Genomic DNA, 72089 nt, shown 5'->3' on the forward strand with positions numbered 1-72089 from the left:
ATGGCGCCGGCCGCAGGGCATGCTGGGAGGGATCCGTGATGGATCCCTCAAACAGCGCTGCAGTAAGAAGGCCATAGGCAAAAGCTGGCGATTCCCTCCGCAGCGCTGCCAATTCGGAGGGGGGTAAGAGCATACAGAAATGCGGTAAAAACTCTGATAATGGGTTTTTTACTGCATTTCTGTGTTAGAGAATCTACCCCATGGTGCCTTATCCTTCCCTTACACAGGCATGTATGTCATACTTGCCTACTTTAAAATTCTCCTCTCCGAGAGAAGCGTCACGTGTGGGGGCGAGGGCCTGATGTAGACATCATCAAGCCCCGCCCCCAGCACTGGAAATCCCCCGATTTGCAGGGCCTATGGGAGGGGCGGGGCTAAACTGCACTATTTATATATTTAGCCCCGCCCCTACCTGCAAATACCCGTGAATTGCAGTGATTCAACAACCGGGAAACTGGTGGGGAGATCGGGAGGGTGAGGCAGAATCCGGGAGGATTGCCCACCTTTCCGGGGGACCAGGAGGGGGACCCGATTTATGTGGTACTAATGACAGATATTGGGGTAATTCAGATCCAATAGCACGGCTGCAAATGTGCAGCGGACAGTGTTAAGCCGCCGACCTACAACAGTGAAATCCGACCTTGGAAATTAATGTGTGCACTGGGCGAATGGATGTGTACGGTGAGCGATGGCGTGATAGCTGAGCGAATATGTCCAAAACTCATCAAAAGCCGTTCACATCGAAAGATTTTTGCACTGGTCACCGGTCATTGCAGGATCAGAGTAGTCCAGGACTTGCACAAAGGTGTGATGGTTTATGTTACCCTTTAAATGTTACCATATCCAGTCATATCCAGCATGGAGCTGACGTCGCACACCCTTCCCTAACAGGCCACGGCACACCTAGAGTTTTCCCCAGACAATTCCGACCATCTTGCAAACCAAGAAAGTATTTTTACAGAAAAGAGAATGGATTGTCATATGGTGGTGCACCATTTATAGAAAAGAGTCATAAAATTTACCTTTTATTATTTTTATTTTAAAAGTGAAGAACACGAAATATGACAAACAACAAATAACATTAACACAAGTGAAAACAGTGTGCTATTAAAAGGCACATGCGAGTTCCTGGAGCAAATTCCCTCTATTCAATATTATCAATTATACTACTAGCTTTCTCCTTCTTGACCTTGTTGGTCAATTGTTTGAGGAGAGAAGTGTGTCAATCTTAAATAGGTTTGTGTTCTATATACAAATGTAACAGCCTATATGTTAGCTACTTTGATGCGGTGTTTGGTACTCAATTGGTTGAGATTGAATTAATTAGCTCAATTAATTACCAGTTTATCTGGCGTGGTGCTGTTTGTATTATTTGTATATTGATAATACAATTGAGCTGTGTGTTATCACAGAAATGCAGTAATATCACTAATCGGTTACCCCTTTCCGTCTGAGGTCACTATTAAATCAGTGCTTACAGAGCGGGTTTTTAGGGTGATGCAGCACCTCTATTATATGTATGGGTTACTGCTAGTGAATCAATTCAATGCCCGGATAAACATTGCTACCTGGGCTAGGGTTATTAATTAGGCTGATGGTGTGGAGTTATTTCCTTACGCCGTTTATTGAGAATATAGCTTATAGTTGCGGTCGCAGGGAGACTCTTTAACCAGTACAGCTTAAACCTGCCCTATATGGACGGTATGCAATGATTCCCCCAAAAGGAGAGGCTGGTGGTAACGGTAACAATAGTATCACAGGTACTAGGTATAACCCCGTGATGTCGACCTGATACTATGGTCGCGTACAGCTAGCGGGGAGCCGTCCGTTCTCCGTATAACAGGTAGCTATCGGCGCGCACTCCCTGTCCTAGGGACAAGTGCCGCAAACAGGATTTCAGTTGCCGTATGTCTTTAAGTCCAACCCTGTGCCACTGTCAGCTCGTACTGCTGCTGGCGTGGTCTTAGGGTGACTAGTGACAAGAGGCTGCTAATACATTAGAGTCCTGAAAAGGACTAATAAATACATTTCATAGAACACAAAAAAAGGGGGGTAGGGAATTGCTGGAGGAACGTGCGCACGGCTGGGTCGGCCGGCGTACGCTTCGTGGGTCTTCCTCAGGGCAACCAGTATAGGTGCCCAGGGTAGGCTTATAAGGCTTGTTCTGATTTGAATGGTCCAATAATCAGGTTCTTGGTCACAGAGGTCCCGCCCCTGCTACAGTTCACCTGTCATTTAAGGGTATATATCCCTTCAATTATTCCTTAATACGAATGTATATATCCTTAGTTAGTTCTTCAAATTATGGGTACATTATCCATGTATATGTGAATATTTTTACTGTTTGAAACAGCTTAAGGCAGCTGAGATTGGCTTAATTAATGCGTATATGTGTTCAATTAGTATCTTCTCTTGTTGGTTTCTGGGTAATAATGTTGGGCTTCAGTGCACCCATGTGTCCACATGGGATGTATGTCGACCAATACCAACAATAGAATATTACTCCAATGTTGGGCTCCAGTGCATCCATGTGTCAACATGAGATGCATGTCGACCAATACATATAGGTGTTCAATCGTTTTCTGGGTTTTTGGAGTCATAGAATAATACAATATAAGGCTCCAGTGCATCCATGTGTCAACATGAGGGGCATGTCGACTAGTGCATTGAATGCTTGACATAATTCAAGTTATTGCATTTCTATAGGTACCGTCGGGATCTGGTCCCGTGTATGTTAGTATATTGTGTCGTATATTGAGATGTATGTCGACCAATACCAAAATAGAATATTGCCCCAATGTTAGGCTCCAGTGCACCCATGTGTCAACACCTGTTGACAAAGGTTTCTGGGTAATAATGTTGGGCTTCAGTGCACCCATGTGTCCACATGGGATGTATGTCGACCAATACCAACAATAGAATATTACTCCAATGTTGGGCTCCAGTGCATCCATGTGTCAACATGAGATGCATGTCGACCAATACGTATAGGTGTTCAATCGTTTTCTGGGTTTTTGGAGTCATAGAATAATACAATATAAGGCTCCAGTGCATCCATGTGTCAACATGAGGGGCATGTCGACTAGTGCATTGAATGCTTGACATAATTCAAGTTATTGCATTTCTATAGGTACCGTCGGGATCTGGTCCCGTGTATGTTAGTATATTGTGTCGTATATTGAGATGTATGTCGACCAATACCAAAATAGAATATTGCCCCAATGTTAGGCTCCAGTCCACCCATGTGTCAACATGAGATGCATGTCGATCAATACGTATAGATGTTCAATCGTTTTCTGGGTTTTTGGAGTCATAGAATATTACAATATAAGGCTCCAGTGCATCCATGTGTCAACATGAGGGGCATGTCGACTAATGCATTGAATGTTTGACATAATTCAAGTTATTGTATTTCTATAGGTACCGTCGGGATCTGGTCCCGTGTATGGTAATATATTGTGTCGTAGGGCTTGTGTGTCAACTTTGGTGAAGTACCGTGTGGGGAAATTTAGGTGATCTCTGTGTCCCTACATCCTCCTAGGGATGTGTGCATATAGAGATAGGGATGTGGCTGTTGGGCCATAAATATTTAGGAGGGTGGTAGATAGGATGGTGATGTGCCTATGTAGGGTGATGGCACATATAGTGAGGTCAGGTGTAGGCAGGTTATATGGTGCAATATAAATAGTAGTTTAGATATTGTTATATTATTATAAGTTGGTGGAGGGGGTGGTGAAAAAACAGGGAGTGTCAAAAGTAAAAAAAAAAAAAAAAAAAACGAGAACAAGGTGCCACTCTAATGTAGTGTGGGGATTGAAGGGTAAGTGATAGGTAGTATTGGGGTCGTGAATCTGGTCACCTGTTTTTCAGATGCAATACAGTAATGCAGTGTATGGAGATCATAGGGTGTTAAAATTGAGGGCTAGGTGGTTCCGTGTGTTGACACCTTATGTCGACTGAGTGATTATTTTAATATAGGATGAATATATATATTTTCTATTCGTTGGTAATCCAATCATTCTAGTGGTATTGCAATCACTCAATCGGTTCAATATAGAACGAGACATTAACCTCTTTGGGAGAAAATTACTCCTTAAAAAATTCTTTCGGAAGCGAGAGAGCATACCCACAACAGAAGGCCAGTCTCAGGCAGCACCAACACCATCAGATCAACCTTTGCTCACAGATTACTTCCCCTCCAGAGAAGATGAAATTGCCATCTCTATTTTGGAAGATTTAGGAGATGAAAGTGATCTAGAGGGTACAAGTGACACGACCACAGACTATACAATGACCTCATCCTTAAAAAAGAAATCTCAGTTTTACCCAGATTACCATCTGTGCCCCCAGGTTAAAACCTACCTGGACCTGGTCAGCAGAGATTTAGACAGATTGGAAAAACACAAGACACCGCATATACAGGACAATCTGACAAAAGATGAGAGACAAGCCCTCAAAGAGATAAGAGGATGGGAAGATACAATTGTGAAACCTTCCGATAAGGGGGGCAACATAGTGCTGTGGGATCGTAACAAATATCTGCTGGAACTTGAACGACAACTTTCAGACAAATCATGTTACCAGAGATTGACCTTCAACCCACTTGATAATTTCCTGGAAATATATAACAAAATTCTCAATGAAGCCAAACATATTGGTACCATTACCAAAGCACAAATGGATTTTCTACAGGTTGAGCACCCCAGAGTGGCAACACTCTATCTTCTGCCCAAAGTGCACAAAAATGAGGCAAACCCTCCTGGAAGGCCAATAGTCTCCGGGATGGGGGGTCTCACCGAAAATGCCAGCAAGTTTGTAGATCACTGGTTACGCAAGTACGTGTACACTTTACCATCATACATCCGTGACACGATGGACGTACTCAACAGAATCCAAGATGTAATTTTGAACCAAAACTGTTGGCTGATTACATGCGACGTTGAGAGCCTGTACACTAATATCATCCATGAACACGGCCTCAACGCCGCTAAATACTTTTTGAGCATGGAACGGGAAGATCCATTCAATGAATTCCTAATCCAACTCCTCCGCTTTGTACTTACCAAGAACTTCTTCACCTGTGATGGCAAATTCTACCTCCAGGTACAGGGGACTGCTATGGGCAGTGCATGTGCCCCTACCTATGCAAACCTGTACCTGGGGTGGTGGGAACGTGAGGTGGTATTCAGCGAGGGCAATGACATCTTCACCAAACATGTCTTACTATGGTTACGTTATATAGACGACCTACTCATTGTCTGGGAAGGAGAAAAGGAACTGTTTATTGAATTCATAAATACCCTCAACCACAATCAGCTCAAACTCCATCTAACCTTTGATATCAGCCAGCAGACAATCACATTTTTGGACCTCAAACTCACTGTAGAATCAGATGGCCACATTTCCTCGGATCTATATCGAAAAAAGACTGCCACAAACTCTATCCTCCACCGTGAAAGCTTCCACTTTCCACCTGTACTCAAAGGCCTCCCCAAAGGTGAGTTCCTCAGAACAAGGAGGAACTGCTCCGAAGGGGCAACTTATGAGAAAAGGGCAACTGAGCTGGGAGAGAGACTGACACAAAGAGGCTACAGTAAACGAGCAGTAAACAGAGCCAGCAAAGAAGCCAAAAACTGTGACAGAGAACAACTCCTCATCCCCAAAAGTAAGGACATCTCTGCACCAGATGACAAGGTGCGGTTTATTGGCACCTTCTGCCGTGAGTGGAGAACAGTCCAAGAGATCCTTAACAAACACATCGAAGTCCTCCAGACAGATGTTGATCTGGCAAAAATCCTGGACAACAGAATCCAAATCAGCTGGAGGAGGAGCAGCAATCTGCAAGACTTACTTGTCCACAGTCACCTAGAGAAACCACAGACCGGCAATAGATACCAACAGAAGAGTGGCTCCTACAAATGTGGGACATGTAAGGCATGTCCCTACATGAAAAATACAATGACATTTACTGACAAATTTGATAAAGAATGGGTGATCAAAAACAAGATCACATGTACCACTCCAGGAGTAATCTATAACCTACGCTGCCCCTGTAATCTTACATATATAGGCAAAACCATCAGGCCTTTAAAACAAAGATTACTGGAACATCTGTCTAGCATCAAAAATGCTAGTAGGGACAAACAAAACATGAAGAAACTGACCCCAATTGCAAAACATTTCCTAAGATGTCACCAAGGCAATGCCAAAGGACTACAAGCCTTTGGCATGATGCAGGTAGACAAAGGTATAAGACGGGGCAATGTGGACAAGGAGCTCTTACAACATGAAACAAAATTCATTTTTCTGCTTGATACTATGACACCCAATGGACTCAATGAGGACATGAGCTATGCAGCCTTCCTTTAAAAACCTACTCGAAAACATGACTAGACTGGTGGAATAGAGCAATCTGACTAATATGTCACACTTCAGCCAGGCCACCTAACCTAGTCTGATTACTCCTCTAAACTAAATTCACCAATCAGGTGAACTTATGATCTGTTTGACCAATACAACCATCACCTCTTTTCACTCTCTTTCGCACCAACATAGGGAGATTTGGCAATGACAATCATAGCATGCCAGGATAATAATAAGAATCTTACCCCCTTAAAATTCTACAATCTGATACCAATGCAATACCACTAGAATGATTGGATTACCAACGAATAGAAAATATATATATTCATCCTATATTAAAATAATCACTCAGTCGACATAAGGTGTCAACACACGGAACCACCTAGCCCTCAATTTTAACACCCTATGATCTCCATACACTGCATTACTGTATTGCATCTGAAAAACAGGTGACCAGATTCACGACCCCAATACTACCTATCACTTACCCTTCAATCCCCACACTACATTAGAGTGGCACCTTGTTCTCGTTTTTTTTTTTTTTTTTTTTTATTTGTTTTACTTTTGACACTCCCTGTTTTTTCACCACCCCCTCCACCAACTTATAATAATATAACAATATCTAAACTACTATTTATATTGCACCATATAACCTGCCTACACCTGACCTCACTATATGTGCCATCACCCTACATAGGCACATCACCATCCTATCTACCACCCTCCTAAATATTTATGGCCCAACAGCCACATCCCTATCTCTATATGCACACATCCCTAGGAGGATGTAGGGACACAGAGATCACCTAAATTTCCCCACACGGTACTTTACCAAAGTTGACACACAAGCCCTACGACACAATATATTACCATACACGGGACCAGATCCCGACGGTACCTATAGAAATACAATAACTTGAATTATGTCAAACATTCAATGCATTAGTCGACATGCCCCTCATGTTGACACATGGATGCACTGGAGCCTTATATTGTAATATTCTATGACTCCAAAAACCCAGAAAACGATTGAACATCTATACGTATTGATCGACATGCATCTCATGTTGACACATGGGTGGACTGGAGCCTAACATTGGGGCAATATTCTATTTTGGTATTGGTCGACATACATCTCAATATACGACACAATATACTAACATACACGGGACCAGATCCCGACGGTACCTATAGAAATGCAATAACTTGAATTATGTCAAGCATTCAATGCACTAGTCGACATGCCCCTCATGTTGACACATGGATGCACTGGAGCCTTATATTGTATTATTCTATGACTCCAAAAACCCAGAAAACGATTGAACACCTATACGTATTGGTCGACATGCATCTCATGTTGACACATGGATGCACTGGAGCCCAACATTGGAGTAATATTCTATTGTTGGTATTGGTCGACATACATCCCATGTGGACACATGGGTGCACTGAAGCCCAACATTATTACCCAGAAACCTTTGTCAACAGGTGTTGACACATGGGTGCACTGGAGCCTAACATTGGGGCAATATTCTATTTTGGTATTGGTCGACATACATCTCAATATACGACACAATATACTAACATACACGGGACCAGATCCCGACGGTACCTATAGAAATGCAATAACTTGAATTATGTCAAGCATTCAATGCACTAGTCGACATGCCCCTCATGTTGACACATGGATGCACTGGAGCCTTATATTGTATTATTCTATGACTCCAAAAACCCAGAAAACGATTGAACACCTATACGTATTGGTCGACATGCATCTCATGTTGACACATGGATGCACTGGAGCCCAACATTGGAGTAATATTCTATTGTTGGTATTGGTCGACATACATCCCATGTGGACACATGGGTGCACTGAAGCCCAACATTATTACCCAGAAACCAACAAGAGAAGATACTAATTGAATACATATACGCATTAATTAAGCCAATCTCAGCTGCCTTAAGCTGTTTCAAACAGTAAAAATATTCACATATACATGGATAATGTACCCATAATTTGAAGAACTAACTAAGGATATATACATTCGTATTAAGGAATAATTGAAGGGATATATACCCTTAAATGACAGGTGAACTGTAGCAGGGGCGGGACCTCTGTGACCAAGAACCTGATTATTGGACCATTCAAATCAGAACAAGCCTTATAAGCCTACCCTGGGCACCTATACTGGTTGCCCTGAGGAAGACCCACGAAGCGTACGCCGGCCGACCCAGCCGTGCGCACGTTCCTCCAGCAATTCCCTACCCCCCTTTTTTTGTGTTCTATGAAATGTATTTATTAGTCCTTTTCAGGACTCTAATGTATTAGCAGCCTCTTGTCACTAGTCACCCTAAGACCACGCCAGCAGCAGTACGAGCTGACAGTGGCACAGGGTTGGACTTAAAGACATACGGCAACTGAAATCCTGTTTGCGGCACTTGTCCCTAGGACAGGGAGTGCGCGCCGATAGCTACCTGTTATACGGAGAACGGACGGCTCCCCGCTAGCTGTACGCGACCATAGTATCAGGTCGACATCACGGGGTTATACCTAGTACCTGTGATACTATTGTTACCGTTACCACCAGCCTCTCCTTTTGGGGGAATCATTGCATACCGTCCATATAGGGCAGGTTTAAGCTGTACTGGTTAAAGAGTCTCCCTGCGACCGCAACTATAAGCTATATTCTCAATAAACGGCGTAAGGAAATAACTCCACACCATCAGCCTAATTAATAACCCTAGCCCAGGTAGCAATGTTTATCCGGGCATTGAATTGATTCACTAGCAGTAACCCATACATATAATAGAGGTGCTGCATCACCCTAAAAACCCGCTCTGTAAGCACTGATTTAATAGTGACCTCAGACGGAAAGGGGTAACCGATTAGTGATATTACTGCATTTCTGTGATAACACACAGCTCAATTGTTTTATTAATATACAAATAATACAAACAGCACCACGCCAGATAAACTGGTAATTAATTGAGCTAATTAATTCAATCTCAACCAATTGAGTACCAAACACCGCATCAAAGTAGCTAACATATAGGCTGTTACATTTGTATATAGAACACAAACCTATTTAAGATTGACACACTTCTCTCCTCAAACAATTGTTCAAAGGTCAAGAAGGAGAAAGCTAGTAGTATAATTGATAATATTGAATAGAGGGAATTTGCTCCAGGAACTCGCACGTGCCTTTTAATAGCACACTGTTTTCACTTGTGTTAATGTTATTTGTTGTTTGTCATATTTCGTGTTCTTCACTTTTAAAATAAAAATAATAAAAGGTAAATTTTATGACTCTTTTCTATAAATGGTGCACCACCATATGACAATCCATTCTCTTTTCTGTAAAAATCTCATTAAATAAATTGTTGGTGGGAGCACACCCCTGGATCTAATAGAAACTGAATATACTTGACCAGAGGGGGCCAATTGAATAAATAAAAAAAAACTATTCTGATATCCATCTCCCTTCCTGTGCAACTGATCACCAAAAGCTCCTACAAACCAAGAAAGTAGCAGGATTTTCGCTGGAAGGCGTTACGCACGCAAATTGAGGCCCATATGTGATACTCAGCCTCCGTAGCCTGCAAAGAGGTCTGAATGAGGCCCATTATTTTCAGATCTGCCAACAACCACTTTTGCAAAAAATAAAGAGTTAATCTTTTTATTGTTATCTATATAAGTTGAACAGTGTGTGTGTGTGTGTGTGTGTGTGTGTGTGTCTGTTGCATTGCGGACACACCGTGGCACTCAGAGCCACCAAATTCAGCAACAAGATACCTCTGGATCTGGTGGTGTGCACCTCGTAGCCGTTTTTGGGAAATTTCACTTAGAAATTTAAAAAACACAAAGTTTTAATTTGCCTTCATTGATGATCTGGTGAAAAAGATCGATGATCTGGGGAACTGTTGAGGAAGGAACAACTCCACACCTGATTTCATTGCTGTCATTGAGTATGAATGAAACATTCTAACATTATGGTGAAGGCTTTAACCAATTAGGAATAATTGAGGATATACATAGACCACACATAACACACACACGTACACATTGTACACGCACACACACAGTACACCAAATACGCACACATAGCACACAACACACACTTACACATTGGACAGATACACACAACAAAACACACACATAACCAGGGCCGGCGCCACCACTAGGCACTGGAGGGCGGGACTTGGGACGGAGCAGGTCACAGTGTACCCCCCTTCCCACCCTGGAGCCAGGTGAGGTGAGCTGCAGCAGCACCCGCACCCGAACCCCTACCCCACCCCCACCATAAAACGGGTGAGCGGTGGTGCTGACCAGAAATCCACGCCGACGCTGTGCAGGAACTCTCCCGGGCAGCGGTTGACAGCGGGGCTCAGGAAGTGCTGCCAGCTCAGGAAGTGCCATCGGGCACTGAACTTGCGCTGTCTCACACTATCAGCACAAGCTTCTCCCCTCACTCTCTGTGTGTCCGATGGCACCACCATAGCAGAGCAGGCAGCACTTCCTGAGCCTCCGCTGTCAATCGCCGCCCGGTAGTCCCCCCGCCCCCCTGGAGTGACCCGGCGGCGGTGGACATATCACCCACCCCCACCCCCCTCAGCGGGTGAGTGGCATCCCCATCAATTAATTAATCCCATCAATTGAGGACCCCCTGTAGGTGTACCAAACACCAATTATGCCACCAATATCAATACCCCCCTCCACCTATAGATTTGTTTTGTAACCCACCCCCATCCAAACAATTATCAGTTTGAATCAGAACTTATTTTTTAATCCTATTTCTTGATTATACTTCTATGTACACTTATATTTTTTTCATGATTTACTGAGTAAATTGTACACTTTAACACGGCAAATCTTTATCTCAGTCTTATTCTTCAACTTCTTACACTCAAACCTTATCTATACACCCATTGATGATTGTGATGGCTGGATCGGTGGATTGGCCTGGTGGGTGTAGGGAAGAATTTGGCCCATTGCACCCGTTCCCAGTGGTGCATTGCAGTCCAGGTAGCGTGCGTCGCGTCATGACGTCATGTGGCCAGGCCCGTGGACCTGCTCCCACACTCAGGGGCTGCCCCACTGTTGGTAGAGATGCCCGGTGCATGTGCTTTACAGATCTCCAGACCTCAGAGACTGCTGAAGGCAGGATCGGTGAGGGGAGCGGCAGTGGCAGGGAGTGGTGAGTTTTTAATTAATGATGGCGTGGTAAGTAACGCCCTCCCCGGTCCCTTCGCACTCAGCGCCTGCAATTACACACCCTAGAAACTGTACCATTGACAGTATGGAATTGGAGGTGTGGTCATGCCCCCTTTTCCCGTGGCCACACCCCTTTCTGATTTTGTACCGATTTTTGACCCTCAGATGATGGAGGGTATGTCATAGGTGCTAAATCTCAACACATACAAGTGATCAACTCAGGAGCGTTGTGTTTCAAACAACAACACCACACCTGATTTCATTGCCGTCATTGAGTATCAATGCAAACACATTCTAACATTATGGTGGAATCTTAAACAAATTACAATCTTAGGTCTTTGGCACAGCATACTGTAAAATTACATTTTTCAGCAACCCACCCGGGCAACGCCGGGTGGGTCAGCTAGTTTCTAATAATAATTATTATTATTATAATGCACCAACTGACGCACCATCAAAACATGCACCAGTCCAATGGCGCAATTTCTCCATCTGACTATGGTGACCGTGTTTAGACACAGCTGCTTAGCGATACACCCGTGGTTTACATTTTTGACACCATTTCCAAAAAAGTATAATTTGTCAATAAAAAATTTGACAAATATGTTAATTGTCGGAACTGTTTCTTATTCTTAGTGGTGACATTATGATTATATACAGTAGGTCTATAGATGTTAAGTAAAGGTAACATTTAAAGGGTAACATAAAAAATACACCACTAGTGATCTTATCTCTAACAACTATATATAACAACTATATATGTATATACATTACAGTGTAATATAACATAACACATACATATCTAACGCAATAAAAATAATGTCCGCTTTACTCCCAGTGTCCAAAACACTGCTCAGGAGGTCAGTAAAGGTCACACATTACCAAGTAGCTCTGCAAATGCCTAAATCTATGACGGAGTTTTTATTAAATGATTTACACGCTGTCTGGGACGTTGAACTTCAGGCCACATGCCATTTACAAACACTTTTCTCATGTATTATGTATGTTGTGTATGCAACGGGCGTAGAAATATTGTTTCCTGAAGATATTAATCAGTTCCTGGAGACGTGGATCTTGGCGTACGCAATCTTGCGCAGTTGTGAGATAGAATCTAATCTGCTCAAGTAACTAATCTTAATTCCTCTTTCATTAAACTGACTAAAGGGTTTATTTTTCAGAGCATTCCAATATTTAATAACTCTATATGTAATAATAACAAATCACCATCTATCACTAAGAAGAAACTTTTCCCTAACAATTAAAGTTAGGCAATGATGCAATTATTTAGGAGAAAACGGACTAAAGTTTAATAGTGACATCAGCTGGACACTTATCCATACCTCCCAACTTTGGAGGAGGGACGCAGGTGCACTCCCGAAAATTTGGGGGGCATGGTCTAGCGGGAAGGGGGCATCGCCTATACTCGCAATGCTCCCACTTGGCCACGCCCCCAGTTTCGCCGCAGGAGGGGGATTCCCAATTGCCCCCCCCCTGGGACACTGCCGGCCCTAGGCAGTATGCGAGAACGTCCCCAAAAAATGGGACGGTCCCCACTGAGGGACAGTTGGAAGGTATGCTTAACTGCCCACAGTATGTGTATGTCAGGCTTGCCTACCCTCCCGGAATGGCCGGGCGCCTCCTGGGAATCGGGTCCTTCTCCCGGTGCCCCGGGAAGGTGGGCAAGTCTCCCACTTTCTAGAGATAGCCCCCGCTCCCCCCTTGCCCGTTGGTTTAATTACCTGAAATCGCGGGTCCGCGGAGAGGGGGCAGGGCTAAAATGACACGATCACGGCATTTCGCATAATTTAAGCCCCGCCCCCTCTCCGTGGCCCGCGAATCACGAAGTTTCCTGGCATGAGGGGGCCAAGTGATTTCAGCCTTGCTCCCGCCCCCCTGACGTGTTGCCTCTCCGGGCTTCTCCCGGAGAGGTGAAAATGAAAGTAGGCAAGTATGGTGTATGTATATCTATATACTATATATAAAAGGCTACTCATCTCTGAAGTGAAGTACCACCAATGTCCAGTAGAGGCCACTCAACGGATATTTTGCTTTCACGTTCCTTAACAGAAAGTGAAAGCAAAATGATCTGTTTCAAACTTGCTAGATAGGGAGAGAGGGAGCTGAGAAGACAGAGATTGGGGGTAGGAGCAGATAGGGACTAAGCCATCATTTTGACTGGCTTTTAAACTAGTATATTTATATTTACACACATAGTAAATGTAAGCTGTAATCAGCGCCTCTCGCACACTTTATGTTTGCGAAATCAGGATAATGAGGATAATTATAAGATGGGAGTGTTACCAAACCACAGACTTTTTAGAAGAAATGTTTATGGTGAGCAAAAGAAAAAACATTTTAATTCCCTGTAATCTGTCTGGTGTTCCGTCTCTCTCCTGCAAATGTGGAAATGTGCTCTGCAGATGGTCTGGTTGTCGATGGAAAAGTTGCAGGTTACGCTTTTGTTTAACCACTTGCTCCACAGAGCTGATAGAAGCCTGAGATTTATTCTGGAAGAACCAGGGAGATGTTCTCTTGCTGAGTGATGCAGGGGCAGGTGGTAACTAGGGTGGTTACTAGTCCATAACTATCCTTCCGAGTGCTCCTGCCACCGGACACAGCAGTAAGCATGGTGACTGAAGGGCGAGTGTAAGAACAAAGCACTTTCTCAGTGCTACAGATGTGTCCTCATCTACCTAGCGGCAATACGGCGCAAGACGCCCCATATTGCATAGCGCACACAGTAGAAAAATAAAGCCGAGCACAGGTATAAATAAGCAGCTTCATTCTCAGTAGGAAAGATGTAGGAAAGCAGAAGAGTTAAAAAAGTAGAAGAGACGCAGATACAGGCGGTCACTGAGTAGGAAAGACATGTAATAGAGTGTGAGAAATGAGGGCTGTGAGAACATGAGGGAAGAGGGCCCTGCTCTAATCTTAGAATCTAGAGGGAGGGGGAGACAGACAGGTGACATGAGGTGCCTTGGTACTAGGTTATGAGGGAGGGTACGCTTTGAGGAACAGGTGGGTTTTCAGTGCCCATTTGAAGATTTATAAAGTTGGAGAGAGCACAGTAAAGCGAGGGAGTTCGCTCCAGTAAATGGGGCAGCGCAGGCAAAAAGCTTAGATATGTGCATGGGATGCAGTGACCAGGCTAGAGGAGAGGCGACAGTCAGGCGGGAGGGAGTGTGTAGGGAAATTAGGTTGGAGATATAGGTACCAGTGAAGTTAGACAGGGCCTTATGTGAGGGTGAGGAGTTTGAAGGGGATTCTGTAGGGGAATGGGAGTCAGTACAGATTTTCTTGAAGGTGCTTGGCAGACCCGGAGTGGTGGGTAAGGAATTTAGCCTAGCTCCAGAGATGAGAACACCCTGGAGGAGAGTGTGCTGGGAGCGTGGAAGACCAGGCAGGAGAATTTAGCAAAAGTCAAGCTGTGATTTAACCAATGAGTGTATTATAAGTTTAATCGCACTCTGGGAGAGGAACGGCCTGATGTGAGTGATGTTACATAGCTGGAACTGACAGGATTGAGCCAGATAATGGAGATGAGGGGCAAAGGAGAGGGAGAAGTCCAGAGTGGCACCCAAATATCGACATTAGGGAATTTGGGAGAAGATGGTGTTGTCAACAGTGATGGAGATATTTGGCATGGGGGGGGGGGACTCTGGATAGAGGAAAGATTATGAGTTTGGTTTTGTCCATGTTGAGCTTCAGAGAGCCCTCAGAGATCCAGGAGGCCAATAGTCTGGAGGGTGTGGAGGAGGAGATGATGTCTAAGGCAGCAGAATGGTCTAGAAGGATGAACAGAAAGAAGTGACGCCTGGACTTGTCACTGATGACTTTGAACAGGGCAGTTTCAGTGGAGTGGAGTGGGTGAAAGCCAGACTTAAGAGGATTATGGATGGATTTGTCAGAGAAAGCTGGTGAGATGGCTGCATACCAGCCACTTAAGTAGTTTGGAGGCAAATGAAATAGAGATTAGGCGGTAGTTTGCATGTGATGAAAGGTCAAGGTTGAGTTTTTTAAGAATAGGTTAGACAAGCATATTTACACGGTGAGAGAAAGATGCTGGTAAAGAGCGATAGGTTAAAGAATTGAGTAGTGGAAGCACCTATTGGGAGAGATGGAGCAGAGAAGTAGGTGTCCAGGGGAGAGGTGGAGGAGGGAGGGTATAGAATGAGGGAGTGGACTTCCTTGTCAGTGGTAAGAAGGAAAAAGCACATGGTGGGAAGACTGGAAGGAGAGGATGTTGGGGGTGGCTGATCTGTTGAGGGGAGGGGGGATGAGATTTTGTATCGAATGGCCTAAATTTGGAAGGATAAGGAGGCAAAGTCAGTGTCAATGAGAGAGCATGGGAGAGGAGGAGAAAGGGGAACGAAGGAAAGTGTTGAAAGCGGCAGTGACTGGAGGACCAAGAAGAAATGAGTAATTGGAAAAAGGATTGCTTGGCGAGGGAAAGTGCAGTGCTGTAAGAAGAGAAAATAGACATGAAATGGAGGAAGTCCACCAGAGAGTGAGATTTCCTCCAGAGGTGCTCAGCGGTGCATTTTTTGGAAATTTGACATATATGGCATTGTCTATAGAAGCCTATGGCCTTCTTTCTGTTGAGTTTACACCTGTTTCCAACTTTGGCTTGTGTGCAATAACACTCTCATGCCATAAACCCAGAAGTCACCTTTTTTTTGCAAGGGCATCAAGAAAAGCTGTCCCTTGCCTAATAAATCTTTTAAACGGCATTAATCTCACATGCATGTGATAAATTCTACATACAATCTTCAAAAAGACAATGTATAAATGCTGGCCAGTCCCAGGTCAATCCCGCTAACCCAATGACGCTTCATTGGGTTAGCGGGATTGACCTGAGACTGGCCAGCATTTCCGGGATTGACCTGGGACTGGCCAGCATTACAATCAGCTTGCACTGCCGCCTTTGGGGCACCGGGATATTACCCAATATTGGGAGCAATGTTATAGAATAAATGGCCAACATCAGTCTGGAATAATTGTTTTGAAAAAAGACATTATCTACTAATCCCATAGGTAAAATCTACTATCTAGTGCCTGAAAAGTAGCATCATATAAAACACCACAACATAATATACAAGTATACATAGAGTGTACCGAAATATCCTTGTGAAGGTCTTTACTTTAAAAATAAAATAAATGATAAATAATATAACGCCTGTTAATATTATATGACACTATAGAAAGATTATCCTACACTGTCCTTCCCTACCCGAAAGCATTTGCATGTCATCTCTCGCTGGTATCTGTTTCTGTGCCTGTTCTCTCTCCCTTAAGTGGGTTAAGTAAAATATTACTCTATCCGTCCCAGGGGGGCTGTTTGCTGCTCTTCTTAAATTGAGTGGTCTTTAGATTTCTGATAAAGGGGCCTGAATTGCTCAAAGTGCTTAGACCCAGCTTTTATCTCCGAATGGTAAATAAGATTGCAACAAAAAAAAAAGGTCCATTAGCAATCAATATAACTTGTGAGATTCCAGTCCCAAGTGCAAAGTCCCAGCTTATTATATTTTTCCTGTTTGGATGTCTGATTGTCTCCGTGTAGGACGGTTCATGTGCGTGGATAGTCTGGCAGGCCCTGGGAGAAACTTACCGACAACCTAATAACTATTTAAGCATCGGTATTGCATTTATGACTCTACCCTGTAAAGCTTACACTCTATATCCCGTAAGTAGGGCAGCAAATATCAATAGGATTAGTTTATATGGGCTAGTCACGTGTCTAGTTCGCTAACTACTGAAAAACCTGAGTGGGTGTGGAAATGATTAGATGTGGACATTTTGCTTTGGGGTGATTTGAAATAAAGTGGATTTACAATTATTCTCATTACAATGGAAATAAATTCATATATGAAGGGGGAATGTTGAAGGATTGAGATTTCCCTTCACCGGAGATAAGGGGTCAAACCCTGAAATAGAGCCCCATATCGTTATCCCTCCTCCACCAAACTTCACAGCTGGCATAAGGGAGTCAGGCAAGAAATGCTCTCCTGGCATCTGCCAAACCCAGACTACTTGCCAAGTCAATACCCCCACAGTTGTTTATGTATATATATGTGCACAGTGGTACAGTGGTGTAGGATCATCACAGTTGCCCGGAGGCAAGATAAATATTGGTCGTTATCCCCCCCCACACCTTATATAAATATATGTTATGTATTTTATGTTTCAAATAAAGAGAGTGTGATGTCTGTGGTCCTGCTAGGAGGGGGAATCAGCTACAGAATCATTATCAACAGCTATTAATTAAGTGATTTAAGCTTGCAGGGGAGGAGAGGTGCCCCTTGAGAGCAGGAGCCCGGCAGCAGATGACTCCATTGTCTCCCAGAGTTACGCCTCTGCATGTACTGTATATATAATTGTGCTTTCCTTTGATTGTCTAGGTCATTATTGCTGTTTTTGTTTTCTTCACTCTTCTATTGTATTTGATATCAGGCAGTCAGTAAGTATTTTACCAATTAAAGCTGTTCGTACATGGGCCACAGGTAGTCACACTACTGTAATAAATGACAGTATATTAAAATAATTTGAAACACCAATTGCAGTATTATCTTGATTAGAAAAAACGGTTTTTGGAGCCCTGCGATCAGTTATACACCACCACAGTGATATTGCACCCCGTGCAAGCCTGCAAATTGCTTAAACCTTAAGCCCCGTACACATGGTGAGATATTGGCTAATGGGCAATTTTTTGTAAGCAATTTTGGCTCGATGCACTGGAGATTTTGACAAAGTGATTTTGTCTATGTACAGTTATGGCCTGGTACATCGTGGCTGCGTTGCGCATACAGTGCGCCATGCAAATCGCGCCTGGATCGCGCCTGCTCCTTGCGCTATAGTCCCGTTATAGATCGCGTTATAACGTAACGTAATCTTGTAAATGTAACCTGCACTTACACTCATTGACCACCAGATGTCACTTTTCCCAAACAGTACAGCGCATGCGTAAAAATCTCTTCTACAAAACAGTGGCCGCCACGACTTTTCACTACGGATTTTGTCCTTACTTTACGGACAGATTGTTTTGTATTTATTCGCAGAAGCAGCTACGTACGGTCATTTATGTAATTGGTACAGAAGCCATGCTAACCTTTGCTATTGCTGGATGACTACTTAAAACATTATTTGAGGACCTACAGTATCATACTTTACACTACGGATTTTGTCCTTACTTTACGGACAGAGTTCTTTTCTTTTATTAGCAGCCGCAGTGACGTACTGGATGGTCATGAACTGTATTTGATTGGTGCAGAAGCCATGCTAACCATCTGCCAGGAGTAAAATCACAGGCAATAGTGGCCTAGCGGGTAGAGGCACGGCTTCACTATCTCAGTATCAGTAGTTCGATCCTCAGTTGATTACATTATATTTTTATTTTTTAAACGTTCTTTTTTTCGCAAAATAGATTTAGCTTTTCAGGTAAAACTCCTTGCCTTGAGGACCGTGTTTCGGGATTAAATTCGCTAACCATTGCTAACCAGCCACTTTTCACTACGGATTTTGTCCTTACTTTACGGACAGATTGTTTTGTATTTATTCGCAGAAGCAGCTACGTACGGTCATTTATGTAATTGGTACAGAAGACATGCTAACCTTTGCTATTGCTGGATGACTACTTAAAACTTTATTTGAGGACCTACAGTATCATACTTTACACTACGGATTTTGTCCTTACTTTACGGACAGAGTTCTTTTCTTTTATTCGCAGCCGCAGTGACGTACTGGATGGTCATGAACTGTATTTGATTGGTGCAGAAGCCATGCTAACCATCTGCCAGCAGTAAAATCACAGGCAATAGTGGCCTAGCGGGTAGAGGCACGGCTTCACTATCTCAGTATCAGTAGTTCGATCCTCAGTTGGTTACATTATATTTTTATTTTTTAAACGTTCTTTTTTTTTTTTTTAAACTAATACAGTTACAGTAGTTGGTGCTTATCAAAATCTTTCGGACTTTTCCACAAACAAAAACGATAGTTAATACCCATACTGTACATACTGTACTGCGCTACAGAGAACGTTTTTTTTCAGCAACAATAGATTTCTCCAAACTCAGACACAGACCGACACCTCAGACAATAAGATGTTGATTGCAGTCATATGTTAATTTCAGTCTGCCTTTTTGTTTCGCTGGTAATTGTACATAATTCAAATGCACCTATCAGCTTCATGAAGGATTTCCTTTGTCTCTGCCAGCATAAATTCAGCTACATTAAAATTGTCAAACAATCCAGTTTTTTTTTCTGCATCTAAACCGTGTAGAATTGCTACGGATCGTCTCTTCATCTCTTGCCTGTATACAAGCACGAGATTCTACCTGTACACCTGGACTATTCATTCTGCTGAATCCAAAGTCAAGTTGTTGCTGCTTTCGTGTTTCTACCGTTTTACCATCATACTGCCTTCCTTCCGCAAGAACACTACTGTATCTTCTCGCTGGAGCAGTAAGTACACTATACAGTAGTACAGTCATTTGTACATTTCACTGATTGCTGCATTACAGTATACAGTAAGCAGCACTACAAAACGGTCCCTGCGCGGAAGCGCTCGGTTCCCACCCTTCCCTGAATGAAGATGTTTCCCTTCTTTCCCTACTGTTCAAATGCACCCGGTGCAGAATACTGTATACTGTACAAGTGCCATTGAGAATATTGTACAATGTGTTAAAATTGCCTGGTGTGTATGGGCCGCAAATCCCCGACTAGCGATGACAGTACTCTATTAGGGTGGGCTACTGTAGGCTGCTAAATACTAGTTCTCTTCGTAATACCATTGGTGTAATACCGTAAAACACGTATTTTTTCCTCAAACGAGGGGACCGGTGTTTTTCTCATGTTTACAGACTGTTTCGCAGAGTCAGTCAGTAATAGGAGCACATGTGATACAGTATCGTGATTTTCAGCCATGTTGGGAATCGAGATGGCTGCACAGTGCAGTAGAGATAGCGCCATGTGGAATATTGTACAATGTGTTAAAATTGCCTAGTGTGTATGGGACGCAGATCCCCCGCTACATTTGCGAGGGCAGGATCAACTTTCCCTCCCCCTTACTGCACTTCTGCTTCAGGTACTGTACCATACAGTAAGTACCATAATGAACAGTGCATGATTCTCTTGAGGATCATACAGTACACACTAAACGTTTTTCATCTGAAAATTGCCTGGTGTGTATGGTCCAGAGTTCCCCGACTAGCGATGAGAATACTTTATTAGGCTACTGCAGGCTGCCGCTATGGGTATTGTCCGTATAATGTGTAATAAATCCTGGATTGGGGTATTGTCAGTAATATTGTTGTAATACCGTAAATAACGGATCATTTGGCATTTTTTCCCGCATACTGTACTTGTAATTGAAGTAGTCACAGCAATAGGATCACGTGGTATCGTGATTTTCCGCCATTTTAGGGATCAACATGGATGCCACATACAGTACAGTGCAGTGCAGTAGAGATACTGTAGCGCCATTTAGAATATTGTACGTGTTAAAATTGCCTGGTGTGTATAGGCCGCAGATCCCCGACTAGCGATGACAATACTCTATTAGGGTGGGCTACTACTGGCAGGCTGCTACTATGGGTATTCTCGTATAATCTGTGCAACTGTAAATACTGTTGGTGTAATACTGTAAATACTGTATACTGTAGTAACGTATTTTTTCGCAGTTTGGGGATTTTTGCGCATATTAATAGACTATTTCGCAGACTCAGTCATACTGTTTGTGTAAAAAATCCCCTAGCTGTGTACAAAATCCCCTAGCTGTGGGTGTTCGTATTGTAATACTGTACAGTAATTACTGTACAGTAATACTAGATTACAGGTATCCGGAGAACCAGAATACTGTACCAGTTTATTTTTTTATTTTTTTTATTACATTTTTTATTAATTCATTGCATTATTATTATACAGCAGGAACAGCATGTGGTGTCATTGCATTATTATTATTACAGTATACAGAGGGAGCAGCCTGTGGTGTCATGGCATTACTTTTATATTATACAGGGGGAGCAGCCTGTGGTGTCATGGCATTATTATTATACAGAGGGAGCAGCCTGTGGTGTCATGGCATAATGCCATGACACCACAGGCTGCTCCCCCTGCATAGGCGAATCTAGAATTATGGTAATGGGTGGTCCCAGATCTAGACATAGCAGCAGGGGGACCTTTGCGCGGCGTAGCCGCGCACAAAAAATGGGGCGTGACCTCATGGGAAGGAGGCGTGGCATCACAAAAAGGCGTGTGGTATTACACTTTAGACCATACACAGTAATGCTCATTACACATTTTAGCAAACTCCGTAATACCCATTACACATAAAGCCACACGCCGTAATGCCACTTACACATAAGGCAACACACCATAATGCCCATTACACATTGTGCCACACATCATGATGCCCAGTACATACTATATAACAAACCGTAATGCCCATTACATATTTGCCACATAAGTGCTGCTTACCTACGTGCTCATTGCTAGGGAGTTCTTGCTTGATGGCACCATAGTACCCGTTACACATGATGCCGCACACCATAGTACCCATTACACATGATGCCGCGCAAAATAGTACCCATTACACATGATGCTGCACACATAATGTCCCTTACACATGATGCAGCACACATAATGCCGCTTACACATGATGCTGCACACCGTAATGCCTCTTACACATTAAGCCACACATTATGCGTAATGCCCCCACATACTGCCACTTGTAGCGTCCCTTAAGCAATGTACCCAAAAGTGCCACACTGGAAATTTTTATATGAGCCTTTTCTGCTGCTGCAGGGAGAGATGGAGAGAGGTGCAGCTGCTTCTATGGGGAGAGGAGCAGAGCGCAGCGCAGAGCACGCTCCCACTCCCCTTCTGGTGTCCCCTCTATCCGAGTGGACATTTGAAATATTGTGCGCGCTGTTGTTGTGCGTGACGTCGGGGGAGCACGCCGGGCGCCGGCACCACATGATTAAAGGGGGGGGAAGGGCTGAGGTGAAAGCGGGAAGAAGAATTGGAGTGGAAGCTGCCGGGGTGACAGTCATTGACAGCTGGGCAGAGAGCAGGGGGCTGCCCGGCTGTATTCAGAGCACTGCAGGTCACGGCTGTTTGAAATAATACCCCTTTCACAACAGAAAATGCAGGGATTTACCCGGGAATATGGTGCCAGGATCATGCAGGGACATTCCCAGGCTGACCCCTTATACACCAGCCTAGTCCCTGCATTTTCTGGTGTGAAGGGGAGAGACAACCACTCCCCTCTCCCTACCCCCCTTTAACCAACCAGCTATATCTTCGGAACCAACTGACCCATTTACATGAGACCAGTATCATATTGAAGAACTTTTGAGTTGGCTTCAAATGATTTTGGTCCCGTGAAACTGGGCTGCTTGGTTCCAGAGAAATCTGCCCTCAAATAACATAAACCATCATGAAATTACATTTAAGAAATATTCACCTCAATATCCCTGGAACCAATTAACCCATATGGATCCAGCCTGGTATCAGATTGAAGGCCCAGCGATTTGGGTTCGACTGAGATCAACCTCGAGCTTCAGTGATGCCGAAGGGGGAACTGGCAGCTGTTGAACTGGGTGGGGGTCGGAATTAGCGGGTCCCATGTTATCCTATTGGGAAAACATTCCAGCTTTGCCTGGTTGTATCTCCGGTTCCCAGGGGGCTAGAGACACGGGGCTGGGCTCATTGGAAAGCCCCATCCCTCAGCTACAAAATGGGCTAATGGGTGGTCCTGTGCACCCCCGGACCACCCCCTAGATTCGCCTATGTCCCCCTGTACAATAATAATTATGACACCACAGGTGGCTCCCCCTGTATAATATACAGTAAAATGAATGCCATGACACCACTGGCTGCTCCCTCTGTATAATAATAATAATGCAATGACACCACATGCTGTTCCTGCTGTACTGTATAATAATAATGCAATGACACCACAGGCTACTCCCGCTGTATAATATACAGTACAGTACAGTAACAATAGTAATACCATGACACAAATTATTATACAGGGGGAGCAGCCTGTGGTGTCATTGCATTATTATTATACAGAGGGAGCAGCCTGTGGTGTCATGGCATTACTTTTATATTATACAGGGGTAGCAGCCTGTGGTGTCATGGCATTATTATTATGCAGAGGGAGCAGCCTGTGGTGTCATGGCATAATGCCATGACACCACAGGCTGCTCCCCCTGTACAATAATAATGACACCACAGGGTGCTCCACCTGTATAATATAAAAGTAATGCCATGACCACAGGCTGCTCCCCCTGTATAATAATTTGTGTCATGGCATTACTATTATTAATAGTAATGCCATGACACAAATTATTATACAGGGGGAGCAGCCTGTGGTGTCATTGCATTATTACAGATACTGTATGTCGTTTTAGATCATGTTAACTTACTACTATCCTGTGTTTTATCCTCGACCAGGCTCCTCCTGTCCTGCTGCGGCTCCACAAATTTCTGTTCCGCTCTCTGCGGCCTCCTGAAGCGTCCCCCACGAGTTGCTCTGCGGGCGGCCCCAGCCTTCCTCCAGTCTCTGAGTGCAGACGCGTGGGTGGGAGGCGTCAACGTCATGACGTCCACACCGCACCCAGCGTCTGCCGACTGCCACTGGGGATAAGAGGGAACAGGCTGCCGGCCGGAGCCCTCCTCCACGTAGCCGTGGAGGCCGGCGGCCATGTTGCTGTGGCCTCAGACATCATTTAAAAAACCACAGTAACATGGCCGCCGGCAGTGAAAAAAAAAACAAACGGCAATGCGGCCTCAGAAACGGGCGCGGCGGCGCGGCCCGCAGCACACCTGCCAGAGCGGCCTGGGGGGCAGATGGCATCCTGCCCCCCGGCCCAGCCCGCCCCTGCCTCCACCCCTCCTAGTCTGTCTGTCTAAGCCCCATCTGTTAACGTACTGTACTTTTGTTTATCGCTTCATCCCTTTTATTGAAAAAAAAAGCTCATGTCTATGCAGTACGGTCACATAATTTTCGGTACTTGTGACTTACAGTATCTGGGCAGCCAATGTTGAAATTGTATGCCAGTACCCTAAGCATGCGATTTGATGCGATTTCCCTTGAAATTCCTTTGAAGAGAAAATTGCTGTTGCATTGTATGCTATTGTATTGCATGCGATGCGATTTGATGCGATTTTAATACTGTACTGTATGTACAGATGTACCCAGATGCCTGTTTCATACAGTATGTGAAATGGCCCCCCAGACCCCATTTTTAATTGTATTCCCACCCTGATGGCTAAATGCCCCCATTGTTAACGCCACCCCACTATCAACGCCAACCCGAAGCGTGGCGAGCGGCGGCGTTACGCGTCCTCCGACCTTTTCATACCCCCACAATCCACGTCGGCGTAGAGTTGATTTTATATAGTGTGGCGAGCGCAAGTGGGGTGGCGTTAACAATGGGGGCATTTAGCCATCAGGGTGGGAATACAATAAAAAATGGGGTCAATTGTATGATTGTATGCGATGCAATTTGACGCGATTTTAGGTGCGATGAAGAAAATCAGGCGCCCAAATACAGTAAGTCACAAGTACTGTACCTACTGTAATTTTCACTACTGTAATACCATAATACAATACTGTATGCTACTGTATTGTACTGTAACTAATGTACTGTACTGTACAGTATGTACTGTATTAACTTGAATCTTATTGTTGTGTATTGTAGAGTGCACTGCCTACTGAAGATGGTGAAAACAAAAAAATTCTATTCTGGAGAACCTACACTTGCATGTCCCAAGAGAATGGCTGCATTAGTGCCAAACATTAAAAATAATATCGTTAAGAAGAAAGCAGGAAAAGAAAATATTCCTGTTGTCAAACTACGGAAAAATGCCAAGGCCAAGAACAAGTCTTTGTTCGCGACTATAGGAGAATCTCACGATGACTGTCTGGTGCAAGACATTAACACTGATGCACAGCAAGACATTAACACAGTGACAGATGTGTCAGTTCCCGTAGATAATGACTTGCACCCTTTGGAGCTTCACATTACACCTCTGGAACAAAAATCTCAATCACCGTCCCGTAGGAAACTTAACTTTCTGGATTACAACCCACCACAATGTAGCTGCACAGGGCTGGTGAGAGACATTTTGGGCAAGATGACCCACCTGGAAACCCAAAACAATGGACTGTCTGTACATGTGGATGAACTGAAAGCGGAAATTCATGTACTGACAGGACAAATTAAAGTGCTGTCAGGAGGTCTGATTGACATGCTTGCTCAAGCCAAACAATGGCAAGCTGCTACAGGGCCACCCATTACACCCACAACATCTAATCCAGTACAATCACAATTTGACTGCCCTGATGCATTTGAAACAGAGGATTTTGACTTGGAAATGACCCAACCAACCACATCTTTCCACTTTTCTGATTTGGAGATGACACCAGCTTCATCCAACCGATTGGCCAGCCCTAGCATGGACACAGAAACTGTTTTACCAAATGAATTGGTGAACATGGACACAACACCAGTGTCATCTCACTGGTTGCCTGCCACACATAATGCTTCAGATACACAACAACGTCAGACCAACTTAACAAGTACCCCACTGACATCTCACTGGTTGGCTGACAGACACAATGCACCATCCCAAGCCTCTAACAACATGGACACTGCAATGGTTGCATCATCCCAATTGTCCCCTGGAAATATGATCGTCGCAACCTTACCTCAACATCAAAGAACATCACCTCTACATGAAAGAACACCTAGAATCATACCCAAAGAATTGTGCGCTGTGGGGATTTCCTTGCCTGACATGCCGCTCAAAGTCATCACAGCTGAGGGTGTCAACACTCTCTTTAAAGCAGCGAAGATGGAAATGCACCGTTATGCACAACAGATTTTCCAAGAGCATGTTTCTTTTGACCTGTATAAGAATTGGTGCAATCGGGTCAATTATGATGGGCAACGTAATAAATTTGCAATCCCAGAAAATCTGCGCCTCGATATAGTGACACGGCTCATGGGGAAATTTGAGCTTACAAAGGCTGATTGTACAAAGATAAAGGACACTATAAATGGATTGCTACGGATGCCCAGAGTTACACGCTGGACGTGCTTACTGTAGCACAGCAACTGGAGACGTCTCTTCAAACTGGCATCTACTGTACTCACAGAACAAAGGACTGGCAATGAAATGGAAAAAAAGTACGTTTATGATCTTACTGTACTGTATCTCTCTCCCTCTCTCCCATCCCCTTCCAACATACTGTATCTCTCTCTCCCCCCCCCCCCTGACATCCTTGTGACCATTCAGTACTAACGCTATTCTCTTTTCTTCTCTCCCCATGCCACTCTACAATGAGCAAAATCAAGCGAGTTTGGGACCGAGAACAAAGGACTGGCAATGAAATGGAAAAAAAGTACGTTTATGATCTTACTGTACATTACTGTATCTCTCTCCCTCTCTCCCATCCCCTTCCCCTGCCAACATGTTCCCCCCCCCCCCCCCCGAAACCCTTGTGACCATTCAGTACTAATGCTATTCTTTTTTCTTCAACCCTTATCCACCACATGCCACTCTACAATGAGCAAAATCAAGCGTGTTTGAGACCGAGAACAAAGGACTGGCAATGAAATGGAAAAAAAGTACGTTTATGATCTTACTGTACATTACTGTATCTCTCTCCCTCTCTCCCATCCCCTTCCCCTGCCAACATTTCCCCCCCCCCCCCCTAAACCCTTGTGACCATTCAGTACTAATGCTATTCTTTTTTCTTCAACCCTTATCCACCACATGCCACTCTACAATGAGCAAAATCAAGCGAGTTTGGGACCGAGAACAAAGGACTGGCAATGAAATGGAAAAAAAGTACGTTTATGATCTTACTGTACATTACTGTATCTCTCTCCCTCTCTCCTATCCCCTTCCCCTGCCAACATGTCTCCCCCCCCCCCCCCCGAAACCCTTGTGACCATTCAGTACTAATGCTATTCTTTATTCTTCTCCCCTTATCCACCACATGCCACTCTACAATGAGCAAAATCAAGCGAGTTTGGGACCGAGAACAAAGGACTGGCAATGAAATGGAAAAAAAGTACGTTTACTGTATGATCTTACTGTACATTACTGTATCTCTCTCCCTCTCTCCCATCCCCTTCCCCTGCCAACATGTGTCTCCCCCCCCCACCCCGAAACCCTTGTGACCATTCAGTACTAACGTTACTGTATTCTTTATTCTTCTCTCCCATTATCCACCATGACACTCTACCATGAGCAAAATCAAGCGTGTTTGGGACCGAGAACAAAGGACTGGCAATGAAATGGAAAAAAAGTACGTTTATGATCTTACTGTACTGTACATTATCTCTCTCCCTCTCTCCCATCCCCTTCCCCTGCCAACATGTCCCCCCCCCCCCCGAAACCCTTGTGACCATTCAGTACTAACGCTATTCTTTTTTCTTCTCCCCTTATCCACCACATGCCACTCTACAATGAGCAAAATCAAGCGTGTTTTGGATAGAGAACAAAGGACAGCCACGCCTTGCAAAAAGCTTTGTTGTGACCAACAGTACTTTAAATTATTGTACCTAAAATACTGTATGACTTTGTCCTGTTTAAATTAATGTGCTGTGTTTTTTTTATTTTATTTTTTATTATACTGTATTTGAAGTCCCCACACATGATTCAAATTGTACAGTATGGTACTGTGTAAAGAAGTTTTGGAAAGATGTACTGTACTGACACCTGCCCAGTAGACTGTACTGTAATAATTACAAACTGCAAACCATCTTTAATGAAACGTACTGACAGTAATGATTGTTATAAATTTTTTATTAAAAAAAAAAAAAAAAATTATATTAATTCTAATAATAAATTGAAAATCCGATTTATTATCATCTGCAGCATTTGCACCACTCTTCTTAATTCTTCTGTGAAAATAAACAAACAAACAATGTACAGTTTTAGAACAGAAATACTGTACATGTTGAATACTGTACTTTACAGTACAGTAAGCATTACTATTACTACAGTATACTGTACTGTACTGTACTTTACCTCTATCCATGGGTGGATTTGGATGAGGGGTGGAGGCTGCCTCGTCCTCTTGTACCCTTGGCACTGTGGAAAAATGAGAAAATATGCTTTAAAAATAAAGTTTTTATTACTGTAGTATTATTATTATTACTTGTAATACACTAGTTACTGTATGGTTATTACTGTAAAGTACAGTAAGTGTGCGATATGACGTGCAGCATATGGCAGCAGCTCAAAAGGGAAGGAGGCTGCTGCCAGGGCAATAAGATGTAATCCCTGGCATCGAGCAATAAATCCCTGGCATCAAGCATGTAACATCTAGCAATGAGAATGCACTGTAGGTAATACCACTTTCACATCGCAGACCCGTTTTAAAAACCGGTATTTTAAACCGGTAATTAAAACGGGTCAGAGCCTTAATAGTGGCCAGATTACCGTTTTAAATGCAGGTTTCAGTGTCATTCACATTGCAGTTGAAACGTTTCATTCTGAACACGTTTCAAGGCAGTGTGTGACCATTGCCTGTCATTATTGCCTGTCGGCAGCAGCGCGGAGGGGAGGAAGAGTGTCACAGTCTGAGTGCTGTTGCTGCTGCTGTCTATCCACTCGTCCCTTCTTATTTACATCAACTTGCTGCCGCCGCCCCCACCGTGCACTGTAATAGCATCACTGCCGCCGCTGCCTGTCAGGCTGGGCGGCTAGGGAAGAGCGACCTAGAGCCGGGCTGCTGCCTGTAATCCCCACCCTGCATGGATGCGCCGCCGCACGGTTAGCCCCTGTACCAATGCACAGCGTCCGTGCGGCCATGTAAGCAGCTCCTGTGCGGTACTCGCCGTGTGACAGTGCCTGACAGTCACGCAGCGGCCGCTGCCTTCGTCCCCGCAGCGCTGCCCTTGTGTTCATCCCTGGTACATAGCCGCATTCCCCGCCGCACGCTTCCCGATGCCGAGGAGATGCAGAGCCGGAAGATGGTAGAGATGAAGCCGGGGGGCACCGTGCTGGGGAGCGGGGAGAGCGCACTGGCCCTGTCCGCCCGGCAGCACTGCGAGCTCATCCAGAACATGATCGACATCTCCATGTCCAACCTGCGGGGGCTCCGCACGCAGTGTGCCGCCTCTAACGACCTCACGCAGCAGGAGATCCGGACCCTGGAGGTGGGTAATAATGGGCAGCAGCTGCCTCCCTGCCGCTCCCTGTCCTGTGACTATAGAGAGAGGGTGCAGCAGTAATGCCCCGCAGCGGGGCTAGTAGTGGGAACTGTACTGGGATGTGCTTGTGTTGTTTGCCTGAAATACCGTTTCAGACAAACTGTACACATTCACATTGCAGAAAAAACGGCAAGGAACCGTGTAGGACTCTGCTTTTTACACGGTTCGAAATGCCAGTTAAATTGAAACGGTAAATCGGCTGTGGTGCATTCACAGTGCAGCCTTAAACGTTTTAAAAAGTGAAAAAAACGGCAATATACCGTTTTAAAAGTGCGATGTGAAAGGGGTATAAGCCGCAGTTGTGTGGCATAATACTGTACAGTACAGTATGTAATGGGCATTACGGTGTGTGGCATAATGTGTGTCAAATAATGTGTAATGGGCAATACAGTACAGTACAGTATGTGGCCTAATGTGTAATGGCCATTATAGTGTATAGCATTCTGTGTAATGGCCATTACTGTGTGTACCATTATGTGTGATGGGCAGCATGGTGTGTGGCATAATGTGTAATGGGCATCACGGTGTGAGGCTTAATGTTGAATGGGCATCACGGTCTGAGGCATAATGTGTAATGTCTGTGTGACATGTAATAGGCATTACGAAGTGTGAGGTGTACCATGTAATGGGCATCACAGTGAGGGCATCACAGTTTGCAGTGCAATGGGCATTACGGTGTGTGGCATAACGTGTAACGGTGTATTGTTACGGTATATTACGGACACTGTCCTTAAAGGTGTATTCGCAGATTAGAGACAGAGTACTGCGAAGGGATCTATTATTAAGGTATTGGTTCTTTGGTGTATAATACACAATAAAGGTACGCTACGCTGCGCCACGATTTGTTCGCACATACTGTACCTACTGTAGGTATAAAAGGTACGCTGGTTACGGACATAATACGTAACCTAGGCTTTTCACTTACAGTATTGTCCTTTGGTCATAATAAATCAACATTAACAATTGGTGGGGGGGCCTGTAGAATGCCCGCAGGGTACCAGCGTGGGCCAATGGCACGCCAAGAAAAGACACAATTAGGAGAGAAAGAAAAAAAAACACAAACTCAAAAAAGAAATGACAGGACTTACTCTCAGACGGAGCGGCTGAGGCGCTGGGGGCTGTTATGGTGCCCTGGTCTGCAATCGGAGTCACTGTGGGAAAATGTCAAAAATGAGAACAAGTGCTGTTTACTGTTAATAAACTTACCGTACTCTTATTACTGTAAATAGGGCGGGGGTGGCTTTACAAAAAGGCGTGGACTGAATTTTATAAAGTGCTGCGCCCGCCATACTATACTTTAGATGATCCACTCTGCTCCAAAGTGGATAAGACACATACTGTACTGTACTGTAATGTACCGCTGCGCATTCCCTGCTTACGGCTGCCCTGGATAGTGGTTGTTTCAAAAGGAGGCATTTGCCAGTGCAGTACCGGATGTACACTAGTACTGCCAGTGGCAATTGCCTCCTTTTGTGCATCAGAGGCATTGGCGCAACGCTCCACCCCCACCCCCCTGACATGGACACAACGCTGACTACGCAGGGCTGCGCTAGGCTGCCATTGGCCCGCGCTACCAGCGTGGGCCAATGACACGCCAACAAAAGACACAATTACAGTAGGAGAGAAAGAAAAAAAAAAACACAAACTCAATAAAGAAATGACAGGACTTACTCTCAGATGGAGCGGCTGAGGCGGTGGGGGCTGGAAGGGTGCCCTGGTCTACAATTGGAGTCACTGTGGGAAAATGTCAAAAATGAGAACAAGTGCTGTTTACTGTTAATAAACTTACCGTACTCTTATTACTGTAAATAGGGCGGGGGTGGCTTTACAAAAATGACGTGCAGCATACGCAGCAGCTCAAAAGGGAAGGAGGCTGCTGTGGCTCTGGCATGTGGCAATGCAGTTTAAAAAGGAAGAAGGCTGCGGCTCCGGCAGGTACTGTATCTGATACGAAGAGTGCTTAATGCTTCCCGAAAGTGTGTGCAGTGTGCCCCCAAGCAATGAGCATGAAACTTCCACTGTCAATTAGCATTTAACCACCCCCTTCTCAGGTAGCATGGAACCCCTGGTAAAATGCATGTTACCCCCTGGAAATGAGCAGTTCACCCCACCCCCCTGGCAATTAGCATTTCACACCCTCTGGCAACGAGCATGAGACACCTGGAATGGAGCATGTAGACCAGGGCAATAAGATGTAATCCCTGGCATCGAGCAATAAATCCCTGGCATCAAGCATGTAACATCTAGCAATGAGAATGCACTGTAGGTAAGCCGCAGTTGTGTGGCATAATAATGTACAGTACAGTACAGTATGTAATGGGCATTACGGTGTGTGGCATAATGTGTGTCAAATAATGTGTAATGGGCAATACAGTACAGTACAGTATGTTGCCTAATGTGTAATGGCCATTATAGTGTATAGCATTCTGTGTAATGGCCATTACTGTGTGTACCATTATGTGTGATGGGCAGCATGGTGTGTGGCATAATGTGTAATGGGCATCACGGTGTGAGGCTTAATGTTGAATGGGCATCACGGTCTGAGGCATAATGTGTAATGTCTGTGTGACATGTAATAGGCATTACGAAGTGTGAGGTGCACCATGTAATGGGCATCACAGTGAGGGCATCACAGTTTGCAGTGCAATGGGCATTACGGTGTGTGGCATAACGTGTAATGGGCATTATGGCATGTGGTATACTAGAGTATGTATTGGCTGTGTGACATGTAATCGGCATTACGGTGTAAATTTTTGACGTGCACCATTGGAACGCACATTTTCTATTATCCCTGTTTTACAAACATTGGTCAAGCCCTGGCATAATGTGTAATGGGCAGTATGGTGTGTAGCATTATGTAAAATGGTCATTACTGTGTGTAGCATTACAGTATGAGTGTTGGCCATTATGGTGTGTGGCATTACTGTATGTGTAATTGGCATTACTGTACTGTACAGTACAGTATGTTGGGTGGCATTATGTGGAATGGGCATTACTGTGTGTGGCATTACAGTATGTGGAATGGACATTACTGTGCATGGCATTACAGTACTGTATGTGGAATTGGCATTACTGTGTGTGTAATTACAGTATCTCTAATGGGCATTAAAGTGTGTGGCATTTTGTGTAATAATAGGCGGTGATGGACATGTCCAGTGATTGACATGCCCCTGGAATGGTGCACCCCCTAATAAAATGGGCTACGCACACCTACTATACTGTACAGTATGCGCAGCAATGCTTACCTTCTTCATGGCGGATGGAAGCACAGGGACTGGTGTATTCAAAGGGGTAACGAGGACGAGGAGGGGTGGTCAGCCACTGATGTCTGTTCTGGACTGGCCCTGTAAAAAATAATAAAACACATTGGCCCCTGTGCAATACAGTATTGTACACGCATGATTACCCATCCACCAGCGCAGGGGATCTGGCGTTTACCTGCACTGTGTGAGAGTTACTCGCTAATTTGCATGACTACGAAGGGCTGCTGCAGGGAAACTACGCTAACTGCGCTGGGGAGGAGGGGGTGTTAAAAAAAAAAGCCGTGGACTGTTTTCAATAAAGTGCTGTGCCCACCACACTTGATAAAATAGACTCCACGTCAACGTGGATACTGGGGGTACTGTATGAACAGGTCGGGAGGACACTTACTGGCTGCCAAAGTTTGAGGTGACCTTCTGGGGCGTACACTTTCCATCCTCCTCTGAAGTCCTGAGTAAAAATAATTACAGTACTGTACATTACAGTATACTGTACTGTAGTGTCCTTTGAAACATTAGTTCACACACACTACTGTGATCACTGAGGTTATGGTAGAGTATACAGTATTGCAGTACTGTATACTGTAGATAAATAATGTCTACAGTAGGTCAAAACGTCGTGCATCAGACGTACCGCACGCCTCCACCCCCACCCCCTTTGTGCACGAGACGCAGAGCTACAGTACCTGACGGGGACATTACGGTAATTGTGCAGGGCTCCCGCGGGGACACTACGCTGACTGTGCTAGGCTGCCGTTGGCCGATGCTGACAGCGTCGCCCAACGGCACGGCAAAAAACTACACAAGTTCAAACACACAAACACAAAACACAATAAAGAAATGACAGGACTTACTGCTTAGCATCGTGGCGATGCTTGAGGGGGGGCCTGTAGCTTGCCCGCAGGGCAGGGTGCCCTGGTCTTGAAGCGGAGGCACTGTGGGAAAATGTCAAAAATGAAAACAAGTGCTGTTTACTGTTAATAAACTTACCGTACTCTTATTACTGTAAATAGGGCGGGGTGGCTTTACAAAAAGGCGTGGACTGAATTTTATAAAGTGCTGCGCCCGCCATACTGTACTTTAGAAAATCCACTTTGCTCCAAAGTGGATAGGACACATACCACTGCGCATTCCCTGCTTACGGCTGTCCTGGATAGTGGTTGTTTCAAAAGGAGGCATTTGCCAGTGCAGTACCGGATGTACACTAGTACTGCCAGTGGCAATTGCCTCCTTTTGTGCATCAGAGGCATTGGCGCAACGCTCCACCCCCACCCCCCTGACATGGACACAACGCTGACTACGCAGGGCTGCGCTAGGCTGCCATTGGCCCACGCTACCAGCGTGGGCCAATGGCACGCCAAGAGAAGACACAATTAGGAGAGAAAGGAAAAAAATACACAAACTCAATAAAGAAATGACAGGACTTACTCTCAGACGGAGCGGCTGAGGCGCTGGGGGCAGTAACGGCCCGCAAGGGCAGGGTGTCCTCGCCTTCAAGCGGAGGCACTGTGTGAAGATGAGAAAAATGAGAAAGTGTGCTGTTTAAATAAAGTTACTGTACTCATTACTGGGTTTACAAAAAGGCGTTGACTGGATTTTATAAAGTGCTGCGCCCGCCATACTGTACTTTAGAAAATCCACTCTGCTCCAAAGTGGATAGGACACATACAGTACCGCTGCGCATTCCCTGCTTACGGCTGTCCTGGATAGTGGTTGTTTCAAAAGGAGGCATTTGCCAGTGCAGTACCGGATGTACACTAGTACTGCCAGTGGCAATTGCCTCCTTTTGTGCATCAGAGGCATTGGCGCAACGCTCCACCCCCACCCCCCTGACATGGACACAACGCTGACTACGCAGGGCTGCGCTAGGCTGCCATTGGCCCACGCTACCAGCGTGGGCCAATGGCACGCCAAGAAAAGACACAATTAGGAGAGAAAGGAAAAAAATACACAAACTCAATAAAGAAATGACAGGACTTACTCTCAGACGGAGCGGCTGAGGCGCTGGGGGCAGTAACGGCCCGCAAGGGCAGGGTGTCCTCGCCTTCAAGCGGAGGCACTGTGTGAAGATGAGAAAAATGAGAAAGTGTGCTGTTTAAATAAAGTTACTGTACTCATTACTGGGTTTACAAAAAGGCGTTGACTGGATTTTATAAAGTGCTGCGCCCGCCATACTGTACTTTAGAAAATCCACTCTGCTCCAAAGTGGATAGGACACATACAGTACCGCTGCGCATTCCCTGCTTACGGCTGTCCTGGATAGTGGTTGTTTCAAAAGGAGGCATTTGCCAGTGCAGTACCGGATGTACACTAGTACTGCCAGTGGCAATTGCCTCCTTTTGTGCATCAGAGGCATTGGCGCAACGCTCCACCCCCACCCCCCTGACATGGACACAACGCTGACTACGCAGGGCTGCGCTAGGCTGCCATTGGCCCACGCTACCAGCGTGGGCCAATGGCACGCTAAGAAAAGACACAATTAGGAGAGAAAGGAAAAAAATACACAAACTCAATAAAGAAATGACAGGACTTACTCTCAGACGGAGCGGCTGAGGCGCTGGGGGCAGTAACGGCCCGCAAGGGCAGGGTGTCCTCGCCTTCAAGCGGAGGCACTGTGTGAAGATGAGAAAAATGAGAAAGTGTGCTGTTTAAATAAAGTTACTGTACTCATTACTGGGTTTACAAAAAGGCGTGGACTGGATTTTATAAAGTGCTGCGCCCGCCATACTGTACTTTAGAAAATCCACTCTGCTCCAAAGTGGATAGGACACATACCGCTGCGCATTCCCTGCTTACGGCTGTCCTGGATAGTGGTTGTTTCAAAAGGAGGCATTTGCCAGTGCAGTACCGGATGTACACTAGTACTGCCAGTGGCAATTGCCTCCTTTTGTGCATCAGAGGCATTGGCGCAACGCTCCACCCCCACCCCCCTGACATGGACACAACGCTGACTACGCAGGGCTGCGCTAGGCTGCCATTGGCCCACGCTACCAGCGTGGGCCAATGGCACGCTAAGAAAAGACACAATTAGGAGAGAAAGGAAAAAAATACACAAACTCAATAAAGAAATGACAGGACTTACTCTCAGACGGAGCGGCTGAGGCGCTGGGGGCAGTAACGGCCCGCAAGGGCAGGGTGTCCTCGCCTTCAAGCGGAGGCACTGTGTGAAGATGAGAAAAATGAGAAAGTGTGCTGTTTAAATAAAGTTACTGTACTCATTACTGGGTTTACAAAAAGGCGTGGACTGGATTTTATAAAGTGCTGCGCCCGCCATACTGTACTTTAGAAAATCCACTCTGCTCCAAAGTGGATAGGACACATACCGCTGCGCATTCCCTGCTTACGGCTGTCCTGGATAGTGGTTGTTTCAAAAGGAGGCATTTGCCAGTGCAGTACCGGATGTACACTAGTACTGCCAGTGGCAATTGCCTCCTTTTGTGCATCAGAGGCATTGGCGCAACGCTCCACCCCCACCCCCCTGACATGGACACAACGCTGACTACGCAGGGCTGCGCTAGGCTGCCATTGGCCCACGCTACCAGCGTGGGCCAATGGCACGCTAAGAAAAGACACAATTAGGAGAGAAAGGAAAAAAATACACAAACTCAATAAAGAAATGACAGGACTTACTCTCAGACGGAGCGGCTGAGGCGCTGGGGGCAGTAACGGCCCGCAAGGGCAGGGTGTCCTCGCCTTCAAGCGGAGGCACTGTGTGAAGATGAGAAAAATGAGAAAGTGTGCTGTTTAAATAAAGTTACTGTACTCATTACTGGGTTTACAAAAAGGCGTTGACTGGATTTTATAAAGTGCTGCGCCCGCCATACTGTACTTTAGAAAATCCACTCTGCTCCAAAGTGGATAGGACACATACAGTACCGCTGCGCATTCCCTGCTTACGGCTGTCCTGGATAGTGGTTGTTTCAAAAGGAGGCATTTGCCAGTGCAGTACCGGATGTACACTAGTACTGCCAGTGGCAATTGCCTCCTTTTGTGCATCAGAGGCATTGGCGCAACGCTCCACCCCCACCCCCCTGACATGGACACAACGCTGACTACGCAGGGCTGCGCTAGGCTGCCATTGGCCCACGCTACCAGCGTGGGCCAATGGCACGCTAAGAAAAGACACAATTAGGAGAGAAAGGAAAAAAATACACAAACTCAATAAAGAAATGACAGGACTTACTCTCAGACGGAGCGGCTGAGGCGCTGGGGGCAGTAACGGCCCGCAAGGGCAGGGTGTCCTCGCCTTCAAGCGGAGGCACTGTGTGAAGATGAGAAAAATGAGAAAGTGTGCTGTTTAAATAAAGTTACTGTACTCATTACTGGGTTTACAAAAAGGCGTGGACTGGATTTTATAAAGTGCTGCGCCCGCCATACTGTACTTTAGAAAATCCACTCTGCTCCAAAGTGGATAGGACACATACCGCTGCGCATTCCCTGCTTACGGCTGTCCTGGATAGTGGTTGTTTCAAAAGGAGGCATTTGCCAGTGCAGTACCGGATGTACACTAGTACTGCCAGTGGCAATTGCCTCCTTTTGTGCATCAGAGGCATTGGCGCAACGCTCCACCCCCACCCCCCTGACATGGACACAACGCTGACTACGCAGGGCTGCGCTAGGCTGCCATTGGCCCACGCTACCAGCGTGGGCCAATGGCACGCTAAGAAAAGACACAATTAGGAGAGAAAGGAAAAAAATACACAAACTCAATAAAGAAATGACAGGACTTACTCTCAGACGGAGCGGCTGAGGCGCTGGGGGCAGTAACGGCCCGCAAGGGCAGGGTGTCCTCGCCTTCAAGCGGAGGCACTGTGTGAAGATGAGAAAAATGAGAAAGTGTGCTGTTTAAATAAAGTTACTGTACTCATTACTGGGTTTACAAAAAGGCGTGGACTGGATTTTATAAAGTGCTGCGCCCGCCATACTGTACTTTAGAAAATCCACTCTGCTCCAAAGTGGATAGGACACATACCGCTGCGCATTCCCTGCTTACGGCTGTCCTGGATAGTGGTTGTTTCAAAAGGAGGCATTTGCCAGTGCAGTACCGGATGTACACTAGTACTGCCAGTGGCAATTGCCTCCTTTTGTGCATCAGAGGCATTGGCGCAACGCTCCACCCCCACCCCCCTGACATGGACACAACGCTGACTACGCAGGGCTGCGCTAGGCTGCCATTGGCCCACGCTACCAGCGTGGGCCAATGGCACGCTAAGAAAAGACACAATTAGGAGAGAAAGGAAAAAAATACACAAACTCAATAAAGAAATGACAGGACTTACTCTCAGACGGAGCGGCTGAGGCGCTGGGGGCAGTAACGGCCCGCAAGGGCAGGGTGTCCTCGCCTTCAAGCGGAGGCACTGTGTGAAGATGAGAAAAATGAGAAAGTGTGCTGTTTAAATAAAGTTACTGTACTCATTACTGGGTTTACAAAAAGGCGTTGACTGGATTTTATAAAGTGCTGCGCCCGCCATACTGTACTTTAGAAAATCCACTCTGCTCCAAAGTGGATAGGACACATACAGTACCGCTGCGCATTCCCTGCTTACGGCTGTCCTGGATAGTGGTTGTTTCAAAAGGAGGCATTTGCCAGTGCAGTACCGGATGTACACTAGTACTGCCAGTGGCAATTGCCTCCTTTTGTGCATCAGAGGCATTGGCGCAACGCTCCACCCCCACCCCCCTGACATGGACACAACGCTGACTACGCAGGGCTGCGCTAGGCTGCCATTGGCCCACGCTACCAGCGTGGGCCAATGGCACGCTAAGAAAAGACACAATTAGGAGAGAAAGGAAAAAAATACACAAACTCAATAAAGAAATGACAGGACTTACTCTCAGACGGAGCGGCTGAGGCGCTGGGGGCAGTAACGGCCCGCAAGGGCAGGGTGTCCTCGCCTTCAAGCGGAGGCACTGTGTGAAGATGAGAAAAATGAGAAAGTGTGCTGTTTAAATAAAGTTACTGTACTCATTACTGGGTTTACAAAAAGGCGTGGACTGGATTTTATAAAGTGCTGCGCCCGCCATACTGTACTTTAGAAAATCCACTCTGCTCCAAAGTGGATAGGACACATACCGCTGCGCATTCCCTGCTTACGGCTGTCCTGGATAGTGGTTGTTTCAAAAGGAGGCATTTGCCAGTGCAGTACCGGATGTACACTAGTACTGCCAGTGGCAATTGCCTCCTTTTGTGCATCAGAGGCATTGGCGCAACGCTCCACCCCCACCCCCCTGACATGGACACAACGCTGACTACGCAGGGCTGCGCTAGGCTGCCATTGGCCCACGCTACCAGCGTGGGCCAATGGCACGCTAAGAAAAGACACAATTAGGAGAGAAAGGAAAAAAATACACAAACTCAATAAAGAAATGACAGGACTTACTCTCAGACGGAGCGGCTGAGGCGCTGGGGGCAGTAACGGCCCGCAAGGGCAGGGTGTCCTCGCCTTCAAGCGGAGGCACTGTGTGAAGATGAGAAAAATGAGAAAGTGTGCTGTTTAAATAAAGTTACTGTACTCATTACTGGGTTTACAAAAAGGCGTGGACTGGATTTTATAAAGTGCTGCGCCCGCCATACTGTACTTTAGAAAATCCACTCTGCTCCAAAGTGGATAGGACACATACCGCTGCGCATTCCCTGCTTACGGCTGTCCTGGATAGTGGTTGTTTCAAAAGGAGGCATTTGCCAGTGCAGTACCGGATGTACACTAGTACTGCCAGTGGCAATTGCCTCCTTTTGTGCATCAGAGGCATTGGCGCAACGCTCCACCCCCACCCCCCTGACATGGACACAACGCTGACTACGCAGGGCTGCGCTAGGCTGCCATTGGCCCACGCTACCAGCGTGGGCCAATGGCACGCTAAGAAAAGACACAATTAGGAGAGAAAGGAAAAAAATACACAAACTCAATAAAGAAATGACAGGACTTACTCTCAGACGGAGCGGCTGAGGCGCTGGGGGCAGTAACGGCCCGCAAGGGCAGGGTGTCCTCGCCTTCAAGCGGAGGCACTGTGTGAAGATGAGAAAAATGAGAAAGTGTGCTGTTTAAATAAAGTTACTGTACTCATTACTGGGTTTACAAAAAGGCGTGGACTGGATTTTATAAAGTGCTGCGCCCGCCATACTGTACTTTAGAAAATCCACTCCGCTCCAAAGTGGATAGGACACATACCGCTTGCCACGCTTCCACTTGATGACAAAAGTGCCCTTTCCCTGCTCCTCCTCTGACGTCCTGTGTAAAAATAACATTTACAGTATACTGTAGTGTCCTTTCAAACATTAGTACAGTAAAGTACAAGTACTGTATTTTATTATCCCACCACGCTCTAGTGCACGGGTGTCAAACACAAGGCCCATGGGCCAAATCTGGCCCGCAAGACCTCGACATGTGGCCCACGCAGCCTTCACCTACTGTATTACAGCATTCCCGCCAGCCAATGTTTGTACCGTCATGTGATCAGGGACATCATCCATCAGACTTTGGCCTGGGTAATTTGTACCCCCTACCCCTTTTTCTCGGCACCCCTGATAATACCACACAGTAATGCCCCTTACACATGACACATGTTATTAATGTCCTTACTGTATAACCATAATGCCCCTTACACATTATAATGAGGAGGCAGCGGCTGGGGACCCTGGAAGCTGCTGCGGGGGTGCGGGGGCATCCAGGCAGACATGTCAGGTGGGCGTGTGGCCGGAAGGACCTGCGGGCGGAGGGGTGCCCAGCAGCCTGATGAAATTGTGGCCATTCGGAGGGGTACTGTAGCCGGAATTTAGGTGCATGTTGGGGGAGGGAGCAGGGGGAGGCGGCGGGGCGGCATGCGGGCTGAAAGTGGCTAATCTTTCAGCCCGTGCTGCGTACACACATAATCCGATAGACCGGCGGGTACTTGTGTAGTTTCACGGCGCCACTAAATCGCATGCGATATCACATGCGATTTAATACCTGTTCATATCCCCACTATCCGCTGTGGCGTGGAGTTGATTTTATATAGTGTGGCGAGCGCAGCGAGACACCGAGCCCGAAACTTGGCGAGCGCCGCAAGGGGACACGGAATGCGATATCAGTAATGTACCATAATCCGTGTCCGCTCGCCACGCTTCGGGTTCAGTGGCTCGCTGCGCTCGCCACACTGTATAATTTCGACTCCGCGCCGTAGTGGATAGTCGGGAAATAAAGAGGTATTAAATTGCGTTTGATATCGCATGCAAAATCGCATTTCTCCGAATATACTCCGCCCAGCGATCAATTCTGAATCAGGACCCAAAAACTGAAATGCACAGAATAATATGGCCCCTTCTCCCACCCTTGGAAATCAAACCCAGCCCATTATGTACAGTAAATAGCCTTTTACATGAAAGATTTTCAGCAAAGTCTTTCACCTCCTGAACATCTCTTGCTCTTTTGGGAAAATAGATCAGTGTGTACGCACTACTTTGGTGACAGATATATCTATCAAAGATTTTGGCAAAGTCTTTTGAAATGTGTATGGGCCTTAACAGGAGTAGTGTACAGTACTTACTGGCGACGGAACGGCGCAGGGCCTCCAGCTTCGCAGGCTGCCTTGTGACTAGGTCACTCCATTTTCTTTGGAGTGACCTAATCCTGCACAGCCGGCAGTACTTGCGCATTATTATCCTGCGCGCATCCTTATAAGCATTGCGCTTCTCCCGGTTACTGCTCAGAGGCTTGTCCCGGCAGCTAACCAAAATGATCAGCTCTGCGTAGCTGTAACGCTGTCTCTGTCTCTGAGCAGAATCCATTTTGGAAGTGAACACTCCCCAGCGCATGACACAAAACGCAGGACACATGGTAGTCACTAGGCTAAAGTAATCAATCCAGTACTGTACAGTACTATACAGTGAATGAGTTTCTTAACTTTAATAAAATTGTGTCTTCATACCGTACAGTACAGTATATGGGAGGCCTCATACTGTATTAATTTAATTTAATAAACTGTGCGTTGCAGCTGCTACAGTATTATTCCTGCGATTAATACTGTACAGTATGTACAGTTTATGCGGCGCAAGTTTCTTCTGCGAATTTTTCCATATTTAGTGGAGGGTTTCCGTAATCTGTGAAGGCTGTACGGCGTTTAGGTTTATGCGGCGCAAGTTTGTTATGCGAATTTTTCCATGTTAAGTGGAATTTGTACTGCGAATTTTTCCGTTTTTAGTGGAGGGCTTCCGTTTTTTGTTTGACATGTGACCTGTGTCGACATGTGACATGCGTGGAAGGCGGCCACCATTACAGTATACTGTAGACAACATGGCGCACAGAAACAGAAACTTCTGTGATGCGGAGCTCCTGATTTTGCTGCGGCATGTGGACAAATCCTTGGCCAGTAATGCAGAGAAGAACAGCGCATACAGGAGCGCAAAGGAGGAGATTTTGGAAGTCCTGCACAGGGATAGGAGTATCCTCTCGCTGCAGAAGAGGTGGAGTGACCTGCTTCGGAGGCAGCCAGATAAACTGGCCAAATTGAGGGCCAAGCTGAGCAGAGGTACTGTACAGTACATGACATTAACAAAATTAAAGTACATTAGTACTGTAGTACAGTATTTACTGTTATTATAGCGGGTATGGATAATTGGATAGACACAAACGCAAGGGGACGCGGACACCTGTGAAGCCCGCGTGGGTAAGCGTTTATCTGTACAGGTACATACTGTATCCGTGTCCCCTCGCGGTGCTTGCTGGGCTCGGTGGCTCGCTGCGCTCACCACACTTTCTGTTCTAAACTCCACGGCAACGTGGATAGTGGGGTTATGAAAAGGTCGTTGGACACGTAACGCCGCCCCTCGTGGGCTCGCTGCGCTCGCCACGCTTCGGGTCGGCGTTGGTAGTGGGGGTGGTTTACTATGAAAAAAGGTAATCGGGACATCGGTCAGAATGAACTTAGGTCTACAGTCATTAGGTCGACTGTCAGGAAGGTCGACATGGGCCAAGGTGGACATGTGATTAGATTGACACAAGCATTACAGTATGTCAACATTCAAAAGGTCGACATGGTATATTCCAGTGTATTCCAATGCAGGGCCGCACGCTCCACCAGGTCCCGCCACCCAAGACCACACGGACACTTGTCCGTGTGAAATCATGTATGGGGGCGGGCAGCTGACATCCGGCGATGTCAGATGCCCGCCCCCTACACACGCGCCCCCTTTTACACGCCCCTCACGCCCCTCTACGCCCCCTGTGCGGCGTGTAAAGAATACGTGCGGCGAAATCGCCTGCACATGCGCAGAGTGACCATCGGCGGGATGACCGCATGCGGAGAAATCTGCACCGATCAGAATAAGGCCCATTGTCTGGCGGGAATGCTGTAATAGTAGGTGTGTTGACCAAATGAAATGTCGACCTTGACCAAAGTCGACCAAAACCCATGTCGACCTTGCTTTCTGTCGACCTAGTGGTGTTGACCCAATGCACTAATGTTTGAAAGGACACTACAGTATACTGTAAATGTTATTTTTACACAGGACTTCAGAGGAGGAGGAGGAGGGAAATGCAGGCCGATACAGCCCCCACCGCCTCAACAAGCGGCGCCGCTCCATCTGAGAGTAAGTCCTGTCATTTCTTTATTGAGTTTGTGTATTTTTTCTTCAGGGGGGTGGGGGTGGAGCGTTGCGCCAAGGCCTCTGATGCACAAAAGGAGGCAATTGCCACTGGCAGTACTAGTGTACATCCGGTACTGCACTGGCAAATGCCTCCTTTTGAAACAACCACTATCCAGGACAGCCGTAAGCAGGGAATGCGCAGCGGTACTGTATGTGTCCTATCCACTTTGGAGCAGAGTGGATTTTCTAAAGTACAGTATGGCGGGCGCAGCACTTTATAAAATCCAGTCCACGCCTTTTTGTAAACCCAGTAATGAGTACAGTAACTTTATTTAAACAGCACACTTTCTCATTTTTCTCATCTTCACACAGTGCCTCCGCTTGAAGGCGAGGACACCCTGCCCTTGCGGGCCGTTACTGCCCCCAGCGCCTCAGCCGCTCCGTCTGAGAGTAAGTCCTGTCATTTCTTTATTGAGTTTGTGTATTTTTTTCCTTTCTCTCCTAATTGTGTCTTTTCTTAGCGTGCCATTGGCCCACGCTGGTAGCGTGGGCCAATGGCAGCCTAGCGCAGCCCTGCGTAGTCAGCGTTGTGTCCATGTCAGGGGGGTGGGGGTGGAGCGTTGCGCCAATGCCTCTGATGCACAAAAGGAGGCAATTGCCACTGGCAGTACTAGTGTACAGTACATCCGGTACTGCACTGGCAAATGCCTCCTTTTGAAACAACCACTATCCAGGACAGCCGTAAGCAGGGAATGCGCAGCGGTATGTGTCCTATCCACTTTGGAGCAGAGTGGATTTTCTAAAGTACAGTATGGCGGGCGCAGCACTTTATAAAATCCAGTCCACGCCTTTTTGTAAACCCAGTAATGAGTACAGTAACTTTATTTAAACAGCACACTTTCTCATTTTTCTCATCTTCACACAGTGCCTCCGCTTGAAGGCGAGGACACCCTGCCCTTGCGGGCCGTTACAGCCCCCAGCGCCTCAGCCGCTCCGTCTGAGAGTAAGTCCTGTCATTTCTTTATTGTGTTTGTGTATTTTTTCTTCCTTTTCAACTTGTGTCTTTTGTTGGCGTGCCGTTGGCCGAGGCTGAGGGGACGCAATGCACTTTTCTAGTGTCCATGTCGACTGTGTCGACATTCAGTCAACAATAATGAAAAACTCGATGGTGAACTTTTTGAATGTTGACCATACCCATGTCGACTTAATAATTTAGTTTTCCTAATGACCATGTCTCCCTAACCCATGTTGACCTTCAGTCATGTCGACCTTCATGCATGTCAACCTTCAGTGGTCGACCTAATGCTTGTAGACCTAATGTCTGTCTTTCCTATGACCCATCTTTGTTTGCTACTACAGTACAGTATACAGGTTGAGTATCCGGTATCCGGACATCCCTTATCCGAATGATTCCAAAAACCGTGGTTTTTGGAATCATTCGAATTTTTTTTTATTTTTTATTTTTTAACCCCTAACCCTCTTTTCATACTTACCAAGTCCCCGGGCGTCCACAGCAGGCCTCCGGCATCTTCTCCAGGGTCTCCAGCGGTCCCAGGAATGCATTGCGCGAGTGTGTGCGCGCGCCGGTGACGTCACCAGCTCCCGCACCCATAGACCTCACGGACACTTGTCCGTGTAAAAGCATGTACAGTATGGGGCCGGGCAGCTGACATCCGGCGATGTCAGATGCCCGCCCCCAACACATGCGTCACAGCCTCATTACCATGCGTACGCCCCGCGTTTGCATGGGAACGCCCATGAAACGCGGGGCGTATGCATAGGGAAATGAGGCTAAGTAGCCCCTCACGCCCCTATCCACCCCCTTTGCGGCGTTAAAAAAAATTGTGCGACGATTTCGCCTGCACATGCGCAGAGTGCCCTCTGCACATGCGCAGATCGAAAACATCGGCGGAACGGCCGCATGGGGCCGTTACCGCTTAGATCAGATTAAGGGCCTGTATACTGTATTTGTGAAAATCTGAAAGTTTTCTTCAAATGTGATGACTGGATTCCCCTTTTCAAAGCTGCATACTAGAGATGCCAGTTCACCCTCCTTTCTGTAGTGTTAAGTGCAGACAGATAATTTGATTAAGGGTCGCTATAAACCTGGACTGCATTGTCTAAAAAGGACATTTACATTTGAATCTTGTATCTGTGAAAGGAAAAATCACACTACAGTATTAGCCTCCCCACTCCAAGTACACTAACTCATTAGCATTTCTATCTGGTAAAGCTCCACCACCAACCCCCACTAATGTATTGTCGTTTATAGGATACTGTATTTGTGAGAAACTGAAGCCAACCTTCCCTCGATGATTTAAATAAAAATTAAAAGACATGAAATGTTAGCATTGAAAAATGTTGGTTGGTTTACAGTATTTAGCAAAATATTTTGTCAAAAAGTTATACTTCTGTGTTGGGGAAATAGGGACACTCGCGCGAGTGCCCGAAAAGGGGACGGGGCGTATGCAAATGAGGGCGCAGCTTATGCTAATTAGCCGCAACCTCATTTTCATACGAGAATAGACGCTGTGCAAAGGAGGCACAAAGGAGGCACTTGCCAGTGGCAGTACAAAATCCGGTACTGCACTGGCAAATGCCTCCTTTTGAAACAACCACTATCCAGGGCAGACGTAAGCAGGGAATGCACAGCGGTATGTGTCCTATCCACTTTGGAGCGGAGTGGATTTTCTAAAGTACAGTATGGCGGGCGCAGCACTTTATAAAATCCAGTCAACGCCTTTTTGTAAACCCAGTAATGAGTACAGTAACTTTATTTAAACAGCACACTTTCTCATTTTTCTCATCTTCACACAGTGCCTCCGCTTGAAGGCGAGGACACCCTGCCCTTGCGGGCCGTTACAGCCCCCAGCGCCTCAGCCGCTCCGTCTGAGAGTAAGTCCTGTCATTTCTTTATTGTGTTTGTGTATTTTTTCTTCCTTTTCAACTTGTGTCTTTTGTTGGCGTGCCGTTGGCCGAGGCTGAGGGGACGCAATGCACTTTTCTAGTGTCCATGTCGACTGTGTCGACATTCAGTCAACAATAATGAAAAACTCGATGGTGAACTTTTTGAATGTTGACCATACCCATGTCGACTTAATAATTTAGTTTTCCTAATGACCATGTCTCCCTAACCCATGTTGACCTTCAGTCATGTCGACCTTCATGCATGTCAACCTTCAGTGGTCGACCTAATGCTTGTAGACCTAATGTCTGTCTTTCCTATGACCCATCTTTGTTTGCTACTACAGTACAGTATACAGGTTGAGTATCCGGTATCCGGACATCCCTTATCCGAATGATTCCAAAAACCGTGGTTTTTGGAATCATTCGAATTTTTTTTTATTTTTTATTTTTTAACCCCTAACCCTCTTTTCATACTTACCAAGTCCCCGGGCGTCCACAGCAGGCCTCCGGCATCTTCTCCAGGGTCTCCAGCGGTCCCAGGAATGCATTGCGCGAGTGTGTGCGCGCGCCGGTGACGTCACCAGCTCCCGCACCCATAGACCTCACGGACACTTGTCCGTGTAAAAGCATGTACAGTATGGGGCCGGGCAGCTGACATCCGGCGATGTCAGATGCCCGCCCCCAACACATGCGTCACAGCCTCATTACCATGCGTACGCCCCGCGTTTGCATGGGAACGCCCATGAAACGCGGGGCGTATGCATAGGGAAATGAGGCTAAGTAGCCCCTCACGCCCCTATCCACCCCCTTTGCGGCGTTAAAAAAAATTGTGCGACGATTTCGCCTGCACATGCGCAGAGTGCCCTCTGCACATGCGCAGATCGAAAACATCGGCGGAACGGCCGCATGGGGCCGTTACCGCTTAGATCAGATTAAGGGCCTGTATACTGTATTTGTGAAAATCTGAAAGTTTTCTTCAAATGTGATGACTGGATTCCCCTTTTCAAAGCTGCATACTAGAGATGCCAGTTCACCCTCCTTTCTGTAGTGTTATGGGCCCTACATACGCAGAGATTTGTGCCAGAGATTCATAAAGGGAGATTCAGCATGGGAGATTTCCCTTAAACTGAATTATTCAGATAATGAGCCACACACACACAGATTTGTGCCAGAGATTCATAATGGCAGATTCAGCATGAGAGATTTCAAATCTCTCACAGAAACTTCAGGGGAATAAAAAAAAAGTATTAAATGTAAATAAGGGGGTGGAATAATGCCTGGGGGAGTGTCACCTGTCAAAGTCTCTGACCTGCAGACCCATTCAAGTCTGCATCAGGAAATCCCAGATCATAGTATTCCAGTTTAATGCAAGCAGACATGTTTCCCAGCAGTCTCACGCATACACTCACAATAGTCAATCTATAGTAATTATAAAAGTATTTGTGTAAGGCACTGGAGCTCCTATGGCACAGAGAGGGGCTGGTTTATTCCCTATAGATTAAATTCCAAAACAAAAACAAAAAATGTCTTTAGTTTCTGAGTGTCAGCTTTTTGTAGGATGTGCCCAGACACATGTAAATGGTCTCCTTAGCATTAGAAGTAAAGGCAGTATAGATGCAGCCAGGAGATGATGGTGTTGGGCAAGGATGTGGCAGTGCTGCATTCAGTCACCCTTCCACCGGCCTCTCTCTCCTCAATCTCCTGAGTCCTGCCTGGCACGGGCACTACTAGGAAGTGGAACATGTGAAGTGGAACATCTGGGGAGGGGGGCCATATCCACTGGCCAGCAATGTTTATTTAAAAGCTGTGCCACCAGCTTTTTTTTAAATCTATATATTGGAGGGGGGGTGGGTTATTATTAAATTCATTGGTGCCCAGTGACTATGCACCCCCCCCCCCCCTCCAGATGGGGAATAATAAATGCATTGGTTGCACAGTGGTATGCCCCCCTCCCCAGATAGGGAATATTCAATTCATTGGATTGGTGGCCAGTGGCTATGCACCCCCCCATGGGGAATATTAAAATCATTGGTGGCCAGTGGCTATGCACCCACCCCCCCATGGGGAATATATACCTCATTGGTGGCACAGTGGTTGTATGTATGTGGGGAAGGACCCCACCAGATGGGCAATACATTGGTGGCACAGTGGTTGTGGGTATGTGGGGAACGACCCCACCAGATGGGCAATACATTGGTGGCACAGTGGGGAAAAATAAATACTTACCAACTCCTGAGTCCAGCGTCGCGTCCTCTCTGTCCCGCAGCGTCCACACAATGAAGAGTGAGGTCACGGCGGGACCTAGTCCAGAGGTGTCCGGCTTCATCAGGGGATGCGGCGGTGTCCGGTGTCATGGGGGACGCCGGTCTCCTGCTGCTACAGTGGTGCACGGCGCATCACCGGGAGCGGCGTATCGCGTGTGAACGGGGGCGGTGTCCGGCGTGTCAAGGTGGGGGGCGGCGTTGTGGTACTTCGGGGCGGCGTCCAGCGTCGCTCAGAAGGCCCTGCTCACATCCGAGGCCACAAATGAGCAGGAGCTTCTGAGCGACTGCTCTAGATTGACAGGCAGGTCCATTCTGAATCCTGGGCAGATTCAGAATGGCGGGGGCGCGCATGTAAATCGCTGTGTGGGCTATATACACAGCGATTTACATGCATTTTCAGGGATTTTCTGAGTGATTTGTTAAAATCGCTCAGAAAATGCCTGAAAATTGTGCTGTGTGTGGGGCCCATTAAGTGCAGACAGATAATTTGATTAAGGGTCGCTATAAACCTGGACTGCATTGTCTAAAAAGGACATTTACATTTGAATCTTGTATCTGTGAAAGGAAAAATCACACTACAGTATTAGCCTCCCCACTCCAAGTACACTAACTCATTAGCATTTCTATCTGGTAAAGCTCCACCACCAACCCCCACTAATGTATTGTCGTTTATAGGATACTGTATTTGTGAGAAACTGAAGCCAACCTTCCCTCGATGATTTAAATAAAAATTAAAAGACATGAAATGTTAGCATTGAAAAATGTTGGTTGGTTTACAGTATTTAGCAAAATATTTTGTCAAAAAGTTATACTTCTGTGTTGGGGAAATAGGGACACTCGCGCGAGTGCCCGAAAAGGGGACGGGGCGTATGCAAATGAGGGCGCAGCTTATGCTAATTAGCCGCAACCTCATTTTCATACGAGAATAGACGCTGTGCAAAGGAGGCACAAAGGAGGCACTTGCCAGTGGCAGTACAAAATCCGGTACTGCACTGGCAAATGCCTCCTTTTGAAACAACCACTATCCAGGGCAGACGTAAGCAGGGAATGCACAGCGGTATGTGTCCTATCCACTTTGGAGCGGAGTGGATTTTCTAAAGTACAGTATGGCGGGCGCAGCACTTTATAAAATCCAGTCAACGCCTTTTTGTAAACCCAGTAATGAGTACAGTAACTTTATTTAAACAGCACACTTTCTCATTTTTCTCATCTTCACACAGTGCCTCCGCTTGAAGGCGAGGACACCCTGCCCTTGCGGGCCGTTACTGCCCCCAGCGCCTCAGCCGCTCCGTCTGAGAGTAAGTCCTGTCATTTCTTTATTGAGTTTGTGTATTTTTTTCCTTTCTCTCCTAATTGTGTCTTTTCTTAGCGTGCCATTGGCCCACGCTGGTAGCGTGGGCCAATGGCAGCCTAGCGCAGCCCTGCGTAGTCAGCGTTGTGTCCATGTCAGGGGGGTGGGGGTGGAGCGTTGCGCCAATGCCTCTGATGCACAAAAGGAGGCAATTGCCACTGGCAGTACTAGTGTACATCCGGTACTGCACTGGCAAATGCCTCCTTTTGAAACAACCACTATCCAGGACAGCCGTAAGCAGGGAATGCGCAGCGGTATGTGTCCTATCCACTTTGGAGCAGAGTGGATTTTCTAAAGTACAGTATGGCGGGCGCAGCACTTTATAAAATCCAGTCCACGCCTTTTTGTAAACCCAGTAATGAGTACAGTAACTTTATTTAAACAGCACACTTTCTCATTTTTCTCATCTTCACACAGTGCCTCCGCTTGAAGGCGAGGACACCCTGCCCTTGCGGGCCGTTACTGCCCCCAGCGCATCAGCCGCTCCGTCTGAGAGTAAGTCCTGTCATTTCTTTATTGAGTTTGTGTATTTTTTTCCTTTCTCTCCTAATTGTGTCTTTTCTTAGCGTGCCATTGGCCCACGCTGGTAGCGTGGGCCAATGGCAGCCTAGCGCAGCCCTGCGTAGTCAGCGTTGTGTCCATGTCAGGGGGGTGGGGGTGGAGCGTTGCGCCAATGCCTCTGATGCACAAAAGGAGGCAATTGCCACTGGCAGTACTAGTGTACATCCGGTACTGCACTGGCAAATGCCTCCTTTTGAAACAACCACTATCCAGGACAGCCGTAAGCAGGGAATGCGCAGCGGTATGTGTCCTATCCACTTTGGAGCAGAGTGGATTTTCTAAAGTACAGTATGGCGGGCGCAGCACTTTATAAAATCCAGTCAACGCCTTTTTGTAAACCCAGTAATGAGTACAGTAACTTTATTTAAACAGCACACTTTCTCATTTTTCTCATCTTCACACAGTGCCTCCGCTTGAAGGCGAGGACACCCTGCCCTTGCGGGCCGTTACTGCCCCCAGCGCCTCAGCCGCTCCGTCTGAGAGTAAGTCCTGTCATTTCTTTATTGAGTTTGTGTTTTTTTTTCCTTTCTCTCCTAATTGTGTCTTTTCTTAGCGTGCCATTGGCCCACGCTGGTAGCGTGGGCCAATGGCAGCCTAGCGCAGCCCTGCGTAGTCAGCGTTGTGTCCATGTCAGGGGGGTGGGGGTGGAGCGTTGCGCCAATGCCTCTGATGCACAAAAGGAGGCAATTGCCACTGGCAGTACTAGTGTACATCCGGTACTGCACTGGCAAATGCCTCCTTTTGAAACAACCACTATCCAGGACAGCCGTAAGCAGGGAATGCGCAGCGGTACTGTATGTGTCCTATCCACTTTGGAGCAGAGTGGATTTTCTAAAGTACAGTATGGCGGGCGCAGCACTTTATAAAATCCAGTCAACGCCTTTTTGTAAACCCAGTAATGAGTACAGTAACTTTATTTAAACAGCACACTTTCTCATTTTTCTCATCTTCACACAGTGCCTCCGCTTGAAGGCGAGGACACCCTGCCCTTGCGGGCCGTTACTGCCCCCAGCGCCTCAGCCGCTCCGTCTGAGAGTAAGTCCTGTCATTTCTTTATTGAGTTTGTGTTTTTTTTTCCTTTCTCTCCTAATTGTGTCTTTTCTTAGCGTGCCATTGGCCCACGCTGGTAGCGTGGGCCAATGGCAGCCTAGCGCAGCCCTGCGTAGTCAGCGTTGTGTCCATGTCAGGGGGGTGGGGGTGGAGCGTTGCGCCAATGCCTCTGATGCACAAAAGGAGGCAATTGCCACTGGCAGTACTAGTGTACATCCGGTACTGCACTGGCAAATGCCTCCTTTTGAAACAACCACTATCCAGGACAGCCGTAAGCAGGGAATGCGCAGCGGTATGTGTCCTATCCACTTTGGAGCAGAGTGGATTTTCTAAAGTACAGTATGGCGGGCGCAGCACTTTATAAAATCCAGTCCACGCCTTTTTGTAAACCCAGTAATGAGTACAGTAACTTTATTTAAACAGCACACTTTCTCATTTTTCTCATCTTCACACAGTGCCTCCGCTTGAAGGCGAGGACACCCTGCCCTTGCGGGCCGTTACAGCCCCCAGCGCCTCAGCCGCTCCGTCTGAGAGTAAGTCCTGTCATTTCTTTATTGTGTTTGTGTATTTTTTCTTCCTTTTCAACTTGTGTCTTTTGTTGGCGTGCCGTTGGCTGAGGCTGAGGGGACGCAATGCACTTTTCTAGTGTCCATGTCGACTGTGTCGACATTCAGTCAACAATAATGAAAAACTCGATGGTGAACTTTTTGAATGTTGACCATACCCATGTCGACTTAATAATTTAGTTTTCCTAATGACCATGTCTCCCTAACCCATGTTGACCTTCAGTCATGTCGACCTTCATGCATGTCAACCTTCAGTGGTCGACCTAATGCTTGTAGACCTAATGTCTGTCTTTCCTATGACCCATCTTTGTTTGCTACTACAGTACAGTATACAGGTTGAGTATCCGGTATCCGGACATCCCTTATCCGAATGATTCCAAAAACCGTGGTTTTTGGAATCATTCGAATTTTTTTTTATTTTTTATTTTTTAACCCCTAACCCTCTTTTCATACTTACCAAGTCCCCGGGCGTCCACAGCAGGCCTCCGGCATCTTCTCCAGGGTCTCCAGCGGTCCCAGGAATGCATTGCGCGAGTGTGTGCGCGCGCCGGTGACGTCACCAGCTCCCGCACCCATAGACCTCACGGACACTTGTCCGTGTAAAAGCATGTACAGTATGGGGCCGGGCAGCTGACATCCGGCGATGTCAGATGCCCGCCCCCAACACATGCGTCACAGCCTCATTACCATGCGTACGCCCCGCGTTTGCATGGGAACGCCCATGAAACGCGGGGCGTATGCATAGGGAAATGAGGCTAAGTAGCCCCTCACGCCCCTATCCACCCCCTTTGCGGCGTTAAAAAAAATTGTGCGACGATTTCGCCTGCACATGCGCAGAGTGCCCTCTGCACATGCGCAGATCGAAAACATCGGCGGAACGGCCGCATGGGGCCGTTAGCGCTTAGATCAGATTAAGGGCCTGTATACTGTATTTGTGAAAATCTGAAAGTTTTCTTCAAATGTGATGACTGGATTCCCCTTTTCAAAGCTGCATACTAGAGATGCCAGTTCACCCTCCTTTCTGTAGTGTTAAGTGCAGACAGATAATTTGATTAAGGGTCGCTATAAACCTGGACTGCATTGTCTAAAAAGGACATTTACATTTGAATCTTGTATCTGTGAAAGGAAAAATCACACTACAGTATTAGCCTCCCCACTCCAAGTACACTAACTCATTAGCATTTCTATCTGGTAAAGCTCCACCACCAACCCCCACTAATGTATTGTCGTTTATAGGATACTGTATTTGTGAGAAACTGAAGCCAACCTTCCCTCGATGATTTAAATAAAAATTAAAAGACATGAAATGTTAGCATTGAAAAATGTTGGTTGGTTTACAGTATTTAGCAAAATATTTTGTCAAAAAGTTACACAGTATTCAGTGATGAAGCGCACATACTGTAGCGGTATAAAAGTGCAGCATCACCCATGTGCTCCCCCCAGTCCTCTGCCCCTGCAGCAGCATTCAGTTGGTCGACCTAAAGATGGTCGACAGTCATTAGGGCCTCACCACTAGGTCGACATACTGCAAGGTCCACATGGGACAAGGTCAACAAGTCATTAGGTCGGCATAGGATTTTTCACTGTTTAAAGAGCCGACAGGCGGTATTTCATGCCCTAATATCCACTAGGGCAGTGATGGCTAACCTTGACACTCCAGCTGTTAATGAACTACACATGCCAGCATGCCCTGCTACAGTTTTACTATTTGGCCATGCTAAAACTGATGCAGGGCATGCTGGGATGTGTAGTTCAACAACAGCTGGAGTGTTAAGGTTAGCCATCACTGCACTGGGGCATTGTGGGAGAATAAAATAGTGTGCCGAGTGCATGGACACTTAAAACTACAGTATGTCGACATTCGGATAAAAAAAAACAGTGAAAAACCCCATGTTGACCTTTCGACTGTCGACCTAGACCATGTCGACCTAAAGCTTGTGTCGACCTGATGACCTGTCGATCTTATCCCTAATTGTGGTGACATGTCTTCCAACAGCCCAGCAACCCCCTCAACAAGTGGGAGCTCCCAGACAGCTCTGGAGAGGCCGTATCAGCCCTCCACCTAGTAAGTACAGTACATGTTTTTGTTTACAGTATTTGTTAGTTTTTCTCTCTATGGGGCTGCATCAGATGTTACAGTACTGTACAGTGGTGCAAGTAGAATTTTTTTCTTGGTGGTACTGATAGCTTCCACCAAAAATGGGCATGGCCATGTGTCATGAGGGGGCATGGTCACACAAAGCTAGGGGAGTGACTCATACCCCTTTTAAACCAAAATCCTTGGTTGGACCTAATCTTTGTACACAGGAGTTTCCAGGGTTGAACCCAGCTTTAGACCCCATTTACACAGCACTATGTCCCAGGTCGGACCCAGGTCTGCGCCATTTATACTGAACCTGGGTCAGCCCTGCTTTTCCCTTTGGATGACATTAAAAAATTTCCATTTTAGGACTGATAAACTTCCAGTCAACCTTCCGTCATTGATTAAAAAAATAAAATAAAAAAGACATGAAAAGTTAGCATTGAAAAATGTTGGTTTGTTTATTTTGTTAAATATTTTTTCAAAAAGTTTTATTCAGTGCTCAAGGACACATACAGTAGCGGTATAAAAGTACAGCATCAACCATGTGAGCTCCCCTGTGGAACCTGGGTTGGGACCATTTACACCACCCACGACCCAGGTCCAACCAGTGTTTACAGTAACTTCGGTCAGGACCTGGGTAGGAAACCAGTGTTACTGGACCAGGGTGGCCCCTTTTACACCAACACTGACCTGTGTCCAGTATACTGTATTATGGAGGCAAGTGCTGCTAATATACCCCACCTCCCTTCCATGCCCTCTTACACATGCGCAGAAATACTGTACAAGTGTGTCTGCTTGTGCTCACCTCTGAATTAGGCACTCTGTCTCTCTTCACCCCTCTCTACTGTACAGCATACAGTATCCTCTACGCTCAAGACTTTATTGTTACCTATTGTATTACAGTATACTGTATCAGCAAGCTCAAATTTTGGTGCAATTTTTTTTACAGACCTGAAATACCCAGAGGTGCCAATTGAAGAGGACATGACGGACACCTGCAGTATGGACACCTGGAGCTGTTCATCCCCGGAGCCCCAGGAAAATTGGAGCTACTGTTCCTGCCGCTCGGAGGAAGAAAGCGAGGTGGCAGCAGCGCTTCCTCCTGCATCCAGCAGAACTCCCCCAGGGTGTAAGTACTGTACTCATGGCCAGCAACAGCAATCCTGGGGCCCCATAAATTGATCTCTCTGGGGCCCCTTCCCCATCAAGCATAGTAGTGGTGTGGAGCAGGGGGGGAGTAATAGTGTGGAGAAGGGAGGGAGGGAGGGAGTAATAATGCAGAGCAGGAGGGAGGGTGGGAGTAATAGTGCGGAGCAGGGAGGGAGGGAGGGTAGGAGTAGTAGTGTGGAGCAGGGAGGGAAGGTGGGAGTAATGGTGTGGAGCATTGAGGGAGTTGTGGAGTCCACCTGTAAAGCCATATACTGTACAGTACAGTACTGTACTGTACTGTACCTGTGCACTACAAAATTCCCTCAATATTGCCATTCTGTATACTGTACAGAATGACCCATACTGTATGAAGAATGCCCCCCTTTAGTGCCTACAGTAATTACAGTATGCATTCAACCCCCCCCCCCCCCCCCATCACCTAATGCACAATGCCCCCTGACTTGTGTAATGCCTTCATTCATCAACACTCACTGCTGCAACTGCTTCTGCTGCATTGAATACTGGCCTACAGTATGGATAGCTGTCCTGAGATTCTGTCTCCAGGAGCAGCTGAAATGGGAGCTGCTCCATCTGTACATTACCGTACACAGAAAGTTGTGCTCCACTATGACAATTCTTATGACTTTATTGGTGTTCATACAGTACTGTACAGTACACTAGTGTACAGTACTGTATGTGCTGCAGTATGAGACACTATTGTTCAGTACTGTACAGTAAAGTACTGTATTTGTACTGTACTGTACAGTACCGTATGTACTGTACAATATGCTGTACTGTATTACTATTGTTACAGAAAATGATCAAACATTTCTTTTTCCACAGTGCATTCCCCTTGGCTACCTTGGCAGTACGAACAAACTCCTCCCCAACCATGTAAGTAGTAGTAGTAGCAGTACGTTTATTTATTAGGCGCCACCAGTGGCGCCGGAAGGGGGGGGGCGAGGGGGCAGCTTGCCCCCCCCAAAATTACTGAGGCGCTAAAGCAGCTGTGCGGGCGGCTGATTAATCAGTAATATAGGCGGGCGGGCGGTGGGCTGATTAAGCTTGATCCAGCCTCCCGCCCGTCCGCCTACAGTATATTACTGATTAATCGCAGCCGCCCGCCCGCACAGCTGCTTTAGCGCCTCAGCAAGAATCCGATTCCTATTCGCAGCCGTCCGCCCACATGGATGACTTCTGCGGGGAGATGTTGAGAACCAGCGCCCGCCAATCACAGTGGCTGTGATGCGTCCACAGTGATTGGCGGGCGTGATGCGGGCCGTAGGGAGGGAGACTGGTCGCGTGGATCAGTGCATGGGCGGGAGCCGCGGGAGCATCCTACAACAGCCGCAGCAGCAGCCATCACGCTGTGCTGCCACAACTAAAACTTAAAGGTAAATGCTGCTCCTCTCACCCTCCCTTCCCCAGTGACTGACAGATCCAGGGGTTGTCATTTACCCCTGGATTCACACCCAAACAGGTTTATGTAATTATGTCTGATTATCATAATCAGACATACTGTAATCACATAAATCTGTTTGGGGGTGACAGTGCCACTTTTTCCACTTTTTACGAGTAAATGACAACCCCTGGATTAATGTCAGTCCTGGTGTCTCTGGCCACATGTACTGTATATGCCGCTGCCCGGTGTATAATGCCCACGTGTACAGAATATGCCGCTGCCCTGTGTATAATGCCCATGCGTAAATGCCGCTGCCTAGTGTATAATGCCCACGCATATACAGTATGCCGCTGCCCTGTGTATAATGCCCACGTGTACAGTATATGCCGCTGCCAGTGTGTATAGTGCCCGGGGGTAACATATAGCAATTTAGGGTGCGCCAAAATGAGATTATATCTTGCCCCCCCCCCCAACCTAAAAACGTTCCAGCGCCCCTGGGCGCCACAAAGTGTCCACAGCGCCGTACATACAGTACTGTAGCAAACAAAAAAACAAATTACAAGGTAACGTACTGTACAGGGTGTGTTGAAAATTACAGCATACTGTAAATAGGGGTACAGTATACTGTAGCTGGTAGAACTAAAATCAGCATCAGTTCAGAAGTACTGTAGGTGTTGAAATGAAGTACAGTACAGTACAGTAGATGAAGGGAACAACAGGAGAGGAGCACAGGTGAGGTAAAGAGGTACTGTAGGGTGAGTACTGGAGGAAGGAGGGCCCTACTCATAAGAGTTAACAGACTACAGTAAAAGGAGGACGAACGAAAAACAATAGGATACTGTACTGTAAGTACTGTAGGAACAGATGGGAACGGAGGCATGATAGGAGGATCAAAAGAGGTTAGGAGGAGGGATAGGCTAGTCGAAAAAAGTGGGTTTTGAGGGAGCGCTTGAAGGAGGTAAGGGAATCAGAAAGCCTGATACAGTAGGTGGCGGGAGGTTGTTCCAGGAGGCAGAGGTAGAGTGGCGGGAGAGGAAGATGAGCCTAGCAGCAGCGTTAATAATGGATTGGAGTGGTGCAAGGCGTGTTCGAGGTAACCCAGAGAGAAGGATGTTGCAGTAGTCAAGGCGGGAGATGACAAGAGAGTGAATGAGAATTTTGGTCGTGTCAGTGGAGAGGAATGGTCTGATGCGTGAGATGTTGCGTAGGTTAAAACGGCAAGACTTGGAGAGAGCACGAATGTGGGGGGTGAAAGAGAGGGAGGAGTCAATGATGACACCAAGGCCGCGCGTTTGGTCGGTGGAGGTGATCTCGGTTTCACCAATGCTGATGAAGATACTGTAGTGGGAAAAAGGGTACTGTACAGTATGTTCGGGGGATGGAAGATTAGAAGTTTAGTTTTAAACTAGTAGTAAACTGACAGTGCTTTTTTTTTTACAGCAACTCCTGCACCATCAATTCAGGATGAAGACCAACAAGGTACAGTACAGTTTTGTACTTCTTAATACTGTAACTTACAGTACAGGTGTTTTTAAACCTTTTTTTTTTACAGTAATTAAGGCTTTCACCACTGTCTCTCAACTTAATTCCCCACACGGTGCCTTGTAACTGTAAAGTACTCAACTTGTATTACTGTTCTAAAACTGTTAATTTTTTTTTATTTTCACAGATGCCATACGAAGTGAAATCGGGAGACTGATTGCGACCGAAAATGAAGTTTTTAATTATATTTTAAAAAATATATAAATAATTTATTTTGTTTTAAATGTGCAGTGCTATTTATTTGTGTTACTACAGTATCCATCTTAGTAGTAGACTACTTTTTTTTTTGTGGTTGATCACCCCGCCCATGGAAACGGAGCCACCAGGGCAATCCCTGGCCCGCCAGCCGGCCGACCCCAGCGCGCAGCATGTCACTTGCCATCTCCCCAGCACTGGCACAGTGGGGGTTGAGGTGAGCGAGCTGGCTGCCTCACTAATCCACTGTCCCTTTGCAGCATTGGGCATCTGGCAGCGGGTACTGTATACTGGGATTTACAGTAAGATTGGACTCCATGCAAAGCAGCAGAGATTTGGAGACAGGGAAGTTATAAAACAAGTCCCATTCTACCCACCCCCCCACCCCCCCTTAATGGAATTACTGCGGTGAATTACAAGGTGAGCAGGAGCCGGACAGCCAACACAATAATCTCCCCTGGTCTCCTTCACGCTGCCGGACAGCCTCTGCACTAATCCCCGCTGGTCTTCCACGCAGCCACACATCCCAGAGCATGGGCTCTGCCGACCTGCAGCAGCGGCAACGCTGCTCTCTCCCCCCGGCTGCTGAAGCTCACGCTCCACTGGAAGCACCCTCCCCCTTCACCTCTCCCGTGGTCATCTTCTTCCTCCCGGGTTCCATTGGCAGCACAAAGAAGAAGGCTGGCTCTATACCTAGCAGCTACAGTAACTGCGGAACACAACAGACACAGGTACTCCCACTCCCCTGCTCTCTCTCACACTGTGCATCTACAGTATACAGTACCCTGCTCTCTCTCACACTGTGCATCTATCCCCTGCTCTCTCTCACACTGTACACCTATCCCCTGTTCTCTCTCCCACTGTCTCCCTATCCCCTGCTCTCTCTCCCACTGTCTCTCTATGGCCCCCATTTATCATTGATTGCATTTACAATGCGATCTGGGCGGAATATTACAGTACCTCCAGGATCGCATTGTAAAATGCGATCATACAGTATCACCGGGATGTACTGTATCACCTGCTGTGCGCAGGGACAGGGCTACGAAAGGGGGGCTGATACATCGGGCAGCTTCGCATCCCCCATAGAAACCTATGGGGGATGCGGCCGGCGGTGCTGCAGGGGGGGATCGCAGCAGTGATCGGAGATTCCTGCTGCGGTCCACCTTAATACTGTACATTTCAGTGCTACAGTACTTAATATTTGTGCATCTGTATCCCCTGCTCTCTCTCCCACTGTCTCTCTATATCCCCTGCTCTCTCTCTCTCACACTCTCTCCCCAATGAACCCCGCCCCCCCAGCATTATACACACACACACACACACACACACACAAAAGCCAAATACTGTACTACAGTATATGCACCCGCACCCCCTGACACACTTCCCAGGTCACAGCACAGACACACAGGTGTACTCATTACTCACTGACACACTTCTGCAGAGTGCGCACAATGCCTGCTACCCTCTCCAGCCGCGACCTCCAAGCTACAACTCCCCTCACAGCCGCAAAGCCGCCTACTACCTCCGCAGTGCCGCTACCCTGACACCCACCACTGCACTCAACTCTCCGCCGCTGCCTGCTACAGTACTTCAGCACCTGCAAGGACTACCGGTACTTTATTGACAAAACACAGCATTGACCAAAAATATTGTACAGTACATTACAGCACTTCATTTTTCTTAAAACATACAGTACAGTACAATACAGTGCAGGAGAAGTGTTATTTACAGTATGCATGTAATGTACATTACATTACATTTCATTCAATGACGTCAGGCAAGACCCTGTACAGATGGTTTGCAGTTTGTCTGGGGACTTAACGTAGAATACGGTATAATAATAAAAAAGTACAGTAATTCAATCAGTCCTAACACAGTATTTTAAGTAAAGTACAGTATTTTACAGTAGGTGACAAGAAAGCTTTTTCCAAGGCAGTGGGTGTCTCTTTTGTCCCAAACACGCTTGATTTTGCTCATGGTAGAGTGGTATGGGGAGAGAAGAAAAAAAGAATAGCGTTAGTACTGAATGGTCACAAGGATTTCAGGGGGGGGGGGGAGACACATGTTGGCAGGGGAAGAGGAGGGGATAGAGGGAGAGAGATACAGTAATGTTCAGTAAGTTCATGGGTGACATTTACAGTATTAGAGATCGATGGTGGGTTTTTGGCGATTTTTATCGCCAAAACGGCCGTTTTTTCATTGTTTTCCCAAATCCATTTTTTTAATGGGTGGCGATTTGCGGCATACTGTAAATCGCACTTTTCTAAAAGTGCGATTATTTTTAACTCCGGAATTCGCATTCGTGTGCTTTATTTTAACATTCTTTTTACAGGTGGGCTACTAGTCCCAGTGGGCCTATTAATGCCCCGCATGCTGGGACTTGTGGTTCCCCAAGTCCCAGCCTGCTTGGGGAGGTCTGCTGGCACTTGCAGTTCTCCTGTATTAAGCAATGCTAGGAATGACAATTTAACCCTATCAGGCCGGCGTCCAATGGCCAGGGACGCCGGTGACAGCCCCGGGCTTCAGCCCTGGACGGGTGAAGGCTGGGGGGGGGGACCCCTTTATTGGGGGGGTCCCCACTCCTCCAGGTACCACTTTTCATGCCGGAATACACACCTCATTAAATATTCTAGTTCTGGAAAAAAAAGCGATTTAAAAAAACGGCGATAAAGGGCGATTTGAGCAAAAATCGCATTTTCGGAAAAACGGTAAACACAATAAATCTCGCCCCATAAACTTACTTTTTTCCATTTCATTGCCTGTCCTTTGCTCTCTGTCCCAAACACGCTTGATTTTGCTCATACTGTAGTATAGTGGCATGTGGTGGATAAGGGGAGAAGAAAAAAGAATAGCGTTAGTACTGAATGGTCACAAGGGTTTCGGGGGGGGGGGGAGACACATGTTGGCAGGGGAAGGGGATGGGAGAGAGGGAGAGAGATATAGTAATGTACAGTAAGATCATAAACGTACTTTTTTTCCATTTCATTGCCAGTCCTTTGTTCACTGTCCCAAACTCGCTTGATTTTGCTCATGGTAGAGTGGCATGTGGTGGATACAGTAAGGGGAGAAGAAAAAAGAATAGCGTTAGTACTGAATGGTCACAAGGGTTTTGGGGGGGGGGGGGGAGACACATGTTGGCAGGGGAAGGGGATGGGAGAGAGGGAGAGAGATACAGTAATGTACAGTAAGATCATAAACGTACTTTTTTCCATTTCATTGCCAGTCCTTTGTTCACTGTCCCAAACTCGCTTGATTTTGCTCATGGTAGAGTGGCATGTGGTGGATACAGTAAGGGGAGAAGAAAAAAGAATAGCGTTAGTACTGAATGGTCACAAGGGTTTCGGGGGGGGGGGGGACATGTTGGCAGGGGAAGGGGATGGGAGAGAGGGAGAGAGATAATGTACAGTAAGATCATAAACTTACTTTTTTTCCATTTCATTGCCAGTCCTTTGTTCTCTGGCCCAAACACGCTTGATTTTGCTCATGGTAGAGTAGAAAAAATAATAGCGAGGGAGAGATACAGTACACATGACAATCTGTAAGAGTGTTGTACAGTAAGATCATAAACTTACTGTACTTTTTTCAGGCCAGTGGTTCTTCCTTGTTCTCTGACCCAAGCAAACTGCAATGTGTAGTACATGTCAAGTAAACATTGAAGGGAGGGAAATACAGTAAGTTGTGAGGTGGACAGCGAGTAAAAGGAGAGGTACTGTACTGTACAGTACAGTATACTGTACTGTAAGAGACTGCTGCGAGGGGTTCATTTTTACAGGTACAGTACTTTATACTGTATTATACAGTACTGGAGAATCTACTTAGCAGTTGCATGCCCATTTCGCTCAATGACGACAGGCAAGACGGTGTCCAGATGGTTTATGTACTTAATACACTGGACACGTGTCAGTTTTTTTTCCCAAAAAGTCCTGATCCCATCCAAAAGTTCTTGTTTATTTTTCGGTTTCACTTCATTCCTGATGAACTTCTTCATTTGTGCCCAGACCATTTCAATTGGGTTCATGTCCGGTGACCTAAAGTATACGTAGTACAGTACATACAAAAGTTAAGTACTACTGTATTAACATACTGTACAGTACAGTAGTAATAAAATCACGACTGTACAATAAGTAGTGTACTGTAGTTCAGTAAATGCTGTTCGAATAATACTCACTCTGGTGGTGTGCGTTGCCAAATTATTCCTCTCTCTTCCATGTATTTTGCAGAAGCAGAATGTTTTGGGTCATTATCTTGGAATACTCTGTGTCCAGATGGATAGTATTTTCTGATAAATGGCACCAAAACACGATCGACTATTTGTTCTTGGAAGAAGATCTTATCCATAATCCCTACAGAGATACAGTACAGTAAGATGCCATTAACATGTACACATTTCAGGGTTCTGAGTTGTTTAAAACTACAGTACAGTAGAAATGTACAGTACAGTACCTTCAAAAACTAACATAGGTCCAGCACCCCTGCGAGATATACCTCCCCATACGTGGACTTTTAATGGAAACTTTGCTCGTGGTTTCAATGAGATAAAGGTAGGTTTGCAGAAGGACATTCTTGAGAACCTCTCCATAGAAACAGAAGTTTCATCTGTGAAAAGTACATCATTAAATTTTTCGGCACTGTCAATCCACTGTTGAGCTTGTATCACTCTCTTTTCTTTATTGACATCTCTTATCATGGGATGCAGCCTAGAGGTACAGTAAGTAAAGAAAAATTAGGACCATTGAGGCATTAAATGCTTATGACTTGCAGTATACAGTATTGTAAAATTAAGGTTGATGTACTGTACAGTACAGTATTTTACATTACCTTGTGCGACAATATCTCCATCCCATTGTTCTTCGCATCCGTTTCACACTGGAAACTGAAACGTCCATATCATAGTCCGAATGAAGAATGTTTTTTATTTTTCCAGCAGTACGCTCATCATCACCACAAGTTAATTCTTCTACAATCTTTTGGACTTTCCTATAGTATAACACAGACAAAAATGATTGTACAGCATACTGTACAGTACAGCAGGCATGCCCAAACTGTGGACCTCCAGCTGTTGTGAAACTACACATCTGTATCTTTCTCTAATAGCAAATCGATGGCACAGCATGATGGCAATTGTACAGTAGTTTCACAACGGCTGGAGGGCCACAGCTTGAAGCCGCCTGGTACAGTACAGTATACAGTAGTAATGTACAGTACAGTAATTATAGAATCTGCTAATACTGTATAGAGTACTGTACTTACAATGTGCAGTGAGAAGAAGTTCTGTATCTGGGGCGCATCCTCATAGAAGCATGATTGCGCACAGTCTGTAAATGAACTTCAGTACCACTTTCTTTCAGCCAAGCCTGGATCTCTCGTGTTGTCTTGTTATCTTGCTTCATCTTGACGATGATCTGGCTCATTTCTTTGGTGATTTTTGGCGGCATGTTTAATCTCAGGAACTGTGGAGACAAGATACTGTACAGTAATGTACCGTAAATACAGTACTGACCAGTAATGGAAATTTTGGTACTTCGGCAACAAGTCGACTGGCTGTCAGCCGGGCAGGCAGGAGTGAAGTTGGGGCCGGACGTGCTGCCAGTAGGGTTGCCTTCCCTTAATTAGTGGTATGTGATGCGATGATAATAGACAAGTACCAAATACAGTACAGTCTCCAGGATTAAAGGGATGAGGTGGCAACCCTAGCGGCCGGTAATGTGTGGCTCATAACAACACAGAGCAGGGGGAAGGAGCAGGGACAGGAGAAGGGGAGGCGCAGAGGCGGTCCGCAAGTTGAAAGCACGCGCGGTGTACACACACACACAGCGATGATGGATGAAAAATTATCCATCATCGCTGGCATGCTGGTCAAATCAGCAGACGGGAGACTTTGCTAGTGTTGTGTCTCCCATTGGTGGCCTACACTATACACACTTGGAGATTTACTGTAGATCTGAAAATTGGCAAAAAGTAGCATGATTAAAAAAAAATGGGGTACTTGTGTATTATCAAGGCGCCCACCATTTCCATCGCAGGGCATTGTACAACCAAAAATCGCATCGCATGTGATATAAAGCGATAGGACCGATTTTTAATTGTACAGGCAACCAGATGAGTACCCTGATGGGTAATGACTATTTTAAATGCACCACCATTGTTAACGAGACCCCATTATCAACACCAACCCGAAGCGTGGCGAGCGCAGCCAGCCCGCGAGGGGCGGCGGTACGCGTCCTCTGACCTTTTTATACCCCCACTACACACGTCGGCGTGGAGTTTGGAGTTGATTTTACAGTACAGTATATAGAGCGCAGCGAGCCACTGAACCTGAAGCGTGACGAGCGCAGCAAGACCCGTGAGGGGACGCGTAATACTTGTGAAGTAATGCGCGTGCCCTCGCGGGGCTCGCTGCGCGCGCCACGCTACAGTGTATACTGTACTGTACAGTAAGATCAACTTCACGCCGACGTGGATAGTGTGGGTATGAAAAGGTCAGAGGATGCGTACTGCCGCCCCTCGTACTTACAATACGAACACCCACAGCTAGGGGATTTTGTACACAGCTAGGGTATTTTTTTACACAAATACAGTACAGTATGAGTGCAAAATAGCGAAAAAATACGTTATTTACAGTATTACACCAATTGTATTACGGAGAGAACTAGTATTTAGCAGCCTAAAGTAGCCCACCCTAATAGAGTACTGTCATCGCTAGTCGGGGATCTGCGGCCCATACACACCAGGCAATTTTAACACATTGTACAATATTCTCAATGGCGCTATCTCTACTGCACTGCACTGAACGTGTAAGGCATCAAAAATCACGATATCACTACCACTGTAGATACTGTACTGTATACAGTAAGTCTGCGAAACAGACTCTAGTATTTATGGACAGTGGGGCAGGTGTATTAAGCTTTAACAAGAGGTACTGTAAATCCAAGGGTGATAAGGAGAGATAAACATCCAGCCAATCACCTCCTAACTGCCATGTTACAGGCTGTGTTTGAAAAAAGTCAGAAAGGAGATGATTGGCTGGACGTTTATCTCTCCTTATCACCCTTGGATTGAATCTCTTGTTAACGCTTAATACTGTACATCTGCCCCAATACTCATAGCGGCAGCCTGCAGTATCTGAATACAGTATACACAGCAAGCGATGGTACTGTATACAGTATTCTGCACCGGGTGCATTTGAACAGTAGGAAAAGAAGGGAAACAGTTTAATTCAGGGAAGGGTGGGAACCGAGCGCTTCCGCGCAGGGACCGTTTTGTAGTGCTGCTTACTGTATACTGTAATGCAGCAATCAGTGAAATGTACAAATGACTGTACTACTGTATAGTGTACTTACTGCTCCAGCGAGAAGATACAGTAGTGTTCTTGCGGAAGGAAGGCAGTATGATGGTAAAACGGTAGAAACACGAAAGCAGCAACAACTTGACTTTGGATTCAGCAGAATGAATAGTCCAGGTGTACAGGTAGAATCTCGTGCTTGTATACAGGCAAGAGATGAAGAGACGATCCGTAGCAATTCTACACGGTTTAGATGCAGAAAAAAAAACTGGATTGTTTGACAATTTTAATGTAGCTGAATTTATGCTGGCAGAGACAAAGGAAATCCTTCATGAAGCTGATAGGTGCATTTGAATTATGTACAATTACCAGCGAAACAAAAAGGCAGACTGAAATTAACATATGACTGCAATCAACATCTTATTGTCTGAGGTGTCGGTCTGTGTCTGAGTTTGGAGAAATCTATTGTTGCTGAAAAAAAACGTTCTCTGTAGCGCAGTACAGTATGTACAGTATGGGTATTAACTATCGTTTTTGTTTGTGGAAAAGTCCGAAAGATTTTGATAAGCACCAACTACTGTAACTGTATTAGTTTAAAAAAAAAAAAAAAGAACGTTTAAAAAATAAAAATATAATGTAACCAACTGAGGATCGAACTACTGATACTGAGATAGTGAAGCCGTGCCTCTACCCGCTAGGCCACTATTGCCTGTGATTTTACTGCTGGCAGATGGTTAGCATGGCTTCTGCACCAATCAAATACAGTTCATGACCATCCAGTACGTCACTGCGGCTGCGAATAAAAGAAAAGAACTCTGTCCGTAAAGTAAGGACAAAATCCGTAGTGTAAAGTATGATACTGTAGGTCCTCAAATAAAGTTTTAAGTAGTCATCCAGCAATAGCAAAGGTTAGCATGTCTTCTGTACCAATTACATAAATGACCGTACGTAGCTGCTTCTGCGAATAAATACAAAACAATCTGTCCGTAAAGTAAGGACAAAATCCGTAGTGAAAAGTGGCTGGTTAGCAATGGTTAGCGAATTTAATCCCGAAACACGGTCCTCAAGGCAAGGAGTTTTACCTGAAAAGCTAAATCTATTTTGCGAAAAAAAGAACGTTTAAAAAATAAAAATATAATGTAATCAACTGAGGATCGAACTACTGATACTGAGATAGTGAAGCCGTGCCTCTACCCGCTAGGCCACTATTGCCTGTGACTTCATTCCTGGCAGATGGTTAACATGGCTTCTGCACCAATCAAATACAGTTCATGACCATCCAGTACGTCACTGCGGCTGCGAATAAAAGAAAAGAACTCTGTCCGTAAAGTAAGGACAAAATCCGTAGTGTAAAGTATGATACTGTAGGTCCTCAAATAATGTTTTAAGTAGTCATCCAGCAATAGCAAAGGTTAGCATGGCTTCTGTACCAATTACATAAATGACCGTACGTAGCTGCTTCTGCGAATAAATACAAAACAATCTGTCCGTAAAGTAAGGACAAAATCCGTAGTGAAAAGTGGCTGGTTAGCAATGGTTAGCGAATTTAATCCCGAAACACGGTCCTCAAGGCAAGGAGTTTTACCTGAAAAGCTACAGTAAATCTATTTTGCGAAAAAAAACGTTTAAAAAATAAAAATATAATGTAATCAACTGAAGATCGAACTACTGATACTGAGATAGTGAAGCCGTGCCTCTACCCGCTAGGCCACTATTGCCTGTGATTTTACTCCTGGCAGATGGTTAGCATGGCTTCTGCACCAATCAAATACAGTTCATGACCATCCAGTACGTCACTGCGGCTGCGAATAAAAGAAAAGAACTCTGTCCGTAAAGTAAGGACAAAATCCGTAGTGTAAAGTATGATACTGTAGGTCCTCAAATAATGTTTTAAGTAGTCATCCAGCAATAGCAAAGGTTAGCATGGCTTCTGTACCAATTACATAAATGACCGTACGTAGCTGCTGACGCGAATAAATACAAAACAATCTGTCCGTAAAGTAAGGACAAAATCCGTAGTGAAAAGTGGTTAGCAAAAATCCGTAGCGTAAAGTCTTAACGTGGAGCATTAGTCACCCAGTGGTTAAACTATGTATTGCATGGCGTGGTACATAACGCAGGACATAACGTGATCTGCAACTCGCGAGTCAGAGCCCTCAATGGCGCGTTGTAAACCACGATGTACCAGGCCATAACTGTAAGTATAGTCTATGATCTAGTCAAACTGCCTTGCCTGCACAGTCTATATATGCTAAGAAATCTATGCAAGACAATATGGACTAATCAGGAGAAAAACTGGGAGATTGTCTAACCTTCTAGGAGATTTTGACTATCTAGTCAAAATCTCTTGTCAAAATCTCTCTGTGTGTACATAGATGCATCCACACATCATTCATACCGACTCATCTAAAATAACTTGGACATTATATATATATATATATATATATACTGACTGTGTGCGGTCCGGCACTCTCCCCTCTCCGGTCACAATACCTCGGTGCCCTCCAAACAGGCAATGCAGGTCAACAATAAGAGGCGGCACTCCAAGGGTTTTCAGGTAGATAATTTTTAGTGATGGAAAAGACACCAACGTTTCGGGGCTCTGGCGCCCCTTTGTCAAGGTGAATACATACACCACTGTATGTATTCACCTTGACAAAGGGGCGCCAGAGCCCCGAAACGTTGGTGTCTTTTCCATCACTAAAAATTATCTACCTGAAAACCCTTGGAGTGCCGCCTCTTATTGTTGACCTATATATATATATATATATATATATATATATATATATATATATATATATGAAAAAACATGAAAAATAAAAATAAAGCAAAATTCACCATAGGGCCATCTACTCCGCTGCAACTATCCTTGAAAGAACACAACTCGTAAGGGCAGAACTAATCACCCTGTCCTTACGGGAAAAATAACATAATAACTTATAACTCATAACTCAACTTGAGGTGACAGCTCAACTATAGTGGCGTAAGGGCCTACCTAGACGGGATGCACCTGTTCGAAAAAACTGTTGCCACCTCCAGCCACTCTCTCCAAAGGAGCTGCCCCCAGGGAAAATAACTACTTCAATACAAACCATAATACTCGTTCTAAAACGTCTAAAAACAGGAAAGAGACTGGAAAATTCCAGAATCCCCTATATACACAGATCTACCCTCTCCTTTATTCAACCTAACCAATGAAAAACTGAACATTAGTCTAAAGAAGTTCCTCCCATAAAAAAAATTTACTTTTAATTGCCCGGGTAATGGCCCTTTTTCAGATCTGATCGCAGTACAAATTTGTTCTCAAAATGGGCAAAACCATGTGCACTGCAGGTGGGGCAGATGAAACATGTGCAGAGAGAATTAGATTTGGGTGAGTTATTTTGTTTCTGTGAAAATACTGACAAAATATGACAATTATTATATTATTTATTATATATTACTTTAATTTAGAAGTGTTTGTTTTACTGAAATAAAACTTTATTGATCGGTTGATAATTAAAGGCGTCTCCATTACCGCTAAGGGTGCACCTAAGGAGGGCGGTGTTGGGTCTTACAGTATTTCAAGGACGCTCATGGATCTACAGCAATTCGTTAGAAAGTTAATAGGTCGACCTGATATGATCAACGAGCAAAAAGACAACAGGGTCAAAAGGTCGGCAGGGTCAAAGGGTAGACAAGCAAATATTAAATGTTTTAACATGTGACCCCTTATAGTGTACTGTGCACCTTCACATGTCCAATCGTAGTCCACGTGAATAGTAAATGATGCAAAAAAAAGAAAGAAAATGGGTCGACCATTGTCATGTTGGCCTTTGGAATTGGTTGGGAGAAATTTACTAAGATCAGAATTTTATTTCAGAGGGGATGTTGCGATTGGCAACCAATCTTATTTATTTAGCACCTTCTAGATGATAATAGAACACCCATCTTAGTAAATTTCCCCCATTGACCTTTTGGGGTTTAACATCGCTAGCTTTCCCTCTTATGCAGCAGCAGAATCAGGAAGCCAAGAGAATCAGGTTTCATAAGATACTGATGGAGCGTTCCGACCAGAGGAGAGATAGGAGGATGTAGAGAGCTGTAAGTGACACAAGGGGGTACATTTGCTCAGGTGGGAGTTCTATTGAAGATGGGGTGTTGCCCATAGCAACCAATCAGATTCTATCTAATGTATTCTAGATGGAGCTGAACAAATAAGAAGTAGATTCTGATTGGTTGCTAAGGGCAAAATCCCAAACTTCCATCTTACTAAATAAACCCCTAAGGGCGGTATTCAATCCCCGGTCATGACTGTCGATCCTTCCCGACAGCCATAACCATGGCCCGTTTTCGTTTTGCTCGACGATCTCAAGGCGGGACATCGAATCCCGCCTGGCTATCGTCGAAAAGGGGGGGGGGGTGGGTTTCTACATAAACGGCTTTATTGGCAAAACGGGCTTTTAAAAGCTGCTGGGCCTTTTCAATGCTGTAGGGCAAAAATTCTGTATACAGTAGGTGCCCGCCACTATTTCCCCATTCAGAAATAGCGGCGGGGATTGAATACCCATAAAGACTCCCTTCAGCCCTTCCTGACCGATATCTTTTATCAGGAGCAACAATTGAATAGCTCCATTGGGTACACAGGAAATTCAGCTGCTGGCGCTACAATTGAATGTCCATTACTCACAATGGATCAGCCTTGAATTAAACTCTAGGCTTCACTCCGTGTGACCAGAGACCTCTACCATCCGAGCATGGGGTCCCTCTGGACTTCCCATGTTACTGTGATCCCAACTCAAAGACCAATGATCCCTCTCTGCAGTAACATATATATAGTTCACATCATTGCATTTACCCATGAAACCCCCTAGAGACAAATGCAACCACTCAATTTTTTTAACTTCAGGCACTAAAATAGCCCTGTATGTATTATGCATAGTACAGTAGTCTTTAGTTTCCAGGCACTAACCCTCTCTCCAAGACGTGAACGCCTATTACTATATATAGTCAATTTATAGGGCCAAAGGAATATCAGCCTGGGTTTTACAGCACATACTGGTCTGTATTCCAGTGTGTCTTTTCCACTTGAAGTCATGACTTTTTCACCTTTTACTAAAGATGCTATTTTATTGCACTAAGATTTTAAAATCCGCAGCCAATCGGTAGTCACGGGATGTATTATTTATCAATTACAGCTTCCATTAAAGTTTAATCTCCTCTATCCAAGCTTTTTTTTTTCCAAATACCCTTTTAATTACCTTTTATGCGCACAAATCTTCCAGGAAAGCGGTATAATATTTCCCCATCTGCTATATTATTCTTCCTTTGTCCGGCAGCGTGATAGTAATACGCCGGCACAAAGAGGAACGGTGAATCTGCAAGTCAAATGCAGCACAAATTTCCGTAAACAGACAAATAAGATCAAATATAAAAAAAAAGCTAATGCACACAACCTGGGCAGATTAATAAAGTTAATGGTTCTATAGATGGTCTGTTATATTCATCGGCAAAATACAGGGGTTTCACAATCTGCCTAAGTGAAGCCAGATGCAGTCTGTGAGACTGCAGCTTTACTGGGACTGGTAGTGACTTCCTATTGGAAGTCCGACCTGCCAGTCACTCAAGGCAGTCCCACTGGGAGGTGTTCCCTCACACCGGGATCCTTTTACATTGGCTGTTGAGCGAAAGCCCATATAAACCGGTAGCTGTGCATGCGCAGTACAAGGACGATACTGCTCATGCACCGGACCCAAGACTCTGAATATGCCTCTGGGGGCTGCTGCATAAGCAGCCATAGAGACTGGGGTCCAGCGCATACGCAGTACCGAAGAAGCTACTGCGTATGTGCCGGCCCTCCGGCAGGGATCGGGACTGACCACAAGATGGACCCTTTAAGGGAATTTGAGGTCAACCTGAGTTGCCAGGTGAGTTGTTGCGTACATCGTGCTGTATACGCAGGGCCGGTGCCACCACTAAGCAGCTCTGGCCCACTCCCTAGTGACTAGATGGCCGCCGCCGAATCACCCGTTCCCCCTCCCCACCCCTGGAGTTACTTAGCGGCACTCGCCGTAGCACCCAACACCCCCCACCCCCCCCAGCCCCAGAACAACACGGCAGCCCGCCGCC

At 45.9% G+C, this 72089-nt stretch overlaps 1 protein-coding gene across 1 annotated transcript; it reads left to right on the plus strand.

Moving 5' to 3' along the window:
• The first annotated feature begins 19069 nt into the window (after positions 1-19069).
• On the plus strand, positions 19070-27199 carry LOC146059488 (uncharacterized). Its single transcript, XM_083171749.1, has 2 exons — positions 19070-20032; positions 25279-27199. The coding sequence occupies exon 2, from the start codon at positions 25298-25300 to the stop codon at positions 26687-26689; it is 1392 nt and encodes a 463-aa protein (XP_083027875.1). The 5' UTR covers positions 19070-20032; positions 25279-25297; the 3' UTR covers positions 26690-27199.
• The last annotated feature ends 44890 nt before the right edge of the window (positions 27200-72089 follow it).

This window comes from Crinia signifera, chromosome 2, assembly GCF_055691185.1.
Source record: "Crinia signifera chromosome 2, ASM5569118v1, whole genome shotgun sequence".
Classification (NCBI taxonomy): domain Eukaryota; kingdom Metazoa; phylum Chordata; class Amphibia; order Anura; family Myobatrachidae; genus Crinia; species Crinia signifera.

What these genes read in the sequence shown, in the direction of transcription:
- LOC146059488 (XM_083171749.1), top strand. Translation starts at nt 25,298, where the DNA reads ATGGTGAAAACAAAAAAATTCTATTCTGGAGAACCTACACTTGCATGT.